Source organism: Amborella trichopoda, chromosome 2 (assembly GCF_054954075.1).
Source record: "Amborella trichopoda isolate Santa Cruz 75 chromosome 2, AtrichopodaSantaCruz75HAP2 v2.0, whole genome shotgun sequence".
In the NCBI taxonomy this organism is placed as follows: Eukaryota; Viridiplantae; Streptophyta; class Magnoliopsida; order Amborellales; family Amborellaceae; genus Amborella; species Amborella trichopoda.
Window position 1 is genome coordinate 63,350,564 of NC_142337.1, and position 67,270 is coordinate 63,417,833.

General features: G+C 34.2%; 4 protein-coding genes across 14 annotated transcripts; 2 read left to right on the forward strand and 2 right to left on the reverse strand.

Annotated features, from left to right (window-relative positions):
- Positions 1-4,384: 4,384 nt before the first annotated feature.
- On the reverse strand, positions 4,385-13,084 carry LOC18445320 (DENN domain and WD repeat-containing protein SCD1). 6 transcript variants are annotated; one of them, XM_006855459.3, is made up of 8 exons: positions 12,638-13,084; positions 11,193-11,382; positions 9,728-9,810; positions 9,413-9,518; positions 7,552-7,769; positions 6,646-6,688; positions 5,728-5,981; positions 4,385-4,935 (listed from the first exon to the last, which is right to left on the reverse strand). In XM_006855459.3, exons 1-8 carry the CDS (start codon positions 12,802-12,804, stop codon positions 4,521-4,523), a joined length of 1,476 nt encoding a protein of 491 aa, XP_006855521.2. In that variant the 5' UTR covers positions 12,805-13,084; the 3' UTR covers positions 4,385-4,520. The 6 variants fall into 6 exon arrangements, with proteins under 6 accessions (XP_006855521.2, XP_088715520.1, XP_088715524.1 ...); XM_088859394.1 differs by having other exon boundaries at positions 11,193-11,248; positions 12,638-13,003; XM_088859398.1 differs by lacking the exon at positions 5,728-5,981.
- Positions 13,085-20,104: 7,020 nt separating this feature from the next.
- On the reverse strand, positions 20,105-22,091 carry LOC18445322 (protein SRC2). Of its 4 annotated transcripts, none has more exons than XM_011629144.3 (3): positions 22,018-22,091; positions 21,704-21,749; positions 20,105-21,251 (listed from the first exon to the last, which is right to left on the reverse strand). In XM_011629144.3, the coding sequence occupies exon 3, from the start codon at positions 21,244-21,246 to the stop codon at positions 20,332-20,334; it is 915 nt and encodes a 304-aa protein (XP_011627446.2). In that variant the 5' UTR covers positions 21,247-21,251; positions 21,704-21,749; positions 22,018-22,091; the 3' UTR covers positions 20,105-20,331. The 4 variants fall into 4 exon arrangements, with proteins under 4 accessions (XP_011627446.2, XP_011627447.2, XP_006855523.2 ...); XM_011629145.3 differs by having other exon boundaries at positions 21,704-21,762; XM_006855461.4 differs by having other exon boundaries at positions 21,704-21,789.
- Positions 22,092-32,251: 10,160 nt separating this feature from the next.
- LOC18445325 (V-type proton ATPase subunit d2) lies at positions 32,252-41,207 on the forward strand. Of its 2 annotated transcripts, none has more exons than XM_011629146.3 (10): positions 32,252-32,570; positions 35,039-35,159; positions 35,288-35,395; positions 35,599-35,701; positions 36,028-36,108; positions 36,534-36,619; positions 37,031-37,090; positions 37,205-37,253; positions 38,202-38,336; positions 40,975-41,207. In XM_011629146.3, the coding sequence occupies exons 1-10, from the start codon at positions 32,390-32,392 to the stop codon at positions 41,104-41,106; spliced, it is 1,056 nt and encodes a 351-aa protein (XP_011627448.1). In that variant the 5' UTR covers positions 32,252-32,389; the 3' UTR covers positions 41,107-41,207. The 2 variants fall into 2 exon arrangements, with proteins under 2 accessions (XP_011627448.1, XP_011627449.1); XM_011629147.3 differs by having other exon boundaries at positions 35,039-35,150.
- A 4,744-nt stretch (positions 41,208-45,951) lies between these two features.
- On the forward strand, positions 45,952-53,075 carry LOC18445326 (autophagy-related protein 18a). Of its 2 annotated transcripts, XM_006855465.4 has the most exons (4): positions 45,952-47,441; positions 51,273-51,477; positions 51,836-51,962; positions 52,635-53,075. In XM_006855465.4, the coding sequence occupies exons 1-4, from the start codon at positions 46,434-46,436 to the stop codon at positions 52,723-52,725; spliced, it is 1,431 nt and encodes a 476-aa protein (XP_006855527.1). In that variant the 5' UTR covers positions 45,952-46,433; the 3' UTR covers positions 52,726-53,075. The 2 variants fall into 2 exon arrangements, with proteins under 2 accessions (XP_006855527.1, XP_088715527.1); XM_088859401.1 differs by lacking the exon at positions 51,273-51,477.
- Positions 53,076-67,270: the final 14,195 nt, after the last annotated feature.

A 67,270-nucleotide genomic window follows, 5' to 3' on the forward strand; every position in this document is an offset into this window, starting at 1 on the left:
AATTACATAAGAGATTGCAAATAAAAAGACACACCAAAGATTCTCTCTCTCTTTCTTAACACAAATACAAATTCAATTACCATTTTTCATCAATATACATCTCTCTCTCTTAACAAAAACACAAATTCAATTACCATTTTTCATCAATATACATCTCTCTCTCTCCTCCCCTCTTTAAAACCAATCCAAGTCTTTTCTCAATATGCATCATTCCATTCAAAGAAATCCATATGTGAGTATAACAAACAATCATCTCAAAAAAAAAAATGCTAGATTTCCTGCATCACCCTTTCCCTACCAGCAGTAAGTGCTTTTCCGGTGAGTAAAAATTACTCAAATTGCTATAGCCCCATGGTGAACTTCCCGAAAAAAAACATGATCATCTAAAAAACAATTTGCTAGATTTCTGACATCATCCCTTCCCTGCCACCGCCAAGTGCTTTTTCGGTGAGGGAAAATTACTCCAATTGCGACAGTCCCATTCTTGATTCCTCCATTCTTCCACCTGCACTTCAACAATATCAAAGAGAAAAAAATAAGCACCATTAACATAAGTAAATAAATAACAAACAACCGTAATACAAAAATGTAGGACATAATGCATTATCAAACGCTCTACAAGATATTTAAGCCCAATAAGATCATATTCACCAACATATATATTGAACATGCTTATAAAAGATGGTTCAATAAATTTCACATTGCTTTGAAAGTTCTATGGGTGAAAAGAAAACCTGGTGTATTACATTAAATTTATGGCGAGACTATTGTTGACTGTCTTTATTTAACTACATGTTAGTTACATAATCATAAATGAAACTATTCAAGTAAAATGCATCAAAACCTTTCCACCTGTAGCAAAGACAATTCTTGAATGTACGTTGCTGAGTAAGAATAATTGTCTGCATATACTGATGCATACTAGGATTGCCCAAGCTTTTTTAATTAGCTCCTCATTCATCTAATTTCACCAAACAACCCCGCGGAACACGGTTAATGCTAATAAGTTGAAGTGGAAGAAGCCAGCCATGCGTGCGTGCTCTCTTATCGAAGGAGGCTCTTTGCTCTTTCTACTCTGTCCTTTGTCCAATTGTTGTAGTGAGGGGGTGATGATTATGACTTCGGTGAATCAATAGCTTCTATACTTGGCATATCCCAACAGGGTACTACTTCATCAGCTTCAAAAAGAAAACAACCAGAAACGAAGAGAAGTCGTGTGGGTGAGGCAATTGCCGCTTCTATTTTTTAGATTGCGGTTGTTTTAGTAATGCAATAGAACAGATGACTAGCAAGAGGCAGAGAGCTATAAATAATCAGGAGTTGATGATAGAACTGAAGAGGGTTAAGGGACTCAAATCCCATGATTATTTTAGAGCAATTAAATATCTTGTCGAACACCCTAATATTGCAGCAATGTTTATAGATATGGAGTTGAAGTTACACAAGGATTGGTTGTTCTTTCTACTTGATGCTTGTGATTGATTTGTAGTATACTAAAAATACTTAATGATGAGCCAAATGGATTTATGAAAGTTGTACTGATTGTCGTGTTTAATACTGTTTTTTTTTGGGTAATATGATACACATCTTGATTGTCATGACTATTTTTGGATCGTGCTTGATAAGGCCATGAATTTTGTGAATGTTATGGAATATTATAGAATATGATGGTTATGGATTGTATGAAAGTTATCAAATGTGATTAAGTTTTATAGAGTGAAAATGGTCATGAATGCTATGAATAGTAGGGAATATGACGGTCATAAATGTTATAAATGGTAGGGAATATGATGGTCTTTTATACACTGAAAATGGTCATGAATGTTATGAGTGGTAGGGAATATGATAGTCGTAAATGTTATAAATGGTAGGGAATATGATGGTCATGAATGTCATAAATGCTAGGATGAAAATGGTCATGAATGTTATGAGCGGTAGGGAAGATGATAGTCATAAATGTTATAAATGGTAGGGACTATGATGGTCATGAATGTCATAAATGGTAGGAAATGTGATAGTCATGAATATTGTAGAATAATTATGTCTTGTTGAGTAATTATGCATGATTAAATAATTATGTTTTATGAAATATCCATTTTTAATAAAAATCATATTTTTTTAGATAATCATGATTTGTTAATAATGAATGGTAGGGAATATGATGGTCGTGAATGTTATGAATGGTAAATGTGATGGCCATCAATATTATGAATATTTTGATGGCTTTGTAGGGAGGGTGATGGTCATGAATATTATAGAATGATTATGTCTTGTTGAGTAATTATGCATTATTAAATCATTATTAAGAATTATTTTGGTTTATCAATATTCGTGTTTTGCATAATTAAATAATTGAATAATATTTTGTAATAACTATTTACCTAATAATCATGTTTCATTAAATTATTACCATTTTTTTTTGTTCTTAAGAATATGAAAATCTGTTTGATTACCAATCAATGGAAATGGAAATAATTGTGAGGAATCCATGAATTTTGTATAGTTTATCTAACCAAGAGATTTCAGGAATCCTTGATACTGAAAATCTATGAATTTCAAACGGGCCCTTAGAGAACTTATTTTTCATGAGAGAGAAGAAGAAAAATGGAACTCATGCCTAAAAAAAACGTTTTGAAAATGGGTGGAATTGATATTTCGTGGAAATTTTCTCTTTTATTGGACAAGTTTTTTCCTTTAAGAATTTATATTATAATCACGAGTATAAAACTGATGATTCAACTAGGATCAACCGCCTAAGACTGACTGTCGATAATCTCCTCACACCAGACACCTGTATTTAGTTTATTTTAGAGAGAGAATAGTACAAAAGAATCGAATGGGAAATTAATATAATGGGAAGTTAGCACATAAATCCATTAAACCCTTTCCCTCCATCAAAGAACCCCTTGGCTCCCATTGGCCTTTACCTTTGTTTTTTATTATTGTTTACCTTTGTTTTTTATTATTGTTAAAATTATTACTTGTTTTTTAATGCGTTAGGTAATTTTTATTATTGTTAAAATTGTTACTTGTTTTTTAATGCGTTAAGTGAGAATGGAAGCTTAGATTTTAGTTGGGGCACAAGACCACGACCCCAACCCCATTCTTAAGCCAAGCTATATAATATACAAGGAACACACCATATTGAGATCTTCTCTGGAAGGAAACCCATTCTTAAGCCAAGCTATATAATATACAAAGAGCACACCATATTGAGATCTTCTCTGGAAGGAAATTTGCCAATGGTTATGTAAGACAGATGATATATTACATACGAGGTCATATAGTATACTCCCTCGGAAGCATACTATATATTTACTCCCTCGGGCAATACACTTTTAGGGACATTATTTTTTATTTTTGAGACCCATATAATTATAATTAGATATTTAATTTTTAAAAAAAATATTTTGAGTTATTTGAACATCTAGATCATTCCCTCCATTGGGTGCTTCATGCAATCTTTGGCCTTTTTTCCAAGTATATAGAGAGTGAAATTTAAATTCTTTTTTCTTTGAGGTTAATTGTTGGGTTCTAAAAGATCACATCTCAAAAAGATCTAAAAGATATTCCTAATGCAGGTTTTGCGTCAGGGACTAGATGGATTGTATACTCCCACGGAAAAAAGATCTTTTCGCATTACATATGATATGGTCAAGCCAGTCCTTCAACCATGCAAGCCAAACTTGAATATGGCTACGCTCAGGTTAGTTCTGCTCGTTGACATCCCTACCCAAAGTATCAACACCTCCACCGGAGATATAAAAACGCCTTAGTTCTACCTTCTACTAGATTAACCTTTCAAAATGTTGTGTTTGAAGTATGAGACATACTGTAGTCCAAAATTATTTATTTTCAAGACCTTGGGAAAATTCACAAGTCCCTCTTTGAGACTAAAGGTTTAGAACATTGCCCACCATATAAGTGTTTTGTGGTATTTTAGGATAAAAATATCAATTTTGGTGCTGTAATATTATTCCCCATTTTAGTTGTATGGGTTGAGTAGGCCTGGAAACGGGCCGGACTTGCACACGGCCACCCATGGCCATAGACCCCATATCGCTGGCCGAGGCCCGGCCTGAACCTAACCAAGCCCTGGATTCATAGGGGCTGGGCTGGGCTGGACCGGACCAAATACAATAAAACAAAAAACATAAAGAAATAAAGGGTCAGCCTGGGTCGAACCGGGCTAGCCCCGGCTGTGGCCCTACCCTTGAGCCATAGTTGCCCAGCCCAAACCCCACCCTCAGGCAACTTTTTTGGTCCTGGCCCTATTTTTTTAGGGCTGGGACCCACCCCGGGTTTGTGATATCAATTAACAACCTGGCGCCCCACAATTGAAAAACTTGTATTGGTTTGCTAATTTTAAAATTGGACAATGTCATTATCCGAACCAAAGAAGGATATTTTAAAACAAGGAAAACAAAGGGGGGTAGGCGGGGGAAGAAAAAGCATTCCGCCCTACATTCTCCATAATATTTTTCTGTATATCGGCACAAAAAAGAGGCAAAGCCAAACAATCACTCACCATGTGACTGGAAACTAGAATCCCAAAACTTGGAAATGCCATCTTCAACACCCTCAAAATTCTCAACTTTTGAAGACAAGGGTTCTTTACAATCAGAAAAATCCCTCAGCAAGGTGAGAGATACCATTCCACGGCAACTACTAGTCACTATTCTCAACTTATCCACAGCCATTGTAGCCAAAACAGACCTAGTTTCAGTCTCATCTTCCTCGATACCACAAGGGAGAGTGCATGTTTCCAAACCTGTGTCGGTTTCCCATATCTTAACGAAGCTGTCTTCAGACCCGCCAGTGACAACCTTGTAGGAGTCCATGTGCACACATGTGACAGGTCCCAAATGCCCATCCAACACGGCCATGGCTTCTGCCTTTTCGTGTAACTTCCTAATATCCCACAGTTTTGCAGTCCTGCAAAAAAGAAAAGATATGCTTTCCAATTTTATAGTAGCACTAATGGCAGCAGTTGAAATAATAATAATGATTGCAGCATCAATAATCATCATCATGATGTGCCAATTGTTTGTATACTGAAAAAAAGATCTGACTCAAAAAGGAATGAGAGCCTGAGGCCTGGTTGGTCAGGGTGGCGAAGCCACTTAACCACTACATATACCAATCTGTGCCCCCCACCCCACAAAAAACAAAAAAACAAAAAAAAAGAGAGGAAAAAGACATCCAAAATACAAGCAATGTCCCATTGCATGATTCAAGCAACAAGATCGAGCCTACTAGCATGTGCAGTTCAAGCTAATAGTGTGATCCAGATTTTCATTCATTTGAATGGGATGCTTACATTTAATTAATGTAACTATCTAATTCTAATTCTTAAAATTGAATAGGAATAATCTTCTGATTTTGAAACTGTTTTCGAGACGAGCACACTAACAGAAAAATAGGTCCCCTACAAATTAACAAAAAGAGAAAGATCGCTCTTAAGACAATGACTACTACAGCTATAGCACCAACATTAGTACTGGAGCCAAAGAAAACACAAAACACAAAACACAAAAAAAGTTTATGGAATTAAATTCTGAATGGATGTGTTCGCTACATTTTCCCTTACAAAAAGAAACAAGACAAATAGCAACAAAATCACACAAACACTAAAATTCACTAGAAGTTTCCATATTTTCTGCGTGAAGACTGCCTGAAAGAAAGCTTCACAAAGACTGACAAAATCAATGGCATCATTATGCTTACTTGTCACTTCCTCCAGTGCAAATGAGATGTTTAGTTGGAAGCACCTCAAGCGCCTGCAGTTTGTGAGCATCACTGGCAACAGAAGCGACTGCCTTCATGGTTCTCAAATCAATCACATTCAAAGAAGACCCAGCTCCAACATAACATAAAGCTTCATTGCATTTCATGCCAATAGGTGCTCCAGACACACGGGCAGTGCCAACACAGGCTGTCGAACCAGATGCAGTTGAAACACTAGAGTCCCAAACTCTCAACTGTTGGAACACTAATTAGTCAGCCAAATTTTGAGTCTCTTCATCAAGAAAAGTCACAAATACAAACCTACCACATGCTTAGGATTACTGTTTGTTTTGTAGTACATATTTTCCTATAATTGAGGCTTTTGATTAGGTATATGGCTTCATTAATGTTAATAGACTCCTTGACGTAGTTATACATTTTGTTTCAAGAATGAGTAGAAAATGTTAGATACTGGGTGCAAAGGTATAAGTTCAGGGCACTTGGGTGAATAGTGACTATTCCACTTACAGCTTAACCTTCACACACGACTTAGGAATAAAAGCACACCCTTTAAAATGTTTTGGAATGGTTTGAGAAACACAAGGAATGGTTTGAGAAACACAAGGAATGGTTTGAGAAACACAAGATATAACTAAGTTTACAATGACTTAAATTAACTAATAAAGGAAATTCTGCACATTGTATTTAACAGAAATTAAAGTAGATTAAGGAACAGAATAAAGACTTATGAACAGAAAGCAAACATAAAAGGGTTTGTTGCAGACACAAGGTAAAAACTATCTAAGAGTGCTAAAACACCCATTAGCTCCCAATACGAGAGAAGTGCAGTTTCGGTCATGTATAGATATGCTACAACTTAGAAGCCAATGGCATAATAAGTGCAAGATGTTTTCATACCTTTGAATCTTTTGAAGCGCTCACCAAGAGTGAAGACTTGTGCCTGAAAAAGACATGGTGCACAAGTAAATTTCTACCACAAACAATAGAGAACTAACAAATCCCACGCACAACTTGCACCTTTAGGTATGGTGGAAAATCAATTGCGTTAAGTGTATACAGGAAAAGGCGTAGCATAGAGTCAATTCCCACATAACTGGAAAAATGAGATGATGCTCAAGTATACATGTACATGAATGTGTGCATACAAAAGAAGCCATTAGTTTGTGGAGAAATATTTGCGAGTAAGAATTGTGAGGAACTAAAAATATGCATAACAATCAATCCTGCAAAAAAATATGCCGCTCCAGTGGGAGGATACTGCCCATTTGCTCCCTCGGGCAAATCTCATACTAGAAATCCTTTAGGACCCCAAATTTTGGGGATGCGACCTCTTGAACGTAGCAATGGACCTCAAAAAAAAAATTTCAAAACGCATATTTTATGTTCTTGAGAAAATAACATCCCATGAATGAACGAGGAACATCCAATGTTCGGAGGACAAGATCAAGGTGTTGAAGAACCCAAAATCTACCTTTTTTATATAAAAAATTTGAAAATAGTCACCTAGTTATTCTTAGTTGAATTCCAAAACCCCAAATAAGAAAAATTATCCGAAAATATAGATTTTACCCTAGGGATCTAATGTACAGTATGCTCCTGGGGAGCATGCTATACATGCTCATTAATCCTTTTAGCAGCCTTCTTGAGTTCTTTAATTTTATTTTTTTTAATGCGTTAGCCTCAGCAGCCTTCTTGAGTTCTGTTATGCATTCTCCAAATTTAGCCATTGCATTCAGGACTGCTTAAAAAAAAAATAGTATGTGAGCACATAAGTCATCCAAAGTTTGGCCATTGGTTACATACCCAGCAACGGAGAGCAATCTCACAGAATGCTCATGCCCATGAAGAGTGGCTCTTAAAGCATTTCGACCATGCCTGCCCTTAGAGGAAAGAGACCAAAGGCGCACTGTGCCATCTTCTCCGCCACTCGCAAGCACCAGTCCACCAAGATCACCCAACAATTTATCTGAAAGAATGGTAACCGGGCCATCATGGCCCCTTAAAGAACGCATCGAACGATCCTGCAACCCACAACTCATGCAAACTATCAGAAAATGTCCACAATTATACGGTATCATTATTTAGCAATGTTTTAAAAAAACGCCAGGTCGGATCAGAATCACCTAATCCGATTCGGGAATCAGTGGGCTGTCCTGGTTCCAGAAATGAATTGGGAACCAGCAGTTCCTATTAGGAACTGGCCGGTCCTGTTTTGCCAGGGAACCAATGGATCCAGCCCCACATTTTATTTTTTATTATTTTTTCAATTTTTTGTTTTGTTCTCAAATTTTTACTTTTTATTGGCCGATTTTCTCTGCTGGATCGCCAATCTCGATCGGTGATTTGCCAACCCGGACCGGTTTCTCCGATGGACGGTTCACCTCGGTGAGCCGAGTTTTTAAACATTGTTATTTAGGGATTATTTATAGAAGAATTGAACATAGCAACATGGTTCAAGAGAGTAAAACTTAAAATAAGTATTTTGTCCATCATTTAGTGAATAGCTTATGGATACCGAGACTTCATATTTTAAAATGGAGTATCCATATCTTGGGTTTCACAAGTGGCTTGTTGAATTTGTTCCAAAACTGCAAATCCTGCGAGAAGGATAACTTGTGAGCCTACCCATGCACGTGCACAAGGTCCTACTCCCATCTAATCTATTTCCAAGGGTGCACGAAGCTATGAAGCATAATTCAAGGAAAGCTGATTCATAATGGAGGAACACATGATACTGTAGGTGTATAAGTACTATGCAGTACAAGTGTATGAATGGCACAATTCCCCACAACCGCTTGGTGCCTTCCCTTCTTTCTACATAGTTCCCTCTTATTTCCTCAATCTATCCATTGTGTTCGCCCAATGTTTCCAGGCACTTGTCATGATGTTCATTTCATTCTTGTGAAAACAATCCAATGCATTTTCCTCCCTACTTCACTGTATTGTTTATGCTTTTCGAAGTAGTTGTCAGCTTCTCGTGCTTCCCAATTCAGGACTTTCTGATATCCTATTTTCTGCACATTATATTCAAATAATCTCCCACACCCATTTCCCCTCCTAGCAACCATATATTGCATCATTATAGCCTTCCAAATTTTTTAATTTCAAAAGAAAGTGGTCTTGACTTTATGAGGATTCTGCATAGTCAATGCATACTCTCAAAGTAGAATTTTGTCTCAACAATCTAAAGTTTCAATTACTTCACAGATTTAACGCTGAATCAATGTACATGATATCAACAAAATTTTGGAACCACACTTCATTTTTTTGTGTTATTTCTAGATCCCCACAATATCTTAGTTCATGGCACTTCATAAACGTTTTCTCTTTATATAGCCACACATTCCCACATTTGGTTTCTCTAAACAATATGTCCAACCCAAAGGCTACCAAATTTGATCCTATAATCATGCATGGTATCAAGAATATCAAAAACAACAAAGACGGATTCAGCCACTTCTCAGCATTTTATGGTATTGCATAAGTTCCTGACAAGGATATTTGAGTTTGTAATTTTGGTTGCAACCCAACACAACTACACATAAAGATCATACTCAATGTTACCAAGAGAAACTTGTCCTCTTGCCAAGAAATAGACATCTCAAAGTATCTCATATACCACATTACAGGTGATTCTGGGACGAAACTCAAGTACATTTTATACCTTCCCCCACAAACGAATAGTATGATCACAACTTGAGGTCACCAAAATCTTATCATTGTTTGATTCTTCACTTCGAAAGAAAGATATATTTCCAAGTGAGAATAATCTGCAAAGATGAGCATCATCACAGGTCAGGATTAGAACCCCAAGATGGACAACCCCTATATCTGGACAAGAAAAATTACTGCAATAACCAGTAGTCAAATTTTCAACTAGTCACTTTTCATTAGCAAGCTACAAAAGAAAGACGCAGAAGCAACGATTATATAGTTTATAACATGTCCATAAACAAAATTTCTCAGGGAAAAAGTTCACCTTAAACAAGTAATCCTAGCTTTGTGATCTGCTAGTCGTTGCCTTTGGTCCGAACCAAACTTCAGCTTATATATGACTGAACCCTAATCATCAGCGATGGCATCATTTTTTTGAGAACAAAAGACTTTATGAGTAGAATTACATGCACGTATAAAAAGCAGAAATCGCAATAAAATAAAAGAAAATAAAATAGATAATACACAAATTACTTCATTTGTGAAATAATTTCCAACAAAATTGTAGCCATTTATACATGCAGATAGTGATTGAGTGAATAAGTTGCTCTCCACAGGTATTTCCAATAAAACTATGTGGACTGTTCATTATATAATAAAAGCATTTGGTAGAACATATAAGTTTTTTTTTCTATAGAAAAATAAAATTTAATTATCGTGGATTTCTGATAATAATAATACAACTGTCATAGCGCACCACTAACTAAGATCATGCAATAAGCACTAAAATCTAGGATAATGATCCATAAACACCGATGTCCAACACAAAACAATGTTTAACAAAAAATCTCTAAAAAATAAAACAGTGTTTAACAAACAACCGCTCCTAAAGAATTTTAAATGCATACATTGCTCAAACATGGAAGTTAATCCTCAATTTGATTGGGTAATTAATTGAATTGTCTCTCTCGACAGATTTAATAAAACCTTATTTAACCAAATGGTAGAAGACGTTCCAGATTATTGCTCTGCAAATGAAAGGTACCAAAATTCACCAGTCTAGGGAGTTGGCATTAGCATTTTAGTCAATTGAATCACAAGCTCGGACATAACTGCCTACCTAAACTACATAAATAAACTAATCCACTATAAATAGACTAATCCATTATAAATTACATGTTTTGCGTACTTGAATTGTTATGATATGTTTATGAGTGTATAGACTATTCCCTTCTAATCAGATAAAAACAAAGTTTTCAACATAATGAACCCAACTGGAAGTGAATCCAAGATATCTTCTGCGACATCACACATTTTTCTGCTAAAGATATGCATCGCCATGAATATTTCTCTAAATAATGTATTATATGCGCAAATAGGACATAAAGAAAAACAAATGCAAATTATCCAAAAGAAAAACAAGGAAAGCTTAATTCACGATTCCTACTTAGCAAGCGACCATGGAATAGGGGGTGGATAGATATTTCAATCTATTTGACCTAATAGATTTCTATTCTTTTTAGATAAACAACAGCCAGTCAGATATGGTTGATACTCAAGTAGCAGCCAGGGTATGGGGCAGTTGAATGAATATGAATGCACACCACGATGAAAGGTTTTCTTTCAGAAGCCACATTTTTACTCTTCAACCAGGATGACATTTTGATCCATTATGAAATCATATCTGGACATATATGTAGCAAAACCATGGAGAACTGAACCTTTTCCCATGTATATTTTTTCCCTTTTGAAAGATCATTTCATCTATCTCAAAGAAATCTGCAGCTTACGTGACTAATAAAAGCATTATTTTTGTCCAGCAATATATGGTTACTAGGTGTTGGTCCTGCATCCAATAGATGGATCCTAGGATCAGCAAATTTGAATTGTTGGAGTGAAGTGAGCCTTGCCAAATAAGCTTCACGAATGCCCCCAAATTTTGAATTATAAGAATGTGTACATTCAACTGGCCATCGCTCCCTACATGTCAATCAAAATCACGAGAGATGATAAAGCATATGATTTATTAGATGCGCTGATGTCCAAGACTAACTACCTTATGTCAAGCACCATGTTTATCATATGATTGTATGTGACATCCCGAAGATTAAAATAGCCCTATATGAGCAGTCATGATAGTCCAACAACTGTCACAGACATAATCAGCATGTAGGGTAAAAGAAGGGACACCTCATTACCCCTTTATAACTGATAGTTATTTCTTAAGAAGATTGCAATTAATTATTCTACTCTGCAATGTATTGAATTTAAAAAACTCATTTTCAGAATCATAGCAACCCTCCGTGTAACATTGTAACAATATATTACGCATGGTCAATGCACACAACACCATTGGAATTAGCAATTAACAGAAATGAAGATAAAACAAGGAGTTCCCATGAAATTTGTATAAACTATGAGCTAGAATTGTAGTTTGCAATAATCCACCAAAGCCCACACCATTAAGCGAGGTAACTAGTTATAGACATGCTAACAATGACGTATACTTTCAGGGATGCTTGCAAAAAATATAGCTCTCACAGTCCTTGAAATCGTATTAGCTCGCGTTATCATTGATCAGACTAGATTTTATGGTTACAAATTTATTTATCCATTCTTAAAGGTTCAGAGAGAAGATGTTTGTGTTTGTGTATTACCTCCAGAATCAAGTTAGAAACTCCCAAATGCCTAGAGAAGTCACAATAATGAAATAGAGAATTCAAATTAGGATTCTACCACAAGTTCTCAAATGCCACAGAGTAAATCTTAAATGTAATTGTTTTTTGGGTTTCCTTGAGGACTTGTTAAGGGATTGGTGTAGTTCTGGTTTGCCTTTGGACCAGGTGATTAGGGTCTATTATCTTCCATAACAAAAAACAATAAAGTAGGCTCAAGCACCCAAATTCAGGAAGTATTAGGCTAACAGCCTCATATTCTTCATCACACAAGAATTACGCATTCTTCTATGAGTTTTTCATTTTGTTTCTCTTATAACTTTCTGTTTATTTCTTTTCCTTTTTCTCTAGTTTGGGAGAGGGAATTAGAAGCAAACTTTTTTTTTGTCCTGGATTTCGGTGAAGTGAAATTTCTATGATTGATACCGAACAAAAGAAAATTCAGCCACAGGGACGTAAACGAACTCGCATATAGTTGCATAGAATATAAAGAGAAGAACCATCATATAAGATACAGTAATCAAATTCAATCCGAAAAACATTTCAAATAAAAAACATACCTAAACCGCCGGTTCCAAACATGGTCGGAATAGGCCACATCTCTGAACCTTCGACAAGTCACGGCCATGTTCGCTAGGTCTTGGAGGTTAAGGCTACTGGTGCAGTGAACCAGAGTATCCATATCTAGGTCGTCCACTTTGATGGAGCTTTCATTAGCTGAATCCATGAATAACCGACCCAAAATTTCCAGAAAAATATTTAATCACTTTAACTTCTAAATCCCCAGAAAAACGTAGTTACGAGGATTCCAAACTCTGGAAACCACGGAGATTGGCCACCTCCGCTATCAAATTCAGAGAAACGGAACATCTATGTGTTTTCTCAAAGTTGCAGAATTCAAATCAAGACTGAAAGTAGTGCCTTGTAAAGCATCGTTAAGGACCTCATCCTATTTATGTACGGGCGCGATTAGAGTGAGGCGGCGGTTTTGGGATGAAAATGCGATTGTCCACGGAAGAAAAAGATAATTTATCTTTGGAAAATTGTTTCATGAGGGCTGGACCGCATTTCTACATTATGCGGTTTAGAGGCGTAAAGCATCCATCTTAAAGATGGACTTGTAGTTCATTTAAAAAAAGTGGAACTATAAATCCGAATGTTTTTTAATATAATTATTATTTTTAGTTTTCAAATTATTATTTTTTTATATTCATGATTTCCATGATAAGGATTATGTATTCTCTAAAAATTAGGATCAAATTATATTTAAAAAATATATTTATTGCCAAGCATGCATTTCTACAATATGTGGGTTGGCCGGATAGAAACCGTGTCCTTTATCTTTAGGTACAGTTTGTATAGAGCCTGTTGGAAACAATCAAAGTAAAGCGCACCTTCAAATACTGTTGAGAGATGTGATTTTAATATTGAAAATCTTTGTGATAGCTTTAAAATATATTTTTATTTTTAATTATATATATTATCTCTGTTGAGAGATGTGATTTCAATACTGAAAATCTTTGTAATAGCCTTAAAATATGTTTTTTTTTTTAATTATATATACTATCTATATCTATAGTTAAGTGAGAGTTAAGAGATGGATAAGTGTTTCGAAAATTTAAAAAAAAAAAGACCTTAATTCTACGGACAGTGGTAGTGAGAGACATTGTTTTTGGTTTTTTTGGGTGAGTAAGTGGGGAGAGGCCCCTACCAATGGTTGGAATTGAGCACATGACATAACGCTGCAAATCCTGGAACGCACCAATTAAGCCCAAGCTCTTTTTCTAAGTTGTAGGAGAGATGCAAACCTTTAACGGAAGAGAGAGAAAGTATAAGTAAGAGAGAGAAAATAAAGAGAGAAAGAGAGGGAGATAGCCCTTCAACAAAATAGATTCTTATATTTATGGGATTATCAATATGCCCTCCTTTAAGAGAAGAGAGAGAAAGTATGGAGATTTAGAATACGCATAAGCATGTTTGATAATTGGAAGGTAAATATCATCTTATTTGATAAATTGGAATATTAAAGAAATTTTAAGTACCTATGTTTGACAACCGGTTAAGTGAGAGTATAAAATAATATATACTACATATCATAATGTAAATATCTATTGCATACATAAATTATAGGGAAAATTACCTAAATATTTGTTTTAGTTTCCATTATTACTAAAATATCAAATATTTTTGGTTATCACTAATACGTCTGTTTTGTTTTATTTCATAACAACTTTTTTTAAAAAAATGAAACTACTCATTTTCAATTTTTGAAAAATCCTAATCATGAAAAACCAAAATAAGGTTGAGTCCCTGCATATTCTCTCTCCATTACATCGATAAAAACTTTTTTTTTTTTTTTACTCTCTCCACGTCACCAACACCTCTCTCTACATTACATTGGTAAAAACAATTTTTTTGCAACTCTTTCTCTCTTTCACCGCGGGTTTTGTTTCTTTAGGTAAGTTTCACCCAGTGTCTTGGAACTCTCTCTCTCTCCCCTTCACCAAGGGTGGTGAAGCGTCTTTTTTGGGTAAGTTTCACCCAGCGTCTTGAGAGAGTAATTCGGCCTGGTTTGGATATTCTCTTGAAAAGCTTAAATCGACGAGAAATCTCTTCACGGGTCATCAACACACCAAAGCTTTCCATTTTCTGTAATTTTTTGCATGCCGATCTCGATGGTGGGGAACAAATTTGAAGGTTATGAGCTATCGATCCTTGTCAATGAAGGCGAGGAAGAAGACCAAGACGCTGGTGAGCGTGCAGTCAAGATTATTCATTGCTTCTCCCAATGACTAATTTAGAGAGAGAAAGAGTCATCCAATATTCATTGCTTCTACAATACTGTTTCAATGGCTAGAACTAATACGTAGTCTCTTCTAATATTAACGAAGAACGTTTTTTATAACGGATCTCTGTAATTGCCACTTTGCTTTATTTCTGAAAACGTACCCAATGTAATGCGTTAAGAGAGAATGGATAAACATAGGTTTAAACCCACCCAATGTAATGCAATGTATAGAGAGAGAATGGATAAACATGGAGAAGAGTTTAAATGGAAAAAGTGGGTAAAACGCGGGTGAAAGAACTATATAGAGAGAGAATTCGGTTGTTCAAAAATTGAATCTAAAAAAATTTGATTAGTCAATAGAAAGAACATGCAGAGGACCCAAGAACCAAAAATTTTGAATTTTCAAAAACCAAAATTGGCTTGATTTCAATTTTTGAAAAAGTAGTTTCGTCTTTTTTTAAAAAATTGTTACAAAGTCCAAAAAACAGACATATCCGTAATAACAGAAAGTATTTGGTATTTTGGTAATAATAGAAACTAAATAGATATTTACGTAAATTTCCCTAAAATATATTTTATATAACAAAATATATTACATTTTATATTATGTAGTGTAATATATTATATTAAATAAATATATATTATATATAATAGTATAAAACAAATATATGGTAATAATTTGAATATAAATATATGATATCCATAACATATTGCAATATATAATATAGTGTATTTTATATTTATTTTATTATATAATAAATAATAAAATATACTATATACATGAATATATATACTATATATAATACAAATATATCTTAATAATTTAAATATAGATATATAATATATATTGCATAATATAATATATATTATATATAATATAACATAATATAATATAGTGTATTTTATATTTTTTATTATATAATATATAATAAAATAAATTAGATTTCAATATTTATAATATAATGTATTCATGTAATATAAAATATGTTTAATATTTTATTGTATTGCTTTGCAATCTTCTCTGTATCAAGCACCAAAGTGTAATCGAATGAAATCTTTTTTTTACAAAATACTTGGCAGAGCATGCATAATTTGTGTTCTTTAACACCCAAAGAGCTGTATCTATTTAATGTACAATCTCTCTCTCTAACACTTCTGTAATTTATCTGAACTATCTTAATAAATGGGATTGAGCTTTGGTAGTCACGCTTATCACTAAAAAGATCAATATTATATCTTGTTTAGTGGGACTGAGTTTTGGTAATCACAATTACTACAAAGAGTTGTACTTAGTTGCTTTGAACTCTACAAACCAATGAGAATTTCATCACATCATCATGTAATCAAAATACCAAGCAGCCTCGATTGATCATAAGAAAACATCTCATTTTCCTCTAAATGTAATTTTGAGAGAAATAAGTAATGGGATTCAGTTTTGGTACTTTGACCATATATATCACAACCTTATCTTAGTAGGTTAACGTTTTATTTTTCAATATATTTCTTACAATTAGACGGTTATAAAACATGCACACCAGAGGTACTTTCTCTCTAAATGTAAAACATAAAAGTTCATGAGAAAGAGGGGGTTTCACACATAATACGTCTCATATTATACAGTCCCTATTAAAAGAACACCAAACATATTTATATCAAATAAATTTAGTTAAAATTCTCGAATTAACAACAATAATTGCTAAAACCTTCTCCGCGTACTATGCTATCTATGAAGGTTGTGGTTTCTATAAAGTTGTAACCTTAGACAATCCAATTAAGGCGCACTTCCAAATTTCATCATAAACATGAAATTTTGTTTAAAAAATTATTAAGATTATCTGAAACTCTATTTTTATGTCTAATTATAAAATTTTAAACTCTAAAAATGGTTAAAAACAAGTAGATCTATTAACATTTGAAAATCTTGAAAATGGACAGTCTAGATAATATATTAGTAGATGCACTCTATTTGGGACTCAAATTTTTTTTATTTTTTTTCATATTCATACGTCTAGATGTTTAGATGATCAATTGGAGGGTTTTCAACATTAAAAAATATTTTCCGATAGATTTTTGAAATACATTTGTAATTCTACATTTTAAAGTTGCATGCAACGTTTTCTATCAAAAAAACAAAAAAAACAAAAAGTTGCATGCAACCTTATATAAACTTTTTCCATCTATGTATGCATTAGATAATTTTCTTAAGCATGGAAAAATCAAATTCACTAAATTCTATAATCAAAAGTCAAAACACGTGCGGAGCATATGTACCTGCCATGTGATGTGAAACGGGGATTTAATTTCAGAAGTCCTCCTTGCCCTCGACTTGGACAAATGGGTCGAGTGCTGTGCCGTGCCGTGACGTGAGTGTTTACCAACGGCAACACCGACTTCAACGCGATCGACGGCCCCAAATACTCCAAATGCCCCCTTCAACGCGATCGACGGCTCCAAATGCTCAATATTCCACATCCACACCATTGAGATTCCCCCTGCACTCTCCAAGTCGTTCATTTGTCAACGTCATTCTTTAAGATGGACGTGGTAAAATACTCGTAGGGCTCATATGGTGAAGAATTTTTATGAAAAGACTTACATTTTAAATGTCAAAAAATTTATTTATTTCCAAGTTCATGACGTGATCGACGGACCCAAATACTCCAAAAGCCCCTTCGACTCGATTAACGGCCCCAAATACTCAATATTCCACATCCACACCATCGAGATTCCTTCTCCACTTGCCAAGAAGGAAAGGCCGTTTATGAGTCAATGTCCATCTTACTCTAGAAATTTTTTCTAAAAAACTTATATTTTAAATATCAATTTTTTATTTTTATTTCATGTTCATAATCATCTTAATCTTGATCATTAATCTCTAAAATTATAGATTAAAATTATATTTTTAAAATGATTTAATGGGGGGCCCGCATATGTACAAAATGAGTCAGCTGACTCGTAGAAACCCCATCCCTCCTAGAATGCAGTGGCCCCATGTGATGCTATGCTTCTTCAATAAAACAGTTTTCCTTTTGTTATCAGGGTCCACAGATCCACTTGAGGAAAAAGTTTATGTAGGCTTGCATTCTTACGGTGCATCTAAAAACTTTAGTAAAAAAAAATGAATTTCCAAGTTGGACAACCTTTCAATTGATCATTACGACTTCAATATATATAGATATAAAGAAAAAAAGAATATCAACTCTAAAAATTAGTGTACCTAGTAACATGTTTTTTGGACCATCAATATTTTCAAGATTTTCAACTATTTATAAATGGACCTGGTTTCTATACGGCCATGCCCGCATATATAGAAATGTGAGCCTCTTAATAAATCTATTTTTAAGATAGATTTTAAAACTTAATTTTTAAGGACATGTAATCTCTAACATGGAGATCATGAATACGAAAAAATAAATAAAATTTTAAAAACTAGAAATAATAATTCTAGTAAAAAAACATTTGGACCGTTAGTTTCTATTATTTTTAGATGGAACACCTACTTGTATCCATCTTTAACACCACAATTTGGGTGGTTTGACAATGGGAACCTCATACCGGTTGCCAACTGTCCCAAAACATAAGACACAGCAGAGACAATCGAAAAAACCAAAAAAAATAATAACATTAAAACAGGTGTAGGGATTATGGGAAAATTTAAAAAACTCTACAACAAACGATATTTCTCATAATTTTTTACCAAAATTAACCCATTTTATATTTATTTCATTTATTTTATGTCCGTACACAAATTGCTCTTTTCTTCTTCTTTTTTACGTACATTATTTTCACACTAATTTGGGGTAAGCCCATTCAGATCAGTGGCGAGAGTTAGTAGGCATCTGATTCTTGTCTTAAAAATTGTGGGAACAAATCATGTGTTCCCAATTTCTTTATCTAAAAAACTGCCAGATAATTGGTGGGGATCCGATTCTTGAGAACTTTGTTATGCAGCTTTTGGACTAGTTTATTTTGTATCTATGCACCCGAATTCCTGATTGACCTGGCGATACAGGGTCAGATTTCGACTTTCCAAACGCTAATTTAAACAGACAGGGTAATGACGCCTAGTAAATTTAAACACATTCAATACAATGACATATACCTTATCTCTGTAAGTGTAGTCTCAAATAAACTCTTGGATTCATGAAAGCTCATGAACCTCCTCTTAACTTAAAAGCCTGGATTCATGGAAAGCTCATCGACCCCTCAAGGATGTTTAACCATTTCCTTACCTTTTCATTTTCTTACCTACTTGTGGGGTTCATGAGATGACGGACAACAAGATGGGATCAAGAAGAGGTTTTTTCTCTAGTATTTGGATGGCATGGTTACTTGAAAAACATCAAAAGGATAAATGTTATAATTGGAACATTGAAAAAATGTTGCTTTTAACTCGAAGGAGATCTGTAAACTTTCCATAAAATCTAGACTTAATTGGAACATTGAAAAAATGTTGCTTTCAACTCGAAGGATATCTGTAAACTTTCCATAAATCTCGACTTTATTTGAGGTGAAGTGATGTCATGTCACCCCCTTATTTGAGATGAAAATTATGAATAGGAAGGTACACGTCTTTTTCCCTACAATTAGACACGTACACAACTTGCACAAAGGGTATGGTTTGCATAAGGCATCAACCTTACACAATTCCAGTAAGTGCACCTCTCCAAAAAAAAAAAAAAAAAACGGAAGTGCCAAAAATTTCAAGAATAACCTAAAAATTTATTTAACATCTAATTATGAAATTTAAAAAAACTAAAAAAATGGTCCACCTCAAACAAAATTACGCACTTCGGAAAAAAAAATATCATCCACAAACACACATACGGTTCCCCATTTCAATACACCACACCATTCCATTGCATACCAAACCAACCATCATTCTAAAAGTGCCATGTTTCACCTTCATAAGCAAGACATTCTTCATATCGCTTGTCTATTTTTTGGGTTCATAGCATTTCTCTATTCTTGAGATTCATCGTTTCATAAACACACTCCTCTATTTTTTGGGTTCATAGCATTTCTCTATTTTTGAGGTTCATAGTTTCACCATCATCAAACCCAGCATCATACCGATAGCATTTCTATATTTTTTAGATCCATAGTACATTTCTCTATTTTTGAGGTTCATAGCTTCATAAACGCTGAAAGCCAAGTAAATCCTAATCCTACTGTCCCGTCCCATTTACAAGAGAAATTCATGTTTCCATCTCAAACTCAAAAATCAAAACCACCACCATCATCAAACCCTGTATCATACATATAACATTTCTAGGTTCATAGAATTTCTATTTTTGAGTTTCATAGCTTCATAACATATCTAAGTTCGTACCATTTCTATTTTTGAGTTTCATAGCTTCATAAACACTGAAAGCAAAGCACAGGAAAAACAAGAAAACAGAAGAAATCAAATCCCAATCCTCTACTGTCCCATTTACAAGAGAAATTCATGCTTCCCTCACAAACTCAAAAATCAAAACCACCTCCATCATCAAACCCGCCATCATAAGAGCCTGCATCACTGATCATATCCCCAACCAACAGCCCACCAAGCAACCCTGCTCCGAGTCCAAGCCCTAATCCCCCCATCCCACTCTTCTTCGGCTTTTGGGGCTGCTGATAATAAACTGGAGGTGCCCCTTGTGGTGGATACCCGTACTGCCCTGCAGGAGGATAACCCGCCTGTGGATAGCCGCCAGCAGCAGGATAGTAATTCGCTGGTGGGGCTGGAGGGTAACCATAATTCTGTGGAGGCGGTGGATAAGCAGCATTGGCAGGATACGCCATCACAGGCTCCTCAGCCTTCCTCTGAGGAGGATAAGAAGAAGACGATGAAGAAGAGTTTGGAGGAGGATAAGGGGATGACTCAGCTTTTGCTGCAGGCGGATATGCAGTGCCTGCCACTCGATATCCATTCCCGGCGACTGGATAGCCGCTTCCGGCAGGTGCATAGCCGGCATTGGGCGTCGTCGTCATCTTGGGGTGAAACATGTAAGAGAAGGTTAAGCTTCCTTTCGGTTTCCCTGATGGTTTCAGAACTTGGTAAGTAACAGTTTTAGCAGTGTTCTGTTCGCCGGAAAACAGCTCTTTAAGGGGGATTTTGACTTCACCAACATCTTTGTCCCCGAGTGCCTTTTCAGCTCGGATGGTGACCTGGAGGGCGGCGTGGCCCTGCTGGATTGCGGCCTCAGGGACAGAAAATTTTACCGGAAAGTTCCAGGACGGGTTGCGATCGCCGGAGTGGTCAATTGTGGTGCGATGCTTGGTGCGAGGGTCAGTGCTCAGATATGCAACAGCGTATACTTCCATCTTTCCGAAGAACGAGACATCTTTGAGGTCCTTTGCAGAGACTAGGGTTACGTCTAGGTGTCTGTACTCCATAGTTTCTGCAAGGAGAGAGCAAACAAGAAGTTGGGGGAAGCTAAGGTTTGATATAAACTACTGGTGTATGGTTCCGATAAACTAGCGGTTCAAAAAAAAGGGGGAAAAAGAAGAAGCTTAAATCAAACGCATGGCGCGTGTGAAAAAAAATCAGAATGGACGAGGAGATCATACTTTTCTCTACTGTGATCTAACTTGCCATGGTCATGGCCTGAATTCCAATTAAAAATAAAAATTTACAGAAAAATTAAAGATGATTCTAGTCTTTCAAATATGCTATGGCCATGGCTTTGCTTTCAGATAAAAATTGGAATAATTTTGCACAAAAATACATAATGATCCTAATTTTCTCTGACATGGCCATGGTTCAGTTCTCTTCTTGCATGCTATGGGCATCGCCTTAATTACAAATCACAAGAGAATTAAAATACAGAACAAAATGAAAGAAAACCCTAACCTGCTTTCTTTCTCCTTTGTTGCAGGTTCAACAAGCAATCAGATACCTGAAAAGTTCTCCTGTAAATCTCAGGGCCACACGAAAACCTAATTCAAAAGAAGAAACTTGAATTTCCCGAGCAATTTAACCTAGATCAAGGGAGAAACAGAAAAATTTGGGGAAAAAAACAGAGATCTGATCGTCTTACGTCAAAAGAAACAGAGATATTTGAGGGAAAACTCAAAATATGAAGAATAAACGAAATCAAAGAACGAAAGAATGAAAAAATTTGCAGGAACGTAAGAGATGGAGGAGGAAGATCGGTTTATATATACCTTGTTGCAGATGGCTTCTCTGAAGCTTCGTTTCGGAGGATATTGATCGAAGCAAGGAAGAAACGCCGTCAAGTGAGCGCGTTTGATTCTTTTGTTCGGTTTTATACGCGCAAACGATGTACATCTATTCGACCACTCATGCGGGAGTAGATTGTTCATTTACGCCGTCTGCCATTAGTAATAATAAAAAAAGGTGTAACTTCTTTAACGTCTAGACTAAATAGAAAAAAAAACATAAATGATTTATACATTTGTAACCTTATAGAAGGATAGGATGAGGCATCTATGATTAAGCTAACTCATGTGCATATGTGCATCTCATCTCTAAATTCATCCTAAAACTTTTTTTTTTTTTTCTAAATTTTTTGGGATTCATGATCTAGGCGAAGATGATGAATATGAAAAAATAAAATTTTCAAAATTTAAAATATGTCATTTTATATGAAGTATTTTTGGTACCGTCGAATTGATATTTTTGTCTAGAGAAATATGTATGTAGAAAGTCAGCGGGCGCAAGAGCCTGCTCACTCGTATAAAACTTTTCCATAAATATGTATTTACATAAGGTTGCAACTTTAAACAATCAAAGTAAGGAGCACCTCCAAACTTTTTCATGAGATGTAATTTTGGTATTAAAAATTCTTAAGATGTACTAGGAATACATATTCATCTTTAATTATAAAATTTCAAACTTGAAAATAGTTCAATTCAAACAAATCTATAAACAAAAGAAAATCTTGAAAATGGACGGTTCAGATAATATGTTGCAAGATGCATTATTTTTTGGATGATTTTATTTATTTATTTCGATATATCTCGATGTCCAAAAGATTAATTAGAGGGTTTTCGATGGATTTTTGAGGTGCACCTTAATTCTACAGTTTAAAGTTGTAACCTTTTATAAACTTTTTTTTCCCATATAAAAATAAATTTACAGAACTCTAATTTAACTAGATAATGTAGATATAATACTATCTTTAAAAATTATAATATATTTTTGTGTGACAAATCTACACCACCAAATGGATGATATAGAGACTTGCAGCCGTATTGTACACCACCAAAGGTTGCAACTTTATACAAAACGCACCCCATAAAAATTCTAAATTGTACTATTCATGTACTTGAAAAGAATAATCTCTTAAGATTGAATTAGGACCGTTCAAATTGTGGAGAGTGAGATCTAAGAGCCAGAAAATTTACAATTTAATTTTTTATTTTCAAAACAATCATCTAATAATTTTAGGTCGTCCCAATATTTCATATTAATAAATTCTTTCATATTAGTCTTTTGGCTGAGGGAATATACATGCAACACGCTCCTGCGAGAATAACGACTGCCCAGATAAATGAGTCGTATCGGCGGCTGCGTGGCGTTTTAAAAAGTCGCAAGTACCATTGCGATTTATGGATGGTCGGTTAGAATGTAACTATGGTTAAACAGGTCAACTCTCAAGTGATGTGGAAAAAAAAAAGAGTGAATTTATACTATAGTAAAAATGAAAAGAAACCTAACTTTCTATGCAACTTATACTCAATCTAAATCTTTTTTTATTTTTTTCTCAAAAAAACGTGCTTTCGATACAAATACCCCCAAGAAAAAAAATTGATTTTTTTAGATAGAAATGCCCTTCTTATACACAGAAATCAATTTGGCCAGATTTGATGTTGACTTTCGGAGGTCATTGCCAGAGCGTACCACCGCAGTGCCAGAGTACATAATCCATTGCTGAAGCGCACATACATAGTGCTGGAGCGCTATGACTCCAGATTACACTACCGGAGCACACTTAGTCGGAGGGCATGATCCACTGTTGGAGCGCACATAAACAGTATCAGAGTAATGTGATTTCAGAGTGTTGCACTGTCGGAGCGCACTTGCACAGTGTCGAAGCTCATCATTTACTGTCGAAACGCACATACACAGTGTAAGAGCACTGTGATTCCAGATTCCACTGCCGGAGCGCATGATCCACTATCGGAGCTCACATAGACAGTATCGGAGTGCTATGACTCCAGAGTGTTGCACTGCCGGAGTGCACTTACGGAGTGTCGGAGCGCACATCTACTCCGGAGAGCACATACACAGTGCCAGAGTGTTGTGACTCCAGATTCCACTGCCGGAGCACACTTACACAGTGTCGAAGCTCATGATTAATGCCGGAGCACACATGCCAGAACGTTGTGACTCCAGAGTGTTGTACTGCCGCAACGCACTTACACAGAGGAGAGAGAGTGGCGTGGGTAAGGTAAAAGTTAGGGAGGGTAGTTTAGGTATTTTTTAATTTTTTATTTGGTTGGGGTATTTGCATAAAAAGTGTATTTTTGAGAAAAAAAGTGAAAAAAAAAGATAGGTTATGGGTAAGTTGCATAGAAAGTGTAGTTTTGGGGGTTTTTTGTAATTTTCTCAATATTACATGAGGAGAATAGTTTATATTTGCTCCCTCAATATAAGAATCTATTTGGGAGGGGTTTTTTTTTTCAATTTTGTGAACCACCTTAGAATCATTATTCTCAAAAGAAAGAATTTAAATTTGACTTCTCTAACACTTAGATTTCATCATTTTAAAATTGGACACTCTATTCAATCTTGAGACATTATCTTTTTCAGTATATAGATGGTTCAATGTGGAATTTCTCTAAACTGAAGAGATTATATCCCCATAATTTGGGGTCTTAAAATAGATAGGTTTTATCGAAGGGAGTAAATGAACATTATACTCCTAAGGGAGTATAATATCTTTTGGCAAACAAGAAATCCGTTGGATAGAAGAGAGTTTTCGGACAATGGGCAACCTCTAATTTTATCTTCTAGTCATCGAGATGTATGGATATGAATACAAAAAAAATTAAATTCTAAAAAATAGTGTCTTGTAACATATTATCTGCATCATTTATTTTCAATTTTTCTAAATATTTATAGATCTACTCTATCAATGTCAATTCTGAAATTTCAAATTTCATAACTAGGGATAAAAATAGAATTTCAAACCATCATAACACTTGTGATATCAGAACTACATCGCCCAACAATATTTGGAGGTGCATCTTATCTCTATACTATAAAGAGGGTATCTTATACAAACATCGCTATTGAATCTTCTTTTTTTTTCTTTTTCTTTTTAAATTTTTAAGCTCATCTTTTGTTTTTATAGATCCCCGCCTCATAAACCCCTTTCTTAGTTTTTATTTATCTCATATATTTTTTAACTTTTGGATCACCAATTCGGACCTAGACTCCAAGCAGATTGTCGATCTAGCGATTTGACATTGATCTGTCGGTAAACGATTCATCCCTCCAAGCCAGATTTTGAAACACTCTATAAACCAAAATTGCTATCAAATTCCATTTTGTTATTTGGATCAAGTTGTCTTCCAATACTTGAGACCACTGATTTAAGACTTGGAATCGGGTCTAGAACCATCCATATGGTGAACCGATCCTGATTATCCAGATCGGCAACTCTCCACTCTCAATAAATTCTTGTAAATTTCATCATAGTGATCTTCTTTCACAAACTTAAATAAAACCATTTTTAATTTTACGACTTCTTCTTATCACATCATTTTGAGATGGCTCACTGCCACCTTAATGTTGAGATGGATCACTGCCACCTTAATGATTTTAAGGTGGTTTGGCCATTTCAGTGATGTTTTCTCATGTGAAAACTAATGGCAAACATTTGTGATTAGAATTAAATTTTATAACCTGCTAGCCCAAAAAATCAAGATATTAAGTCCTTTCTAACTCACTAAAATTAAAGCAAGAGAGAATTGGAAGGCCATCAAAAAAGCCTTGTCAAATTTAGCTGTCACTGATTATAGAACCACCAATATCAATTTGCAGAAGAAAAAATCTTCCATCCCAAAATTCCAATTCAAATCCTATTTCCACACTAATCTCTTGCCTCATCACTTCTAAAAAAACTGGAGAGGGCAATGGACCATCTTTTGGGGTGGCAACATATTTTCTGCATTACAAATATTACACATCATCATCGTCGTCAAAACTTTTTTCCAACTAATTGGGATAGGCATTACAAATATTGCAGATAAGAAACTAGGAAGCCCTTTCCATCAGTCTCAGAAACCAGCGTCAACAAAGAGGTAAAAGAGAAGCTACATTTCCTCCAAAAACAGCATTTCCAAACAAAATCACCCACATCAAAATGCCCTTACATCTTACCAAAACAACATAACACTGTAAGGGACCATCAAAGCGCATCTTCAAGATCAAGACCACTCCAAATAAAAGCTTTGAACATGCCAGCACCTTCTTGACTAACACAGTAAAAGGTTTTCTGCTGTCCAGTTTTACCCAAAAACCAACCTCACAAAGAAGGCCTATGCAGATTTGTTTCCCTTTGGCAAAGAAGTGACTCCTTCGAATTCCTCCTTGTGTTCATCGATTCGCTCCAATTCCTTTACGTGCTTGATATTTGCTGATTGCAAGTTCTTTTCAAAGATCAGCAAGCAAAATCTCATAGCTCCATTTGGGATGACCTAACCTATATAAGGCATGAAGAAAGAAAAGGCGGCCAAACTAATATCCTTAAGTCCCTGTTGGCTTCACCAAAGCATCATCTCTTATTCCCATTGAAGGCATCATTGGAGGAATACTCACTGTGAGGTCCCCATCATGTTTAGGCCCATTAGATTTATCACCTTCAATAAACTTTTCAAAAATCATTCGCTCCAATTCCTCTTTGTGTTCATCACAGCTGATTGCAAGTGCATCTAGAACATTAGCAAACAAAATCTCAGAGCTCCATTTCTCATCACCTTGAAGGAGTAAAGTTGAATAGTAGAAGTCTTCCTTCATTTGATCATATTGAAAGAGGCAGGAACAAAGTTGAATTCCCACGGCTTGATGCAAGCATTGGATTGGTATTGGGATTTGGAGTTGGATTTGGGGGAACCATTCTTCTGCTATTCATTAGGAGGCCTTGGACTGATGCATGTTTCCTGTTACATGGATAAAATAGTAGTTATCTTGCTGTAGTTTCGCAAGTGAAAATGGAAAGGATGAGTAACCACACCTGCAAGTGCACTTTGAATGATTGAGTGCAAGTGATGTTACCTTAGTTGAAAGCTACTTGTGTGCCCATTTGGCTTGTTTGATAATAAATGTCATTTCGCCATGTTGAATGATTCTTTTGGATGTTAAATATCATTTCACCATGTTGAATGATGCTTTTGCAAGTTTGCAATACTTCAATTCATACAAATTTAAGGGAAATTATCATAAATATACTTTTATTTTGTCTAATTAGAAGAGAAAAAAAAAACCTATCAATTTTCGTAAGCCTCCTCTATACTCTTTTTTCTCAATTTTAACATTTTTTTTTTTTTCAAAATAGCCATCAAGGTAGTGATGTTACCTTTAAGCCCTAACATGTCCTTTTTCTTTAATTTTTACACTTTTTTGACCAAACCTAATATTACGATAATTTTAATACGTAATGACTGTCCCAAAGTTCACATCTTTAAATACCGTAATAACTGACCGAAAGTTCACATGTATTACTGTAGCTTTACTCTTCTGCGGCTCTGTCTATTGCTCTCTCTCTAGACCACTGTTATACTGATAAGTAAAGCGTTACCTTGGGATGAATAAGACAGGAGGAATCTTCTAAAACTCTAAATAAACAGGAAAGTGGGTTCTTCATTTATATCCTGAATTCATCTTCCATTATTGAAATCGGCCATTGATTCTCTCGTCTTTAAGTTATAAAACAAAGTTTCAATTGGGTTTTCTTCTCTATGTTCTGCCAAAACTTATTAGTGAAAACTGCCATTACTGAAAACTGCCATCGATTCTGTAAGGGTTTTCTTCTCCATTATCGCAATGGAATATTGTAGACTGCCATTGATTCTGTAAGGGTTTTCTTCTCCATTATCGCAATGGAATATTGTAGTGTTAAGGATCATGATAGGCAAAGTGAATCTAGTGTGCCAAAATTCAAGCTCTTGGGTTTGGTAGCGGTTAGGACTCCATTAAAAGTTGGGTATAGCCATTTCAATTGTGCAATGAAACTAAAGTTGAGCATGGTGTTTCTCATGCTATGAAGAAAATGGATGTTTTCTTGACTTCTAAACTTTATTACACAATTAATACTTAGGAAAAGATTGAAATTCAGTTAGGGTTTCACAATTAATGCTCGATTGAAAATTCAGTTAGGGTTTCTTTGTAGAGTATCGGAACTTCAAATTTATATTTCTATTTGGTTGGCCTGAATGTTCAACAATACCATATTAAAAATCCCGTATAAAATGTCTTAAATATTGTATTTCTAATATCATATTAAAAATCCCATATAAAATGCTTTAAATATTACGGTCCCTCTATAAAACTGCATAGTACTTAAAATACCTCATAAAATTAAACATTACGGTATTTAAGGTATCGTATAAAATACGTTAAACATTACGGTATTTTAAGTACGGTAATGTTCTTCACGGTAATACAATTGCTGTGAATGTTATTTTGGTAAAAAAAAACACGTCGAAAATGAGAAAAAAAAGGGTGTGGACGAGATTTACGAAAGTTTAGGTTTTTTTTTTTTTTTTTTTTTCAATTAAGCTAAAATTGAAGAATATTTTTGATAATTTCTCCAAATTTAACGTATTATTATAGCCTTCTATACTTTTTTGAAATTGTAACAATGCCGAAACCTTCTAAAATTAATTAAAACCATGACCCCACCTCCGAAACTTTATAATCTCAATATGTAGATGATTTCAATTTTCAAGCACTACCTCAGCCTTTGGAAAATTTACCTCATAGATTCAGGATTCATGAATAGTTTTACAAAGTTTTACGTTGGTTACATACCTAACATAACATAACCCACGTCTTTTACCCGGGCTTGTGATGGTTTAGAGAAAGTTTAACATCATCATCCTTCTTAGACCACCATGGAAATTTTACCTAAAGAAAGTAAATAGGACCAGCACTATAAAATTTTCTAAAATCAAATTATGACATTTTCTTCCTTAAGTAATCAAATCATTTGAGAAAAAAAAAAGGAATGTAAATATTACTCATGCGATACATACGCGCAACCATACCACTCCAATCCGCACATTATAATGTGTCTCATTATCTCTCTCTCATGTATGTGTTAAGTGTGATTTTTTTTTTTTATTATTTATTTTTATAGATTTCGTTGATGCATTCAGGTTCAAATAAGTAATTTGCATACACGGCCGGGACCCTCTGATTGGAAATTCAAATTACTAAGAAATAAATAAAAAGGGGTGTGTGGAAACTCAGCTCAAACAACTGCCACACTATTGCGATCCCATTACCTTCTTGCGAATGTCACAATCAAATTCGCCATTCAGAAAGGGGTGCGGTTTGTATAGATCCGAGGCTCTAAATAATCAAATTAGAGCCCACCTTCTAATATTGTTGAGAAATATGGTTTCAATATTGGAAATTTTTGTGATAGCCTTAAATTATATTTTTATCTTTAGTTATATAATTTAAAGCTTAAAAAATAGTGTAGATCGAGAATATCTATGAAAACTTGAAAATCTTGAAAATTGATTGTTCAAAAACTACGTTACAAGATGCACTATTTTCAAAACTTGAAATCCCTGTTTTTCTCATATCCATACCTCTTGATGTCAAGATGATCAATTTGATGATATTTGATCATCAAATTAACTTTTTCTAGTGAAAGTTTTGAAGTAGGCTCTAATTTGATTGTTTAGAGCCTAGGCTGTACACAAACTTTTCCCCTTCAAAAAATACAATAAATAGCCCAAAATGGAATAACAGTTAAAAGGAAAAGTTTATATAAGGATGCAACCTTATAATGTAGAATTACGGATGCCCCTAAAAAATTCATCGAAAAAAGTGGTTTTAACGTTAAAAAAACTATGCAAAATAAAAAGATTTTAAGTCTTATAAATAATGCATTTTACAACATATTATCTACACTGTCTATTTTCAATATTTTCGTATGTTTATAGATTTACTTGATTTTAACAATTTTTGAAATTTTAAATTTTTTAATCAGATATAGAAATCGATTTTGAGATGATAATAAGAACATTTTACATCAAAATTATATACCATGATAAATTTTGAAAGTGCACATTTGAAAGTGCACCTTACCTCTACACCTACGGATGCATCCGTATGCCAATTGCACCCAATAGTTAATGATGACTAAGGACCAAAGCCCCAAACATAGATTCTGTCCCACTATAACATTCAAAGAAATACAATAAAACATTCCCTATCTCACTATTTTGATTCTAGCCCCCTTCAATCCATGCCTAAAGTTATCTCTCTCTCTCTCTTTCTCTCTCTCTCACTTTCTCACTCTCTCTCTCACGTGTTAGCTCATCAACCCATGTGGGGCATGATGCGTACGTATTTTATTATGATTATGTTAGGATACATACGTGAGCATTTATTAAATGTACTCAATATTTTTTTATATTAATTATCTTTATTTTGTAGTTCAATTTTTTTAAACAATACTATTTTTCGTCATTAGAAAGAGTAGGATAGATATTTCTATAATAATTTGATGACAATTAATGTTTCATGTGGGTGATGTTATATTGGGTGTCATTTTCCATTATAATTAATAAATGTTCTTATTTTTATTTTGAATTTCTACTTTGTCATTAAATAATTACCTAAAATACATCTAAACAAAAAGTTACTATATTATAGGATAATGATATTAAATATTTTAAAATATTAACAGTGTAGAATGTATTGTTTTAAATTTTAGCATCCATTTTGTAATAACGGGATGACTACTTTAAAAAATAACAAGTACGGATATTAAATATAAGTAACTATTTTACTCGAAGGACTTATTTTACCATGTTCTCCCTAAGTCGCAAATATACTCACTCTAGCTATAAATTTGAGTGAGAGACCCATTTGGAACTTAAGGTTTAGCACTCATCCTTGACATAAAAATAAAAATAAAATAAGAAATAAAAGAAAAACAAGTCACCTAGTTCAAAGATTAAAATTCGTACGGGCTTAATTGTCCTTTTGGTAAACTGCTGGTTTCGAACTTAAAGTCCCGAATTATTTACATTTATGAAGAACTCGACTTAGAACTTCCTAAGTTTTGAAAGCTATCCCTTGGTCAAGAAAGAGGAATCTAAGGGAAAAGTAAAAGAACCACAAAACAGGGCATAAAAACTACAAAAATATGAGGATATTTTATAAAAAAAAGTATACAATGAAACCATTTATCTTTGGTAAAAGTTAGTCACAATTGATATTGACTATTGCATGTGAAATTAGACGGATACATTTATTTCATTGACCAAACTCAAACTTCAAAAGAAAATTTTTCAAATTTTGCGAGGGATAAATAAATAAGCCCCAAAAACCTTACAAGATTAATTAACATGCAACGTCAGATGTTGAAAGTTTGATATATATATATATATATATATATATATATATATATATATTTGTTTTTGGATCTTAAAGATATGAAATGTGGTTTTTAAGGTTGCAACTTTAAACAATCCAATTAAGGTGTACCTCCAAATTTTATCATAATATATATTTTTGACGTAAAAAATTCTTAGAATTACTTGAAAATATATTTTTATATCTAATTATAAAATTTTAAATTCCAAAATGGTTAGAATCAAGTAGATTTATAAAATATATGAAAATCTTGAAAATGGATGGTCTAGATGATGTGCTGCACTATTTCCAAGACAAAATCAATTTCTTTTTCATATTCACAAGTGTTAATGTTGAGTTGATCAATTAGAAAGTTTTTCAACATTAAAACATCATTTTCCGATGGATTTTTGTGGTGCATATATAATTCTACATGTTGCAGCCTTATATAAACTTTTTCCAATTTTAAATAACATTAAATAAAACAGACATTAACGTGATTATCTCTTAAAAACACGAAAAAGTGAGATGATTAATTTTTTCCTTAAATATAGATCTTACAAGGGTTTTTACCTATGAAATCTCGTAAGGGCACATATCAATAACATGGCGAAATGGAGCCATCACCGTAAATTTTTATTTGAATGGCGAAATAGAGTGTGGGCCCTATCAAACATTTTAATGGTCCTAAGCAGTATGAATGGCTGGACGGCGATAACCTCACGACTAAACTGTATCCACGCCATATGCGTTACAGTAAACACACTCGAACAATTAGGGCTATTTTAGTATTTTCTAACATATTAAATCCCCGTTTCATTTCCTGCCTCCTCTGATCATCCAGGGATCCCATTTTTATCCCTTAATAATACAGTACATTTTATCAAATATATTTTACTTTTTCCATTGAATTCCTTGTTCTAGATCCACTCAGAAGAAGAATTTCGATTTTTTCAAAGAAGAAAACCAGCCATGTATGGGTTAGAAGCTTTGACCTTCAATATTCACGCGGGTTATTTGGAAGCCATTGTTAGGGGCTATAGATCTGGTCTCCTCACCGCTGCTGATTACAACAACCTGTGCCAGTGTGAAACCCTAGATGACATCAAGATGCATCTCTCTGCCACTGAATATGGACCTTATTTGCAGAATGGTATGCTCGATTGTGTGGATTTAGGGTTTGACCTGGTTTGATTTTTAAGGTTGGGATCAAGCTGAATTGTGGTTTTATGTGATGGTTTAATATTTTTTGGGGCTTCTTTGATATGGGTTTTGTCCTTGGATGGGAAAGTCGTTGAGTTTTTTGTGATTCATTGAAATTCAGGTTTGAATTGTGCAAATTTTCATGTTCTGATTTCTCTGGTCCACTTTAATACAAATTCATTAGAAAGACGTAAAAAAAACATTTAGCTTTTCGTTTTTTTCCATAATGCGATTATTGTTTTAAATTTTTTCTGGAAATTTCTATTTTTACCGTTCTTTACCAAAACTTTTGTTCAATTTCTGAGTAGGTTTGAGTATTATGTCCAGTTTGCTCAGTCTTTGCTTTCGGTCATTGTTGAGTAAAATGAGTTCAGGTGAATTCTCGGCATGTAGTTCTTATCAACATGGAATTTTGATTAGTTTATGTATGCGTACGCATATATTCAATGCTTCATTCTGCTCAGCATTTTATCTCTTTCAATATTTTGGCTGCCTGGTTTTGTTTAGTTTTATTAGCTGTTGCAGTGGAATTTATTGGACTTAAAATTGAAGTGTGGTAGTGGAAAATTTTCAGTTGGCTTATGTATCTGTGTGTCTTTGTTTTGAGGTGGTAGACATGGAGAGGATTTTATGGGACGTAAAATCTACAAGAAGTGTGGTTTGTGTACTCGTTATGTTAACTTTATAAAGTGACTCCTACAAGAGAAACCTTGATGGTTTTTTTTTTTGAAGGGTGTGGTTTGCATAAGGTTGCAACCTTAAACAATCAAAGGAAGGTGCACCTCCAAATTTTATCATAAGATGCAATTTTTGGTGTAAAAAATTCTTAGGATGGCCTGAGAATCTCATTTCATCGTTAGTTATAAAATTTTAGATTCCAGAAATGGTCAAATCAAGTAGATCTATAAGCACATGAAAATCTTGAAAATGGACAGTCAAGATAATGAGTTGCAAGATAATTATTTTTTGGACTCGAAATCTTCTTCTTCTTCTTTTTCCCCATATATATCATTCTTGAGACGATCAATTAGAGGGTTTTCCAACATCAAAACAATATTTTTCCATGGATTTTTGAGATGCACCTTAATTCTACAGTTTAAGGTTGCAACCTTATATAAACATTTCCTTTTTGAATTGTTCATTTGTTTTTTTAGTGATTTGTAGAGTGGTCAGAGTCTCGCAACTGAAAATTTTGGCACCTTTTCATAGAAGTTGTTGATGCTCTTCAGAAATTTGTTTATGGTTGATATTTGCGTTGGAAATAATTGACATTTCAAGAAATTCCACTAGCTACGGGTCATATGAATATTTCATTCAGTATTCCATTTGTTTGGAATCCATTCATGCTATAAGTGGCTCCTACTGTTTTATTGATTGAAACAGACTTTGAATACTACTCTTTTTAATGGTAAGACGCGCTCTTGTCAATAGTTAAGTTGCACCACTATCATTTGTGTATGTAGTGGTATGTGGCATGTGCTTTCTGCTTTCTGATTGTGCACATTAGTGCCGGCATGTCTTAATGCTCCCCAGAACTGTGTACTTTTGTACTTAAACTGCTAGTACACATGCACTAGTATGCTTTGCATTGAACTGATGGGGTCAGTGTTTCAAAAAGTGCTAGGCGGCCGAGAGGGTCTAGGCCGCCCAGCGCTTAGGCGGGCGCCCAGAACCTAGGTGGCCCAGTAGAAAGAAAAAAATTGTGGGGTTTTTCTCTCTCTAAAATAGGCTCTAATAGGTTTGAGATTTCAAATGAACCTAAAACCCACAATTTTACCCTTTTAGTATTAAAAAAAAAATAAAAAAATCCCCTCAATGAGGGGAATTTCCCCCTGGGCAGGGCGTAGGCCCTGGGAGTTTAGGCGGCTGCAATTTTACCCCTTTAGTATTAAAAAAATGATAAAAAAATGCCCTCAATGTGGGGCACACGCCTTGGGTGGCTGCCTAGGTGGGTTCAGGCGGGCGCCCAGGTATATTCGCCTAATTTGGCCGCCTAGGCTTGGGCGATGTGCCCAGGCCTTCAGGACTGCCTAGGTGGCCGCCCAAGGGCTGGGCGGTCCTCTTTTTAAATCACTGGATGGGGTTAAAACCAGCGCATACATTTGAATTTGCATGAATGATACTTTAAAGTTTTGTTGCTTGCGTCTAATGAAATTGGTGCTCTTTCACAAAGTTTCGGTTGTTCTCTATGTTCACAATGTCCATTTGCAAATCTTGAACTTGGAAAACTATGAACCTATTCCGTACTTTACATGTACCCATAGGTTAGAACTTAACGAAGCATGGGAGCTTGCATGGCTATTTGATCATATATGGCATCAGATGAGAATGGCATTTGGTTTACATTTTGTGCTCATGTAATATCACATTTAGCTATCTCTTCTCCATCTAATATTTAAGAAATTGAACTGCCTGCAGAACCATCCCCATTGCACACAACTACAATTGTGGAAAAATGCACTCAAAAGCTGGTGGATGAATACAAGCACATGCTATGCCAAGCTACAGAGCCATTGTCAACTTTCCTTGAGTATGTCACGTATGTATCTCGCTGATCTTTTATTTCACAATTTCATTTTTGGGTGAGCTTGGGTACCTTAGCTGTCACGTGGATTGAATTCAAAGCCTCATCTCATTTAGAGTGTTCCCTCTGCCTTGAAATTTCAGATATGGCCATATGATCGACAACGTGGTCCTTATTGTTACTGGAACATTGCATGAGAGAGATGTTCAGGAACTCCTGGAGAAATGCCATCCTTTGGGCATGTTTGATAGGTATATTCACAAAACTGTTTCTCTCTCTCTCTCTCTCTCTCTCTCTCTCTTTCACACACACACACACACACACACGTTCAGGACCACCTTCTTTCTGGTACTATGCTGGGAACATTTTACATAGATATGGTTATCCTTGACAGCTTCCAAATCATTTGTTTTCTCATATTGAGGTCATTCTATGTTCATTTTTTTCTCTCCAGTATTGCAACACTTGCTGTTGCTCAAAATATGCGCGAGCTTTACAGATTGGTGCTTGTTGACACACCATTGGCTCCATATTTCTCTGAATGCATCACATCAGAGGTATTGGCTTGAACTTATCTGTATTTATATGGCCCTGAAGTAGTTGTTATTGTTGGCATTCTTCCTATTATTATCATTGCTAAGAACCTAAGGGTTGAGATGAACACCTACCTTCACCAGGCTACTGGGGATAATCTATATGCTGCTTTCCTTTAACTAAAGATTTTGATTGCAATCTTAAGTTATTTATTTTACCTTTTTACAACAAGGGTATACCAGTCATTTTCTAGGCAAATTTGATTCTCAACTCTTCTTCATTTCTTATTGTACACTGTGGTACGTTACTATTAAGCAATACAATAAAACATAACTTCTATGTTTTGCAGGATTTGGATGACATGAATATTGAGATAATGAGGAATACTCTTTACAAAGCATATCTTGAGGATTTCTATAAATTTTGTCAGGTAAATGTTCTATATGTTTTCTTGTATGAGGTAAGTATTATGGTACAATGCAAAATTCTGTGAGTAATATGATGCACCATGTTTGATGAGTTAAAATATAACAAATTGATAGGTTAATCCAAACATTGGGTGTCCCTCACTGAAATGCACACATGTGGATGTGTAGTTGTAAACTTTGATTGGGCTGAGCCCATTGATAGAATATATGCGTCGTTGTGGTCAAGCATTTCGGTTAGATATGGACTCATTTTATGTTATATTGGCTTTCGCACACATACAAACCTCCATGCATATGTGTGTATAGACTTGCAGACACACACATTGATAAACACATGTGCACATATGTACCTCTATTTAGTATTTTATTGCATCAATGGTTGATTACGGGCAGTTATTATTTCATGATTGAAAATATTTGTAAACAGAAACTAGGAGGAGCTACTGCAGAGATCATGTCCGACCTCCTGGCATTTGAGGCTGATAGAAGGGCTGTCAATATTACAATTAATAGGTGGATGCCGAATTTATTATATTTATCCTGTCTGTGCTCTGGGATCGCGTTTTCCTTTTCTTGAATGGGGTTTTTCCACATTTTCTCTTTCCTTCTTTTTTCTGGGATGATTTTCTCTGTTCGTTTGACTTATTTGATTTTTTTTTGGGTGAATAATTATTTGAATGTTGAGATGTATGAAACCCCTGATGTTGCTCAGGTGAGGTTTGCAGGACATCTCTTGAGCTACCGAGCCCTGATGAACAGCACCACCACCCTGCCAAACCCCCCCTCCCCTCTCTCTCTCTCTCTCTCTCTCTCTCTCTCTCTCTTTCTCTCTCTCTCTCACTCACTCACTCACTGATGGGCTTGTTCTCTTGTAATTGCTCCCAACTTTCTGACATTTCCTTTCATTTGATTCCCTTTGTCCAGTATTGGCACTGAATTAACACGTGATGATCGTCGAAAGCTCTATTCAAATTTTGGTTTGCTGTAAGCTCTTGCTCTCTTGTATTTTAATAGTTGGTTCTTAAAGTGTGTTCCTTGTATTTCTGAATAAATTATTATTTTGCAATACATTCACTCTTTTTTTTGTATGTGTGACAGGTATCCCTATGGCCATGAAGAACTTGCAGTCTGTGAGGAAATTGAGCAGGTAAGATTCACCAACAGAGAGTTCTACTTTCATTGAAGCAGTTGTTTGCTTGATATCGTATTATAAGACTCTTGGAACTTGGAAAGTGCTATAACATTCCTAAAGCTAAAATCCTGATGGATCTTAGTATAACATAAGGAAGTATAAAAACTCGACTTTGTGGGTCTTAAGCAAAATAATCCTTTTCTGAAATTTGAATGGAAACCTTGGTATTTAATTCAAAAAGTGGAACCATTAATTAAAATCAAATATTTGTAAAGAACCATGAATCATCACACATTGTCATAGACACCTAGTGGTAAAATGGTATCCACCAAAAAATAAAAGAATCTGCAGTGGTTAATCGATATTTTTTTTTTTTTGGGAAAACACTGGGAAAATTGTGAATCTGAAATAAACATAAATTGGATTTATAAAATATTGTTAGGCTTGGTCTGATCCAATGTTGTCAGATTTCCTTCGGAGTCCCTCAGTTTGGTGAGAAAAATGAAGCAATTCGGTGCTCTGGCCGGTTCCGGGGAAGATGTCTGACTTTTTTTTTAATTTAATATAAGTAAATTAGATATTTGTATAAAAATATATAAAAAGAATGAAAATTTTGAAAATAAAAAGGTAAAAAAAAAACTTTTATATAGATATTTCTTTGTTGGGGCCGAAGCTTCGGCCGAATGGGCCTGAATCTGACTGAAGCGGTCCAAATATAATCGAAGTGGCAGCACCAGGCTTCGCTTCAGTCTAGGCCTAAAATTTGAAGGCTTCGGCCCCTTCAGCTGAAGCGAAGCGAATTTGACAACGCTGGTCTGATCAACCTTTTTCATCCCCAAGTTTTTTCTTTCTCTAATTTTGTTAGAACTGTTATTTACAAATTCTTTAGTCATGATCCTGCGATCTATAAACAAGAAAATGACAATGGTTTGATGTTGGCATTATTTGATGGGACTATTTTAGGTTCGTGCTGTCATGGAGAAGTATCCACCATATCAGTCCATCTTTTCAAAGTTGTCTTATGGTGAGAGTCAGATGCTTGACAAGGCATTCTACGAGGAGGAGGTGAAAAGGCTGTGCCTTGCATTTGAACAACAGGTAGGAATGCATAGTCTTTAACCTTTAGCATTTATTAGAAGCAGAGAAGTTTCTGATTTGACAGTTCAGAAGCTGGCATGACTTTGAATTTTAAACGTCCCAGTTAATCAAAACTGAAGCTTAAATTGTAAGGAACCTGCGACTAGGCAATATTTGCGAGCTTAATGTGAGTGTATATGTAACATATGTGTGGATACATTAATTGCTGCCATGGTTTGTGCAAACATCAAGTGCTAGCTATAGATATTTTGTACTTTCTGTGGTGAAGGTGTTGCTTATGAATGGAACTTTTTAATAGAGGGAGGGAATGATTCCTAAAAAAATACTTTAGAAGGAATGATTTGCACTCTCGGTGTTATCATCTCAGGGACAGAGTAATCAAGATACTAACGTCATTTACTGATTTTGGACAGTCATTAGATTAGAAACGATGTGGTCATGTAAAGATAATGTAGATTTTGAAATGTAGGATGATGTCTGAAACAAACATTTTGATGGTGGAGTCATGTTTCTTTATAAGTAAATTATTGACTAAAAGAGAAAAGTAGATTAGAAGTATAATTGAAGGGCATTGTGAACTTAAGAAGGAAACTTGATGGGCAATTGTGGGTTGGTTAGACGTTGAATTTGGCTACAGCTATCAGAAATCAGCTAGTAATGCTGGAAATCCATCATTCAGGCTCATCACTTGCATATTGGCATTTTGGGAGTTGTGAATGTTTAACGTGATTGGTGTTTTAGGAATTATAATGTAAAAGAATTGATTTACATAATAATTGAGAAAAAACAAGTAGGAAATGTGCTATATTGGGCCTTGTGGTTCTCAGGGGATGTTAAGTAATAATTGTTGTTAGATGGCCCTTGTGGTAACTAAATATTCTGCCTTTAGGATGATTTATGGTGCCTAAATATGATGTTTTTCTTAAGACTTTCTGTTTGGCCTTCGATCTTGGCCGAGGATCTTCTGTTTTTTTGAGCCAGGAAGGGACTTAGCATTCTGGTGTCCTCATTGTAAGAGGGCTCTCAAGGTTGATTCTTTCCCCTGATCAGTAAGGATGAGAAGTTTGTTGAGAGTAGGTCTGGTCTGACAGGAGGATCTAAAATTGGGACAACCTAGGCTCCTTTTCAGTTAGTACTTTCTGTCATGCTCGTACGGATTCAGTTCTAGCCCTTCTTTCAGTCGCCTGGTTTTAGCCCCTGACTAGCCATTGGTGTGTTCAGAGTGGAGATTATTGAGAGGATTGGGGGTTTGACCGTCATCTTGAAGTCTTACATGAAGAAAGTTTTGGGTATGACAGTTGACCATAGGATTTAGGAACATAATTTTGTGCTCAATAAGCCAGAGATCTCTAGACCCAAGATCTGATGTTGTAAGCTGTCAATGTAATCTGTAAAACTACATGATAAAAAAAAAAAATTGTAGAACTTGAACTTTGATGGAAGCTCAATTGAATTATGCCCATGTCTGAGTTGGAAGATTAACTTAGATATTGTGGTGTGATGCCTAAGGCTTTTGCTGGCCTGTTGGGTTTTTCAATTCTATTGAGGAAGAGGTGAGACAACTAAGGACTTCCTTTTCTGGTCAAGGGTATTCAACGACTGTTGTCAAATGAGTGTGAAAGGGGGCCCTCTTATCCCTAGGAGGAGGACAGTCATTTTGTGACATAGTTAAGGAGGCTATTGACGTTCCTGATTCTTTTCGCTAGTTAAGGGGTAATTTTAGTGGGACTGAGCTTTGGGGATCTCTTCCCATTCCCACAATAGACATATTGTATGCATTTACTTTGTTACTCTTATCATATCTACTTTGTGTATGTGCTACTTATCATGATTTAAATATTTTCCTTTCTTGGTGAATGAAAGTTTCACGATCACTTGTCCAAAAGAAAGAAGTCCACCAAATGTGTTTCAACTTCATAATCTGCCTATCACTACTAGTATATTTTTTACCATTCGAGAGGGCCCAATGCTTCATCAGCTGGTTATTATGATGTCATATGGTATCAAGACTTCCCATCAACAGGATCATGCATGATTCAAACAGGCTTTAATTCTTGTTGTTAATTGGTCATAAAACTTGGTTATGCTTATGATTTCCCAAGCAATAGGTGTTGTTAGTTGCTCAACTGGTTGTTCTTCCTTAACGATAACACAATAATCATAAGATAGTATAATAAGCATAAAATTAAACAGATACTAGGAATTTTGATAGGCTTATGCTCGTCATTGAGATTATGAGGGAATTTAGTCGTCTTAGTTTTAGTGCAAAAATGGGTTTCTTCATTCAAAGGGGTAACTTGATACAGGCGCCAATTGTCCATCTTGAATTAGAATTAAAGTGCTTATACAGCAATGTTTTTTTGTCAAATCCATTAAACTAGGCGGTCATAAAAAATGCGTGGTTTCTGTTAAAATATTTAGGAATGTGTGATTTCTGGGTTTTGTTTGAAATGGTGATTTTGTTTTAGTCTGTTTCTTCCATGCAATTTCGTGTTCTTCGCATATTTATTAGTGCAACCATTGTTGTTTTTTTAATTAAGACCTGTATATTCTTGTTGCAACAACTATAGAAGTTGCCATTGTTCTTGTGGTATAGCTATGAAAAATACAGTGAACCCTTAAACTTTGTGGATTACAGTTTCATTTTGGGGTGTTCTTTGCCTACATGAGACTGAGGGAGCAAGAGATAAGGAACCTGATGTGGATATCAGAATGTGTGGCTCAGAACCAGAAGTCCAGAGTGCATGACAGTGTTGTTTTCATATTCTAGTTTTGTACTCAATAAAATATGATTTGCATATTTTTGATGTTATGCTATTACTGTGTGAGCTTGGAGTTCAGTTCTATTATTAATAAATTGTAACTTGAATATACGTTCTTTCATGTAAAATTTTCTCTCTATCTCATTTAATCAGTGTAAAATGTTCTGGCACAAAGAGATGAAAATGGTGTGAAATTCAGACTAAATCCTTGACTAGTTTAGACCAATAACTGGTCAATTTTGCCTAATAAACATGGCCGACATGCATTTCAGTCAGGGACAAGAATACAGATGCTCCAAATCAAGTGCAGCAGTGTAAATTTGGGATTTGATTGAGAATAAGGGTGTGAAAGATTGAATTCTTCCCCATTATTATTTTTTTATAATTTTTTCATATAATCGCAGGTAAGAAAACATGTAGTTCTAGAATTAGTACGTCATCTTTCTTCTCATATTATAGTCGCAATCTCTGTCTGCAAGCACATTCGGTATATCTAGCTCTGTGAGGCCAATCCATTGTTTCTCTCTCATGCGATGAAAGCAGGACTCGCATCTGCTCTCCTTTTTTCAAGTGATATCAATTATTTAAAGGGTGCAGTTTGTATGGAGCCTCGGCTCTAAATAACCAAAGTAGATCACACCTTCAAATGGTGTCGAAAAAACGTGGTTTCAAATTTAAAGCTTGAAAAATAGTGTAGATCGAACATATCTATGAAAACTTGAAAATCTTGAAAATTGACGATCCAAAAATCCGTTGCATGGTGCACTATTTTCAAAACTTGAAATCCATTTTTTTCTAATGTCCGTACATCTTCATGTCAACTTGAGGATATTTGGGCATCAAAACAACCTCTTGTAGTAAAATTTTTGAGGTAGGCTATAATTTGATTGTTTAGAGCTTTGTCTCCATAAAAGTTCTTTCCTTATTTAAAAAAATAAAGAATTTGTATGTTAATTTGATAATTTAAATAATGAGTCTTAGAAATGGTTGAAAAATAAAGATTTTATTGTGGCATAAATTAGTTAAAATAAGTGTAGTTAAAATTTTAGAATCAAGATGTAGTATGACTTCATGTCCATGTATTACTACAAGGGAAATTTAAAGATAATCTCTATTTTGTTTTGATATTAGAAAATTCCTTATATTTTCTATATTACGTTTAAGTCCTAATTTTTATTTTTATTTTTCAAATTATGTCTATCTCAGTCAAGGTTCAAACTGAGGGTTTTCCTTATTAGTTATTGGTTATCTAATGTTCAAATTGGTTTTTCATTAAAAAGCACTATAGGGCAGGTTTAGACATTTAATGTCCGAACTTGGTCACTTGTTAATATTTTCGAGCAAGATGCTTGTTCGGGCATTGAATATCTGTACCTGTCTTTGACCCAAGAAAATGACAATTGAGACATGCATATTTGAACTTATCATTTTTCAGTGTGGGTTGGGTTTAGACATTAGATGTTCAAACCTAATCAAATTCAATGAAGAAAGCTGCTTCTGGGTACTCGTGGTAGTAGCAGATAAAATTTCAGAAACATATCTGATTTACAGGCAACTTCATCCTTCCATTGGCATGACTTAAAAAATCAGACAGAGAATGAGTGATGATTCCAGTGAAATGGTTATTGCAAGCCACAAGTCAGTTTTGAATACGTACGGATTTGGATTATGCATTTCTTTGATTTGATTTGAGGGTCTGGACAACCTTTGCTATACTAGAATATAAGTAGGCAGGTTCATACATTGGATGCTTAAACCTACGCAAGTAGTTTTTCACTCGAGAAAAAAGAGTGAAAAAAGATTGTTGGAGATCTGAACTGAATTGAAGGTATTTGGGAAAAAGCAGAAAACACAAATAATGAGGTTTGGTTGTAAAATATAAAATATACAAGACTTTTCTAAATTTTAAAACTATAATGGGATTTTCCTGTAAATTTCCTTTCCTAGATCTCTTATTATACATTGTTATTATTTATTTTCAAAATAACTAAATTTTATAGTTGAAATTAAAAATTGTCATCTACTAGATGATATAATTGGGAAATAACAAAAAAGTTCCATACATGGACCGGGTTTCTATGCGGCCAAGTATGCATATGTAGAAATGCGGGCGTATTAATAAATTTATTTTTGAAATGGATTTTTGGACTTAATTTTTAAGGACATGTAATCTCTAACATGGATATCATGAATATGAAAAACTAAACAAACTTTAAAAACTAGAAATAATGATTCTAGTAAAAAAATATTTAAATCGTTATTTTCTATTGTTTCTAGATGGAATGCCTACTTGCATCCATTTTGAAGATAGATGCTTTACACTCTTTGGACCGCATAATGTAGTCATGAAGTTCAGCCCGCATGAAACAATTTTCCTCCATATATTTATGATACTTTAACAAGTCCCCAATTTTTTTTATATTTTACGTTTTTGTCTGACTTTTCGGCATTATTATCCGAACTATCATGTTCAGAACTGGACTAAATACTTTCTATGTTATTCTTGTAAAAGTAGTCCAGAAGTTCGTTTTCACTCATTTTTGAGCTAAATTTAGGACTGAAACTTGGGACTTCTAGACTCAAAATTCACTTAAAAGACGTGTGCTGTGTGGATATCATACATTTGACCCAGATTTTTAAGGAATATACAATCCCTAACATGGGCATCATTAATGTGCCAAACAAAATTTGTTTTAGAAAGAGACATTTGAGCCATTGTTTGACCTTTTTCTTTGCAGGACCATTAATTACATCCATCTTTGAATGGTTTATGCCTCCGGGGATAGCTGTCCCCAATGCATGGGCTACTTTTCTTATATAAAATAACTAAATTTCAAACATGTCTACTTTCGGACCTTGAAAACATGAAATGTAGGTAATTTGGTAATCTAAAAAAATTGTAAAAACTAGGTACAAAGAGGACGACGCAAAAAAAAATATAGGTAGAAATTAAATAACTTTTAATTACATGAGCGCATAATTAACTCGAGTAATTAAGCAAGTAAAGTGTAATTATATTATAGAGAATTTTGCAATGGTATAACTAAATTCTTATAAAAATTTCATGTTGAAATATTGTGGGTGCCTCCAATTATGGATGCTTGAAACTAAATTTTGATGGTTCGTCCTTGAGAAACCTAGAAAAGACGGGGAATGGGGTGTGTGTCGTGATGTTGGGTGATTATATGATTCATCTTTGGGAAACCCAAGATGGGCCGGGATTGGGGGTGTGTGTTGGTGATGTTAGGGTGCTTTTATTTTTTGTTTTGCTAGCTACTGCGAAACATACTGAACAACACTTTTACGAGGGTTAATTATCTGGAGAGACAAGAAGTTGAGGAATTCTTTGATTGTAGAAGGTATTCTTCTGGCAATGTTCACAATTGGTATAATAGATCTTCAAGACCCGTGACACCTTAGGTCTAATGGGGCTGCAAATTTTGAAGCTTTTATCATATGGCAATGTGAGCTTTCACCGCATTTTTCGTGAGGCGAATGTGATTGCAAATGATTTAGCCAAGACATAAGGTGCTTTAAACTCTTTAGTTCTTTTCAAAGTTATTTTTGTAAGCATGTGATGGTGTTTGTAATAGCCCAATTCATCTAATAATATATAGTACTCCTGTTAAAATAAGAAATATTAGTTAATTGTGTGCTTCTCCATGTTTTTTTAGAGGGAGTGATACGTTTTGAAGAGAGGGAATTATGAATTAAGGATAATCTCAAAGATAAAACCAAATCAAGACCAGACCAACTATGGTCTTGTTGAGAGGGAGAATTATGAGAGAGAGGGAGAGAGATAATGACGAGACAGAGAGAGAGAGAGAGAGAGATAATTATTGAATTTAGGATGGATAAAACCAAAGCAAGGACCCACGAGCTATGGTCTCATCACCGTCCAATCCCAGCCATCCAGCCACCATATATCACGATACATATCAATAATTGTACTACGTTTAGTTTCGTAAATTTTGCTAAAAAATCTAGTATTCCTTTTTGCTACATTCCAAAGGACATTTTCTATATTTATCCCCTTCAAAAAAACAAAATAAAACGGGCGACTATCACAATATTTTTCGTAACAAATCAAAGCAAGGCGTAGCGCCCAAACATATTATGCTTTAAATAGTGGGTTTGTATGTAGAGGTCACAATTATTTACTACCGTGAAATTTGATCGTTTGGATGTGTTTGAAATTTTTTTATTTTAGATTTGAGCTTGGTCAATAAAATAATTGCTGCCATTCAATATCACATTTAGTGGTCAAGATCAATTGTGACCAACTTTGTATCGAAAGTAAATAGTTTCATCAAAGATATTGTTTTTCTATTAGAAATTTTTGTGATAGCTCAAAAATTAATTTTTATATTTAATTATAATATTAAAAAATTTAAAAATGATACAGATTTAACATATCTAAAAAATACTTAAAAATCTAAAAAATTGATGAGTAGGTAATGCATTAGAAGATGTACTATTTTGAATATTTAAAATTTACTTTGTCTCGTCATATGGGTCGAAACGATAAAATAAAGATATTTCAACATCCGAATAACCACTTGTTGAATTTTTTTCTCTCAATTGCCGTCCACTAGTCCTCAGTTATTCCTAATTCAAAGGTAATATTTATCAGTTTTGCGATTTCCTTAATTAAATCTGAGGCCCTACGAAAACGTAGAGCTCAAATTATCCTTAGTTAACTAATTTAAAAGTAATATTTTTTAGTTTTGCGATTTTGGTAAATAATTCTGCAGCCGCACGAAAACATAGAGCTAAAAGGAATCGTCATATATTTTCTCACGCAAAGTAAGGGAGAGAAGTGTAAAAAACGAGGGTGAGGAGAGACTGCAACCGTGTGCCTCATCTCTGAAAAACAGGAGTCTCAAAAAGCAGGGAGAGGAGAGAGACTGCAACCTTGTGCCTCACGGAAAACGAGAGAGAGGAGACACCAAAAACCAGAGAGAGAGAGGAGAGAGACTGCAACCTTGTGCGTCACGAAAAACAAGAGAGAGGAGACACCAAAAACCAGAGAGAGAGAGGAGAGAGACTGCAACCTTGTGCCTCACCAATTCATTGAGGGAGAAGGACTGCAACTTGCTTTCTCGTCTATTTCTAGAGAGAGAAAGAAACTCTCCAACCTTTTCCTCCTTAATTCCATCCGGAGAGAGACTGCGATCCTCGTTAATTCCTTCCGGAGAGAGACTGCGATCCGAGAGAGACTGCGAATTAGTGAGTTACAATCTCTTCCTCGTTAATTCCTTTGGTAGAGACTGCGAATTAGAGAGAGATTGCAATCTACAGAGATTGTAACTCTCTCTTCTCTCTTTTTCAAATTATGTCTGCAGTTTCTGTCCCGTCTTCCACCCCATGGCCTCTTCCAAACGAGAAGAATCACCAAAGCCCTAACGCTAGCCCTAATTCCCAACCAGAATCTACAGAAGCGCCATTTTTACTAGCCACAGATGAACCACAGAAGCCTGAACCCTCCATACCACCATTTTTACCAGCTATGGAACCCTCCATACCGCCATTTTTACCAGCCATGGAACCAGATGAACCGCAGAAGGACCTGGAACCCTCTATATCAGAACGGGAACCAGAACGAGAAGAAAAAACAGAACAAGCAACACCATCCTCTTCTCGAAACCGCCCAAACCCTAGGCCTTCTTCTGCATTAACTAATGAATCCTCTGAACTCTCTCCCTCCTCTTCCTCTCTGCTCCATCTCAGCTTCAACCAAGATTGTGGTTGCTTTGCTTGTGGAACAAGCCTAGGCCTGCAAATCTTCAATGTCGATCCCTTTCGCCCTATTTTCAGTCGCCATCTTGGTCCACCTGGTGTTGCCATTGTTGAAATGCTCTTTCGATGCAATATCCTAGCTTTTGTTGCAGCTCCTGGTCCTCACCCTCTCTTCCCACCCAATAAAGTCATGATCTGGGATGATCATGAGACAAAATGTATTGGTGAATTGTCTTTTCGATCTGAGGTTCGAGCTGTCAGGTTAAGGAGAGATAAGATCATCGTGATTTTGGAGCAAAAGATTTTTGTGTACAATTTTTTTGATTTACAGCTGATTCATCAGATTGAGACCATTGCAAATCCTAAGGGATTATGTGAGGTCTCTCATGGAGGTGGGCACATGGTTCTGGTTTGTTTAGGGTTACAAAAGGGGCAGGTGAGGATAGAGAATTATGGGTTGAAAAGGACCAAGTTTGTCTCTGCTCATGATTCTAGGATTGCGTGTTTCGGGTTAACCTTTGAAGGAAAGTTGGTTGCTACTGCGAGCACGAAAGGGACACTTGTGAGGGTTTTTAGCACAGTGGATGGAACCCTGCTTCAAGAGGTATTGCCGGTTGTTTTAGTTTTTGGCCTCTCACTTTCTATATGTATAAAACTCTCTATCATTTATATTTTAGATATGGAGTTTGGCTTGGAATTGGGTTTCTTTTTTTCTCCTGATTGCTTTGTCGTTGTTCAGATTTAGTTATTTGAATCAAAATTAAAAATTTTGGAATGGATTTACTGCTAATGTACTATTGTGCAATGATAAAAATGTTATCATTTGAAGGCATGTTTTTTGTTGTTGATTGTTCAGTACCTATCTTTATTCCTTTTTCTGGATCTAAGGTACTAGTTCTGTTTTGCAAGTTATTGGTACTAATCGTGTGTTTTTCTGTTTCACTGGGGTTTTGAAATCGAATCACATTTAGAATTATAGAAATGGAATGATAGTCATGTTATTTGGGATTAGTCGGCTGGGTGCAACCTTAGACATAGAGGTGTCTTAATTACAATTTCCTCCATAGGTATTCTTTACGATGTTTTCGTAGTGAAATGATTGGCTACGTGTCAAAAATGTGAGAGGTCTATGGGTAAATTTTTTTTTTCTGAAAGCTGTCATCCATCTATTCTTTTGTGTTTTTTTGTGGTGCTTTGAACTTGATTTTGTGTGGATTTGGGTTTTGGTTAGACACAAAATTTGAAGGAGTAGAACATTTGGTTCTTTTTGAGTTCCTTCTCTCATACAATTTGTTAACTATTAAGGCTTAGTTCATTAAAAGCTGGTGGAATATGGCATGTTCTTTGTTCTTGTTGGCCCACAGTCTTGTAATTTCTTACTTGCTACAGTTCTGTAAAAAAAACTTTGAGTAGTTTGCTTGTCCTGTATTGGGCCTATATTAAGTGGTTTCTTCTCTATTTTTCTTTTGCTGAATTGAAACCCCGAAGAATAAATTGAGGATTGCGTGCTGTAGATTTTGATTTAATAAAGTTTGCTCCAATTGGCAGTCCAATTTGTGCTTTACATAGGACTCATCGTGTTTGTTTTTCACTAGTCTTGATTCTTGAATTTTTTTTTTCTTTTCTCTTGTTTAAATTCTTTTAGCTTTGTATTGATGAATTGCATCCTTGCTCTTAGTTTTTCATCAAATGTTACACATAAGAAAGGGAACGGCTTTAGTTTTCGGAGGATAGTGATTGATTGTTTTGGTTTAGATGGCTGGAGAAAATAAGGGCTGATGGCATAATTTTTTTTTGAAACTGTTAACTGTTTTGATATGAGGTTTGTACACAACATGAACCACCAGCAGAGCAGCTGTTCAAGAATTAAAAACCCCTTATGGGGTAAACAAAAATAGCTTTACGATCTATACAGATTACAGTATTCTGTATACAATGTGTTCTATTAAGTTCTCAGAAAGGTGCTCGAAAGTCTCCTGTGAGATTGTCTGGGAGGCCCATCCTTATTGAGGGCGTCGGCCACAGCATTGGCCTCCCACCAGGTATGCTGCCAAACCACCCACATATCCCTGCACTGATGGAAGACTTCATAGAAAATGTGGGCCAAACTCCAAGGTCTCTGTGTGGATTCAGAGGCCCACACTATCACATTCTTCGAATCCCCCTCAACAATCAGGGCTGATGGCATAATGTTATACCAGTTGATTTTTTTTTGTAGATTCTTAGATGATATACAAAATGACATTGTTATTGCAGCTTCATTGACTTTTTTTATATTTTTTATTACCCATCATATTTCAGTTATCTGATTCTGGTTATGTTGATTCATTGGATTGTAAATCAATGGGCAAAATATAGGAAGAAAGGACGTGACGGAAGAGGGGAGGGTATAGGAGAAACAAGTATGAGGAGATGCAGAGGTGAAAGGGAGTACTTTTTGGGGTAGGGTTTGGTGGAAAGGGGGTGTGTTGTGGTGGTGGGAGAGGGAGTAACAAGAGGCCCGTAGAGAGAAATTACTTTAGAGATTGATGAATATAACGGAGAAGATGTTTGAGGGGGTGGTTTTTCTATCTCTTATATATACATGTCCCGCCATGTTGTTGTTAATCACAAGGTAGTGTCTCTCAGTTAAGAGGGAGCTGGGAGGACTCTCTTTTGACTAAGAACCCCTTCCCTTCAGATGACCTTAGCCCCTGATTATTGGTTTTCTTTTTCATTTTCCTTTCTTTGGGTTATGTCCTTTAGGTTGCATCCCTTATACAATTTGAGATAACTGCCATTGCCTCTGCAATTATAGTAAAAGTTGAACTTAGATCTCTGTTTCAAATCCGACAGGCCAGATTATTTATGTTTTGCCTGAAGAAAACATCATTGAATGAAAGAAAAACACTTTCCTGCAGTTATGAATGTGTTGTGGTGTGGGGTGGCATGTGTTTTTTTACCACACATTGTTTTGTTATCTAGTGCCTCCCTAGACAAGTGTTTTTGTGATTAGTAGTTAGCCAATATTCCATATTGTCTGGATTCTATGTGAAATGTACATTACTGGTTCCTTGCTAGACCTACTACACTTGTCAATCTACTTGTGACTAAAGAAAGTGCTTCTGGAGAATGGGCTCTAGGCAGAGGTGCTCGGGGTGGCGGGTGCCAAAATGTGATGTCTAGGGTTCCATTTTCACTACGTCCCAAGTTAAGATTCCCAAAAAAATAAAGTGTCACTGATGTTGTGTTTGCCTGAGCTTGGCTATTCAACTTCCATATGAATGCATGAGTCTTTGTGCCTCATAGGTTATTGAGTTCATCAAGGGATATGCATAAAGATTTGGCAATGGTTAAGCTTATAAGAGTACACAGCCATTAAATCATCCATGGGTGCATATGTGACATGTACATGTCTCAAGATTGATGCATTCAATTACATAAACTTTTTCATAGTTACATATGTAAGCAGATCCTAAGGGCCTTTTGAAGTTATTTGTCATGTCTTAAAACTTGCAATGGCATTCTGGAATCTCTCTCTCTGTCTCTCTCTTCTCTCTTTTTGATAATCTCTCTCACTCTCTCTATATATATATATATATACATGTGTGTGTGTATATCCATATATATGTATGTAGTATATATGTATATGCTTATCTCCTGTGTCAGTAATTCCCATTTATAAGATTTTTTTCAAACACATTTAAGTACAAAATCGAACATTCAGAATACAACACTAAGATCCCAACTTTCAAAATTCAAACCAAATCTCAGACCCCATTCTTAGAAGGTGGAACCCACCCATCCTAAGGTATTCGGGTTTTAGTTTTATGATTAGGGTAAATTGTGTTTCTAGTTGTTTTTTCAGAATCTTGTTTTAGAAATTTATCTGGAAGAAGAGCGATATTTGTGGGGAAAGATGGCTAATATGATACAAATAGACACACAAGCACAAACACACACAGTCATACACTAAAAGTTTTCACTTTTCAATAATACAGTAGAGTATCTATAATATTGAACAAAGATGGTTACATAAAATAGACATGGGGACAATTGACTGTATGATGGATACTACATAAATAAAGATAGCTCAGCCTTTTCTTCCTTCTCGTTCCTTGTCATTCCTTCTTGTTCCTTGTCCCTCTTCAATAAGGTTTCATGTAAATTGGTGAAAATGACTTATTGCAGGATAAAATTGTGATAACATTAGTATGTTATTGGAAGCGAATTGATAGGTCAACTACTTGTCAAATGATTATAATAAATTGCTTGTAATTTATAATGCCTCTAACATCTTTGCATAAATTATTGTTCTATATTCATATCTTGACGACGATATTCATGTCCTTGATGATGATATTCATGTCTATCTGTTTTCAGTGTCTTTCATATTATGATCCATTTTTCTATCTTAATCAAAGCTTAAATTAGAAGTTTGTTAAATGCATCAAAGGTTCGAAGAGGTGCGGATAGGGCAGAGATATACAGTCTGGCTTTCTCAGAGACTGCTGAGTGGCTTGCAGTCTCTAGTGACAAGGGCACAGTTCATGTATTTAGCCTCAAGCTCAATTTCAAGGAAAAATCACCTGTGCCTTCTGACACCAATGCTCTAACGTCTGGGGGCGACCATTCCAGTTCATCACTCTCTTTCTTCAAGGGTATGGCACAGTGAAAGATGGATGAAATTATTGACCATTGTCTTGTTGTAATATAGTTAAATGAGAAAATGCTGCTGATTTCAAAGACGAAATTTGCTGAGGGAAGGAAAGAGAAAGTACATGAAATTAGCAAATGTAGCTGGTTTTTAAAAATTGAATTTTTCGGAAGGGTTTTGCAGTTTTTCTTGAATGAGGGAGGGAGGAAGAGGTTTTGTGGTATTTTGTCGATTGATTAGTTTTCCAAGTTGTTGCTATTATAATTGAAGATTCAAATTTACTTGAGATTTTGTAGTTTCTTATTTGGAATAACAGAAAGATCCATTTACTCGGAGGGCTGAAAAAATCTGTTTGTGTGCAGGGGTTTTGCCTAAGTATTTCAGTTCTGAATGGTCAGTGGCACAATTTCGCTTGCCTGAAGGGTCTCAATACATTGTGGCCTTTGGACATCAGAAGAACACAATTGTGATACTTGGGCTTGATGGAAGGTAACTTACCTGGAAAACAGACATTTTTGAGATGTTAAAGATTTTGACTAGAGTTTCGAGGATACCGAAGGTTAAGTAATCACTAAAAATGAAGCAAAAGAAAAGGAAAAGGGTTGGGGTGGGGTGGGGGGATGGGATCTGCTCTTTACCATGCATTGGGTCTTATTCTTTTCTTCAGGAAACTTGGATGGAATATATGCCTGTTTGTGTAAATAGTTTTAACTTTGAGCGGTTGCCAAAACATTTTTGCAGTGTTTTTAGGATTAGAAGATGCTATATCCAAAATTTGATTGATAAAACAATATCTAAATAGCTAATAGAAAAAGGAATAATGCAAGAGCCAAAAACTGATAAAAATCTTTTATGAGATTTTGGTCACGTATTGAGGTTGTATGCGTGCTGTTTAACTGCTACTGTTCTAGTACTCTACTTCTTCAAATGACAATTAATGTCAAGTCTTACTTGTAAGAGAGTTTTAGACGCTCCTATTTAGACTACAATAACCAAAATGTTTAATCCACTTTCTAGTTTCGCAGTTTTTTTGTTATTCACTGTAGACAGTTTGAAGTTTTAATTCATCTTTCGTTATCTTTTGGATTTCAACTTCTTGACCTCTCTCCAATAGTTCAAGTCAATTTGACAACTGAAATTTGAATGGATTTAAAAATGCAGCTTCTATCGTTGTCGGTTCAATCCTGTTCAAAGTGGAGAAATGGTTCAGCTGGAGCATCACAACTTTCTGAAGCCGGATGTTACTTTTTAGCGTATGAAATGAGGATATGATCTTAATTTACAAGAACAATCTTATTTCAAAGGTTGGTAGTCCTATTTTTCACTTGTATTCTCCCTAGTAACACACCATGGGATACGGTTTGGATGATGATTCACCCTAAAAACCCTAAATTTTATGAGATTGTAAATATCTGTAATTAGTGGGCTTGCTACCCCTTTGGGTTGCTTGGGAGGGAACTTGTGAATATGGTGGAACATAGTTGCATTAGTTGAATAAATGAAACTGTATAGAGTGCCTGTATAATGTGAGTAGAAGCCAATGAGTTTCATGTATGCTGGACTTCATCATCCATCTATATCAAGCTTCTATTATTCTTATAACCTGTGAATTTGCTAATGAAAGGATTTTGAAGGGAAGTGATGTATAGAAATAGTTGGTTGCCAACTTGCTGTTCCTTTGTTTATATTATGCCCTAAGATGGGATGCCGGAAATACGAAAATGCCTCGGCACCATCCCAGATTTGACATCTCATTCCTTTGCAATCCTCTTGTTGATGACTACTGCTTAACTACCTAAGTTTTATGAGAGAGAGCCTTACAAGGTTGTATAGTTGGTTATACTATGGTTTCAGATCATTCCTCATTTTCCACGTAAGGAAGTTTCATACTTTTCCTCAAAAAAAGAAGGAAAGGATTTGTTTAAGGTGTCGAGCTTATGCTATTGAACTAAGATGCACCTCAAAAATCCTTTAGAAGAGAATTTAGACATTGGGGAAAAAAAAAAAAAGCCTATCTGAACATAGACAAGCTCAAAATAAAGGCTTCCAATGGCATGCGGTTGACCAACGTCATAGTCGATTGGTTGGAGTAGAACCAGCGCCACTGATGGCATTTTGGCATTAGAAAACCCCCCAATTTTTCATCTTGACTTGGAGATGTATAGATACGAAGGAAAAAAAAAAAGGCATTCAAGGTTTGAATTGCAACAAAGTTATTTGGACTGGCTATTTTTAAGAGTTTAATTTTTATAGATCAACTCAATTTGTACTATTTTTTATTAAATTTCATTGCTACAGCCGAAAAATAGATTTTAAGTCATTCTAAAGTTTGTGACACCAGAACTACATAGGTAAAATTTAAAGGTGTGTTTTGTATAAGGTTGAGGCTCTAAACAATCAAAGTAGGGTGTAGGGTGTGCCCCTAAATAATGTTGAAAGATATTTTTTGGTGGCAAAAAACTTTTGTGATGGTTTGAAAATTTATTTTCATATTTAATTATAGAATTTAAAGCTTTAAAAATAATGTAGATTGAGTAGATCTATAAATATTTAAAAATATTAAAAATTGATAGCCCAGATAGTGCATTATAAGATACGTATTTCAAGCATTGAAATCTAATTTTTCACATCTATACATCTTGAGGTCAAGATGATCAATTTGATGTTTTTCAATGTCAAAATAATCTCTTCTAGTGAATTTTTGAGGTATGTTTTAATTTGATTATTTAGGATCTCAACCCTATATAACTTTTCCCTGTTTAACCGATGCTCTAAGCAATCAAAACATCCACCTCAGGTGGGAAGGGAATGGGCAAAAATTTTATGGGTGCGGTTTGTATAGAGCTGAGGCTCTAAACAATCAAAATAAAGCGCATGTGGTTTGTATAGAGCTGAGGCTCTAAACAATCAAAATAAAGCGCATCTTAAAATAGTGTCGAGAAATGTGTTTTCAATATTGGAAATCTTTGTGATAGCCTTAAAGTATATTTTTATTTTTAATTATAAAATTTCAAACTTCAAAAATAATGTAGATCAAGCATATCTATGGAAGCTTGAAAATCTTGAAAATTGACGGTCCAAAAATACGATACAAAATGTACTATTTTCAAAACTTGAAATCCATTTTTTTATGTTCATACATCTTGATGTCGAGATGTGATCAATTTGAAGAAATTTAGGCATCAAAACAACCTATTCTAATGAAATTTTTGAGGTGGGCTCTAATTTGATTGTTTAGTGCCTCTGCTCTATATAAACTTTTTCCGTTGTATATACCTTGCTGAAACTAAGAGGGATTCGTCTTGCACGAAGTCATGAACAATAATGGTGGTCAGAGGGTGAAAAGTTCAGAGAAAGGTGGTTTGCCATGCTGAGCAGCAATATAAGTATTTTACTGCACTTTGATCTTCCTCCTCTATTGTGAATGTAGATTTTTGGGATTACATTTGATATAATCACTGTTTTTTTATGGATGCAATCTCAAAAAATAAGAGATAAACTCACTGTAACTCGACATCTGCTGTAGTTGTTACCTTGAGAAAACACTCAAATCAATCTTTCTCCAATTATAAATTGGAGTTGCTCTTTTCTTGCGCTGAAAAATGCGTAATCTTTCTACAATGACACTATATTTGATGTGCATTTCTTATGAACAATAACTTTTATTCTTGTGATGGATAATCTACTACAATATGGGACTTTTTACTACTGTAATGGAGGAGAAGATACTCTTCAATGTGCTGATGATTTATCTGCTGAATAAGTCTAATCACGTCCATTTTGTTTTTGAATGATAATCAAATTCATGCATGAATAAGTTTTGGGTTTCCAAGGTACAAATTAAGGTTTTCTTAGGAGCATCAAACATGGATTGGATTAGAGAGAGGAGTTTGGGGCAGGAAAAGGAAACACAGGGAGGGTGCATAGGTTTCGTGAGATTTCTTGAGCTTAGAGAGACAAGAACATAAAGAGAGAAAGAGGTTTCCAATGAGGTGGCAATGGGGAGTTGCAGAGGTAGTAAGAAGTGGTAGACTGAGAACGGTTGTTGAGTTTAGAGAGACAAGAACCCAGAGGAGAGAGAGAGAGATAGGATTTCAATGAGGAGGTGATGGGAGTTGCAGAGGTAGTAAGGAAGTCTTAAGTATCTTTCCAAATTTGATAAACATCACTGATGCAAAACTAGTTTATAAGCCATGATCAAGTTCTCGCTTTCAAATTTGACAAACATCGTAGTACAAAATAGTTTCGAATTATCAAATTGATGCAGCAATACAAAATTAGTTTTGAAAAGTTTATATAAGGTTGCAACCTTAAAATGTCGAATTCCATATGCTCTTAAAAAATCCATCGGATAAAATTCTTTTAATGTTAAGGGACCTTCTAATTGATCACCTTGACATTGAGATGTATATATATATATATATATATATATATATATATATATATATATATATATATATATATATATATATATATATATATATATATATATATATATATATATATATATATATGGAAAAAGATGGGATTAGCCCACTAGCTCATATGAACATATGAATCCAATGGCCCAGATTGAATCTGGGCCGATCTGACGATCACAGATGTCCGGTAGTGTTTGAATTTTATTTATTTTTCTACAGATCCAAATCAATTGAAATTTTAGATGTGTGTTTTTGGGGGTATTTTGGTTAATTTATTTCATGTAAAATATTTTTTTGATATTTTTCAAAGATTCACCTATTTTTGATGAACACACGTCTAAAATTTCAAGTGATTTGAATTTGGAGAAAAAAAACTAAAATTCAAATACTACCGGACATCCGTGATCGTCAGATAGGCCGAGATTCAATATAGGACATTGGGCTCATATGTGCATATGAGCTAGTGGGCTAATATCATCTTTTCCCTATATATATATATATATATATATATATATATATATATATATATATAAAGGATATTGAGTTTCAAAAATAGTGCATCTTGCAACACATTATCTAGACCGTCCATTTTCAAGATTTTCATATGTTTATAGATCTATTTGATTTTAATTATTTTTGGAGTTTAAAGTTTTATAATTGGATATGAAAATAGATTTTTAGATAATCCTAAGAATCTCTTATACCAAAAGTACATATTATGATATAATTTGGAGGTGTGCTTTAATTGGATTGTTTAAGGTTGCAACCTTATAGAAATTGCACCCTTTTCTATAGTTTGAAATACATCACTAATCCAAAATAGGGTTGACTGTGAAATTTGAAACAACTATTTTTTTTTTTAATTTTTATGGCATTGTATATTAATGAGACCATTTATCTTTAGTACCAAGAGGTCACAATTGGTACTAGCCATTAGAAGTCAATTTGGATGGCTTGGGGTGTCACAAAGTTCGATTTTTTTTTTTTTTGATACATTCACAACCATCCAATTTGAAATTTGATGGATGGAAGTTATTATGACTTCTTTGTATTAAAAGTAAATAACCTCTTTATATGCTTTCTCTTTTTTATGGAAATGTATACAATAAGACTATTTACCTTTAGTGTACAAGGTGGTCACAATTAATCTTGACCATTGGATGTGAAATTGGGTGGCTGCATTTATTCCATTGACTAAGCTCAAAGTTAAAAAAAAATTCGTCAAAATTTGTAGCTCACCTAAGTTATTAGATTTCACATCGAATGGTTATAAATAATTGTGATCTTTTTATACCAAAATTAAATGTTCTCCTTGTATATGGTCTCTTTTTTTATTTAGTTTTAGATATTAATCTTTCACCACATCAACATATGTCAAGCCTTGCATCTTCATCCTTACTAATTAGCTTTCTATTTTATGAAATGTCACTTAGGTAATTATAGTGTCATCTTTAACCTAAAATAGTTATGATTCTTATATTCAACAAAAATCACTAATCCAAAATCCAAAATCCAAAATCCAAAATCCAAAATCATTCTTGTTGATTTTTTAATTTTATTTTTAAACACCCATTTATCCCCAAATTGTATACATTTAATCCAAAATCATGGCAGTCAATTGCATACATTTAATCTTGTGTATGTTTATGCACATTTAATCCTCCGTATATTTTTATGCAAATCCAAAGAAACCCGCTTGCTTGAAAGTAAAGACTATTACCCTAAACCCTCCATTTAATTAAATTTGGTTTATGGTTTTTCCTTTTATGAAACAAGTGAGTCGCGAGAGTGGAACATTTGGGCGGCTAATAACCAAATCGGAACACATAAGTACAGCCTAAGAAGATGACTTGAGGACTGGAGAAAGAGAATCGGAGCACATAAGTACCATTTTTCGTTTGGTTGATTACAATTTCAACCTACCTTATGAAATGGTACATCTGTGTATAGAAAAAACTATACTTGTCCGCATCGCATAACTCATTACTCTACAAAGGAAAATAGAAGGATACATAAATATAAGAATTAATAATCACATAACACAACACATAACAGCTTATAAAAACAAGAAGATATTGTAATGATTAGTAAATTAGAAATCAATCAGCTTATTAAAATTTCCAATACTATTTAGAATGGTTATTACGAATAATATTGAATTTTTGTAAATTAAATTGTTAAAATATCCTAAACTTGGAAATTTAGAAAAGCATAATTAGAAAAAAAAAAAAAAATAAATCATCTTAGAGAATAAAGAAGTAAATTATTCATTTATTAAAAATAAATAAATGTTTATTTATTTAAAATTTTACCTCAACGGTCTTCTCTAATATCTCATTATTCTCATAGGCCACGCATTTTTTTTTTTTGGTCTTGGTAGACCTTTTTGAAAGTCTTTTTGGTTTTGGTTTTTCTTTTTAAAAGTTGGGTTGGAATTTGTAGCAGAAGAGTAAGCATGTTACTGTTATCAAGTGTGGAGACTATGTTTCCATGATTCAAATTCATGCAAAACACGTTGAGATTATATTTGGGTACACTAGATGTGAAATGAACTAATTAAATTCATTTTTTTTAAAATGATTTTAAAAAGAAATGAACTAGTTATATTTAGAAAATTTGCCTTTTAAAATATCTAAAATTTAGAAAGAAGTGATTACTCACCCCCTTATGGACTTTCATCCTATGTGTACTCTTGGGTCTAGTAAAAATCCGTAGACCCCAATAACATTTATTAATAAGATACTAACCCCCTTCCTCCATATTTTTCACTATCTAAATTACCATTTTAACAATATTTTTTATTCGATTCCCACCTTTAACTCAAAAACCATAAACCCTTAACAACCCACTATTTTTCCTCTTTGTAAAGCCTGAAATAACAAAAGAACGGCTCAAAGCCGTTGAATAGAGCTGAATAAATAAAGAAAAAAGTTTATATAAAGTAGCAATCTTATATTGTTGAAATAAGGTGCACATAGAAAATCCTTGAAAAGAGAGCGTTATGGGGTTGAAGAGCCCTCCAATTCATCATCTCGACCTTGAGATATATAGATATAAAAAAATAAGGAAAGGAATTTCAAGTCCAACAAGTAGTGTATCTTGTAGTAAGTAGTGTATCTAGATAGTCTATTTTCAAGATTTCAAGTGTTTATAGATCTAATCGATTTGTATTATTTTTAAAATTTTAAATTTCATAATTAAGGATGAAAATAGATTTTCAAGCTATAATAAAGTTTCCAACATCAAAACAATATCTCCAAGCCAATTTTAGAGGTTTCCTTACTTCTACTTTATAAGGAAAGGCAACTTATACATACCTCATCCATGATAAAAGGAAAAAGTTTATAAAACTTTACAACTTTGTACTATTGAAGTAAGGTGCACCTCAAAAATCCAGTAGAAAAAGAGTGTTATGAAGTTGGAAAACCTTTCAGCTCATCTTCTCAATCTTGAGATATTGATTGAGATATATGGATATAAAAAGGAAAAAAAGAATTTCAAGTCTTAAAAATAGTGCATCTTGTAACAAGGTATCTGGACAATCTATTTTTAAGATTTTTGAGTGTTTATAGATTTCTTTGATCAATATTTTTTTTAAAAAAAAAATTAAAATTCTTATTATTAAGGCTCAAAATAGATTTTAAGAAGCCACCATAAGATTTTTTACACCGGAACTACATATTCGAACAAAGCTTAGAAGCGTACCTTACTTGTCTGGTATAAGAAGTGTTGACTTCAAAAAATCGACGAGAGCAAATGAACAAATATGTGCACAAAATTAATGATTTTATAAAATAGCAACATTTAAACGTCTCTCTCTCTCCATGAGTAATCAAACCGAACCCAAACTCAAAGAGTGGATATTTGAGAGTCCCCTATACCGGGGAAATCAATGATGGAGATCCCCCGAATGCCAGCTCAAAAACTACATCCTAACCGTCCATCAAGTCGCCTAGGCTCTATAGATATTATAGAGAGTAGCAACTCATAGTAAGGCTAATAAACAAGCAATTGGCTTCCATAAATAGCAATCCTTGCTCTCCGTCAATGTATGTTAATTTCTTTATTTTCGTACAAATTTTCATAGTTTTCCACAAAATCTCTATCTCCCTCACTTTCCCTCTCTTAGGATTGGAATTAAGGACATTAAAGATTTTGACGAGAGATTCATGAAAGGATAGGTAATTTGTTTCAAGTGAGAGGTGAAAGGATAGGTAATTTGTTTCAAGTGAGAGGCTCTAAAAAGAGCAATGAGAATGACCTAAACGATATGGATGAAAGTAGTGAAAATATATATTTTAATTTATTGCCTCGTGAAAGACAGGGTAATTTGGTTCAAGTGAAAAGCTTTGAAAAGAGCAATGAGAAATGCTTAAATGATAATGGATAAAAGTAGTGAGAAAATATATAGTAATTTATTGTCTTATTGAGAGTTTGACCCTTGATATAGGCTAATTATAAACTAGGGTTGGTGTAGTCGAGTCCAAATAGTTAGGATAAAGCTCAGATAATGATCATGAAAGATTTAAACTAAAGGATATTGAAGGCTAAGTAATCGTTATAGTATAGTTTTATGTAGTATAAAACTATGTATTTTTGTTACAAGGAGGTTACAATAGTTATTAACCATTAGATGTAAAATTGGATGGCTTCGAGTGTGCTACAAATATTTGAGAATTTCTTTTTTGTGAAATTTGAATCTAATTAATAGCACCCTCACAACCACCCGATTTGAAATCTAAAGGACGAGAGAGATTGTGACTTCCTTGTATTAAAAATAAATGGTTTAGTTATATTCTTTTCCAAAAATCTTATATGAGATCTTGATCGCATATTGGTGATGTATCTATGTGTGCTCTTTAGCTGCCAGTAGTTTAGTACCCATCAATTTTTGCGAACCAATTCTTAAATTTTGCAGTGTAATACTGTACAGATCCTCATTAAAATGAGGATTAGTGTCAATTCTGGCTGGTAGCCAACTTGCTTTTCGTTTACTTATATCAATGTTATGAAAAGCAGCCAGGATCAGGTGTTGAATCGGCCCCGACTATAGTGATCGGATTGGTCGAATTGGTGATCCATCCAAAAATTAAAACGAAAAGTGACCAAATAGATCGAGAAAGAGGTTGGAAACAACCATCTTCTATAGATGTTTGTTTGATGACAAATCAGAGAGAATTGGGCCGATTCTCAATTTGTGGATCTATAAATGTTTGTTTGATGACAAATCAGAGAGAATTGGGCCGATTCTCAATTTGTGGAGGGAATTAGCCCAATGACCATTAACTGCAATCCGGATCCGGGATATTTTAAAATTTTGGTAACACGGGATGCTTAAATCACACAAAAAATCCCCTAGGCATATGTAATATGGAAATCTCATCTCTGGTAAACTTTTCGTTGAGAGAGAGAACTATGATAAATAGATGTGTAAACGATGGTTTGGTTCATTGCTCAATTCAATTTTGAGATATTATTTTTTTTCAAGTGCAAAGAAGGTACAATTGGGATTTTATTTATTTATTTTTATTGAAGCTAATCTATGAATAGGAAACATTTCATTCCAAAATTTTCGAGTTTTGTCTGATAGTGTAAATGGACATTATACTCCCATTGGAGTATAATATCCTTTGGAATTACTTTTTTTACACTAGCATATGCATGCAATCTCAAACAACTGAACATATTGGTTTAAAAAAAAACAAGGAATTAAGAAAAAGAGTGCAACCAAATGTGATGCATTTACCGGATAGAAATCGAAAGGACCTTTAGTAGGCAATGTGCATGCGAGAGGGAATGTTTTCTAAAGATTTCTAATAAAAAAAAAGTGTACAATTACTTTTGGGATAAATAGGTTACAATTATTTATTGGGCTTGTATACATCGAAACCATTTACCTATTGTACAAGGCCGTTTCAATTATTTATAACCATCCAATATGGAATTTGATAGCTTAGATGTGTTTCAAAGTTCATGAAAAATATCTTTGAACTTTGAGCATGGGGAATAGAATAGATATAGCCACTTAATTTCACATCCAGTAGTCACGATTAATTGTGGCAACGTTATACAAAAGATAAATGGTTTCATTGTATACTTTTCTGTAACTTATAATCATCCGATATGGAATTTAATAGCTTCGGTGTGCCACAAAGTTCGAAAATATTTTTTTAGAACATTGAACTTGGTCAATAGAATAAATATAGCTATCCAATTTTACATCCAATAGTCAAGATTAATTATGACTACTTTGTACCAAAGGTAAATGGTCTCATTGCAAACTTTATCATTAGGAAATATGGTTTTTTAAAAGGTTGGATTAGAGTTCGGGTTTGAGAGAGAGTAGAATAGAGAGAGAAATTTTGGTGAGAAAGAAAAGTTAAAGAAAAAGTTAAGTAGATGGAGCAAGGGGATATGAGTTTTACAAGGGTGGTTGAGGTGAGAGATGTTAGTATTTTTTGTTTAAAAAATATGTAAGTGTATTTTAAAACAACAACTTTGGTTTTATAGTTATTTTTTAAATTGCTTTGTAGAGAGAGAAAGATGTGGGTTTGAGTCCCACATTGAAGAGAAGAGAGTTTGTTGAGTTATATTTAAGAGCATACATTCCCATATAATGTACTCCAAGTACAGAGAAGAGTTCGAGATCTTATTTTTCTATTTTTGAAATTCTACCATTTTTTGCCTCAATTCACCCAACCAATCTCTCTATTTTTGAAATTGTACCATTTTTTTGCCCCAATGCACCCAACCAATCTCCAATCTCCAATCTCCAACAACGGAGATTGAAATTGTACCATTTTTTGCCCAAATTCACCCAACCAATCTCTCTATTTTTGAAATTACACCATTTTTTGCCCTAATTCACCTAACCAATCTCCAACAAGAGACATGGACTTAGAGAGAGTTTTTTAGTGAGAGAAAGAATTAATGGGAGTGTAAGTGATTAGCTAGAGAAGTGGAAGAGCGAGGTTTTTAGTGAGAGAAAGAATTGATGGGAGTTCATTAGCTAGAGAAGTGGTAGAGTGAGAAAAAGGGTTAGAGGGAAGAACATGGTTTCTATGCTGCCAGCCCACATATTGTAGAAATGCGGGTTTGACAAATGTAATTTAATCTTAATTTTTAGAGAATATATAATCTTTAATATGGAGATCATGAATATTAATTTTTTTTGTTTTTTGAAAACTATAAATAATAATTACATCAAAAAAATTTTGGACGGTTAGTTATACTTGTTTTTAGATGGACCACCTATTTGTATCCATCTTTAAGATAGATGCTTCGTACCTCTTGACCGCATATTTTAGAAATATGGTTGCTTCATACCTCTGGACCGCATATTTTAGAAATATGGTCCAGCCCGCATGAAACAATTTTCTTAGAGAGAATGGGTAGAGAGGGAAGAAGGGCAAAATGAGAGGAGGGGTCGAGGGGAGCACGAGCTTGATTCCTAGTGTTAATATCCAAGCAAGAAAAAGGAAAGAGTTTATACAACGATGCAATCTACACCATCGATTATGATTAGATTGGGTAAGTTTGGCATAAGATAATTTGGCACTATCTTAAAAGATAGAAGTGCGGTTTGCATAAGGTGCTAATTTTAAATAATCTAAGTAAGAAGTCCTTGATTATGAAATTTTTTTTTAAAAAAATTGACGCACATCTATAAACATTTGAAAATCATACAAATGGATAATCAAGATAATGTAGCACTTGGAATGCTTTTTTCCAGTAATAATACATCTTCCGATAACAATACATCTCACGGTTGTGATGATTAATTGGAGGGCTTTCTAGGAACGATTGTGATGATTAATTGGAGGGCTTTCTAGCAACGGAACAACCTTTTTCAATGGGTTTCTGAGATGCGTGTTGCTTCTACACCATAAGGTTAACATGTTGTATAAACGTTTTTCCTAAAAGATGAGTGAGATTTGAAATAAGGTCATCTTAAACAATCAAAGTAAGGCGAACCTTCAAATTTTATCAAAGATATTGTTTTGGTATTAAAAATTCTTAAGATGGCATAATTGAAACGCAATTGAGCTATGTACATAATGGCGACAGCGTAAGATGTATGAGCGAGTTGATAGGGATGTAAATAATGATTGGAGCGTGAGATTAGTATAAGCAAATAGATTTTTTTAACACTGCTCCATTTTATTGGTGTGTAGGTGTGTTCTAAAGATTTTATGATTCCATTTTGATTTGGAATGTATGATTGAATGAAATCGGCTATTGCCCTTTTTCCTACCATTCATGTTTTTCTAAAAAATAATATATCAAAATTTTTGAGATGAAATAGTCAGATGTATTTTTTGAATTTTCTATGAAACATAGCTGATTAATAATAGAATACGAGTAATGATCCTATGAGACCTACCCACACTTATGTGTGTAGGATCCCAAAAGATCACCATTAAATTTGGCACAGATCTCTAGAAAAAGCATTATATGGGTGTAGGAGTTGATTTTTTTAGAGATCTGTGTCAAATTTAATAGTGATCCTTTGGAGTCCTACACACATGGGTGTAGGAGGATATCATATGATCATTACTCATATATAAATAATATAATGAACCATAATAGTATACATAAATATAAAAATAATAATAGTATAACACCATTTTTAATGGAAATATGTAAAATAAAAGATGAAATTGATTAAAACCTAGAAACCCTTTCTTCCATTTATGGAAGCTATTATTACTAGTAAATTATAAATGATGATAACTTTTTTGAACATTACATTTCTATCCAAAAATATTTTAAAAAACCCCAATATTAGTAAAGTAGAACATTAAAATATTCTAAAGTTAAAAAATCGATAAAAACATAGTTTTCTCAAGTTAATAATTACATTTCTACCCAAAAATAATTAAAAAAACCCCAATATTATGTAAATTAGAATGTTAAAATATTATAAAATTAAAAACTTGGTAAAACATAGTTTTCTCAAGTCATTAATTAAAACTTCTAATGAATTATTAATATTTTAAGAATTTTTTTTGACAATTATGGCCCTAATTCTATTTTAATATACATGGATTAATACCTCATTAAAAACAAATAAATCATCCAAGAGAATAAATAAGTAATTTATTTATTTCACAAGTTTCCTCATTAGTCTCCTCCAATAACTCAAAATTGTCAAAAATATATTATCCACATCCTTGTTGATTTGTTTTTCAATTTTGAAAATTACGTTGCAATTTATAGCTCAAAATTGTCAAAAATATATTATCCACATCCTTGCTGATTTGGTTTTCAATTTTGAAAATTACGTTGCAATTTATAGTGGAAGGGTAAGTTGTTTTTATTTATAGAGATAAGAGGTTATCGTGTTAAAAGCATGTGAGTAAACAATGTTATTAGTTGCGATTCTACGTTATAATTCATTCCAAGAGTTAGATACGGACTTTAGAATTTTAGGTAAAATACATAATGCTCTATATATGGGTCGAAATAATATAGAAAGTCGGTCAATTTATTTATTTATTTATTTATTTTTTCTAAACTTGCCTCTTGGTCAACTTAAATTTTGAATTTTTTTTAATTTGTTCGCTAGTAGGGCAGTGACTCAAGCTTTAAGGCACTGTCGTACTAATGAAAAAAAAAAAAAAAAAGGTCAAATTTTTGGTTGACCAATGGTCAATTTTGGAAAAAAAAAGAAAAAGAAAAAGTTGATGGACCTTGTTTGTAATTTTCACTTGTAAGTAAAGTATTTTGTATTTTACCTAAAGTCCATACGTAAATCACTCTAATTCAAAATGCAAATCGTACCGTGTAGAAAGTATGAAATTATGTGATTCCATTATTCTCAATTCGTGCGTGAGGCATTGTAATTATATTTTGGGCATAGCGAAAGTAAAATGTATTTATCATATTTGGAATAACTACTTTTTAAAATCTCTAAAAATTGGAGATAATTGATACAACTTTTCGAACCTCACACCTGTTGTCCAACTCGAGTTCTTTGACACTCAATTGGGAATGCCTTCCTAGGTCTCTTTATACCTTTTGTACATGTCTAATCTCTTACCCTAAAGTTAAGGTATCCTAAGTTCTTAACCTATACCTTGACATCTTCGGGTTTTTTTTTTTTTGTTTGTATCCATTCTTAGGAAAAAGTTTATATAAGGATGCTACCTTATAATGTAGAACGTTGGATGCCCTAAAAAATCCATTGGAAAAAGTAGTTTTAATGTTGAAAAACGATTTGATTGATCATCTCGACATCGAGATGTATGACTATGAAAAATAAAAAGATTTTAAGTCTCATAAATAGTGCATTTTACAACATATTATCTACACCGTCCATTTTCAAGATTTTCATATGTTTATAGATCTACTTGATTTTAACCATTTTTTAAATTTAAAATTAGATATAAAAATAGATTTTGAGATAATCCTATGAACATTTTACATCAAAATTATATACCATGATAAAATTTGAAGGTGCACCTTACCTCTACACCTATAAATGCGTCCATATGCAAATTGCACCCCTATTGTTATTTTATTTTATGCTTACTTTGTTCATCACATATATTTTTATAACTTGGAAAAGTCGTAGTTGGGTGGTTGGTACAAAGATATCGTAATCACTCTTCTCTCTCAAATTTCAAATTGGGTGGTTGTAGGAGGGTCATTGACTAAATTAAAAGTGATAAATTTTTTTTCTCAAACTTCGTAACTTATCCTAAACTATCTAATTTGATATCTATTGGTTAGTAGCAATTGTGAGGTTTTTATAACAAAGTAAATTGTCTCATAGTATACAATCCCAATTACTCTATTGTAGATATCTACACTCTTGTACAAAATTTAAGGCGCATTGACCTATCTTCTCTCATTCAACAGTTTATTTCTAGTTGAATGCTAGTGCTCTACCCATAACTGTGGTTTAATATCTATAGAAAAAAAAAAATTCCACTTATTTATAGGCTTGTGTTTTTCTCGACCAAAGGCACATGTATCGGGATATAATGGTAGGGTTTCAACGAATACAAAAGCCAAGACTATTCTAGATTTTGTTCTCCCCAAAATGTCCCATTTTTGTCTTTCCAGAAAAAGAAAAAAAAAAGGATGGTTATACAAAATCTTAAAGGATCTGGTTTTTATGCGGCCAAGCCCACATATGTAGAAATACACGTTTTTTAATAGATCGAGTTTTGAGATGGATTTTAATACTTAATTTATAAGAACCTATACTTTTTAACATGGAGATCATGAATATGAAAAAACAAATAAATTTTAAAAACTAAAAGTAATAATTCTAGTAAAAAAACATTTGGACCATTAATTTCTATTATTTTTAGATGGAACACCTACTTGCATTCATCATTAAGATGATGCTTTACACTTTCTGGACTG

Bases quoted from the DNA above. Each gene is read 5' to 3' on its own strand.
- LOC18445320 (XM_006855459.3), bottom strand. From the start codon at position 12,804: ATGGATTCAGCTAATGAAAGCTCCATCAAAGTGGACGACCTAGATATG. The intron at 7,770-9,412 runs GTATAAAATGTA...TGTGGGTTGCAG, and splicing joins CTATTCGTTTGTGGGGGAAG to GATCGTTCGATGCGTTCTTT. The intron at 4,936-5,727 runs GTAAGCATAATG...TCTTTTTTGCAG, and splicing joins TGCACTGGAGGAAGTGACAA to GACTGCAAAACTGTGGGATA.
- LOC18445322 (XM_088859399.1), bottom strand. From the start codon at position 21,246: ATGGAGTACAGACACCTAGACGTAACCCTAGTCTCTGCAAAGGACCTC.
- LOC18445325 (XM_011629146.3), top strand. From the start codon at position 32,390: ATGTATGGGTTAGAAGCTTTGACCTTCAATATTCACGCGGGTTATTTG. The intron at 35,396-35,598 runs GTATATTCACAA...TTTTCTCTCCAG, and splicing joins CCTTTGGGCATGTTTGATAG to TATTGCAACACTTGCTGTTG. The intron at 36,109-36,533 runs GTAAATGTTCTA...ATTTGTAAACAG, and splicing joins ATTTCTATAAATTTTGTCAG to AAACTAGGAGGAGCTACTGC.
- LOC18445326 (XM_006855465.4), top strand. From the start codon at position 46,434: ATGTCTGCAGTTTCTGTCCCGTCTTCCACCCCATGGCCTCTTCCAAAC. The intron at 47,442-51,272 runs GTATTGCCGGTT...AATGCATCAAAG, and splicing joins ATGGAACCCTGCTTCAAGAG to GTTCGAAGAGGTGCGGATAG. The intron at 51,478-51,835 runs GTATGGCACAGT...GTTTGTGTGCAG, and splicing joins ATCACTCTCTTTCTTCAAGG to GGGTTTTGCCTAAGTATTTC.